The sequence below is a fragment of the Syngnathus floridae genome, chromosome 8, assembly GCF_059516105.1.
Source record: "Syngnathus floridae isolate MCC-2025c chromosome 8, RoL_Sflo_1.0, whole genome shotgun sequence".
NCBI lineage: Eukaryota > Metazoa > Chordata > Actinopteri > Syngnathiformes > Syngnathidae > Syngnathus > Syngnathus floridae.
In genome coordinates, this window is record NC_142420.1 from 13,007,757 (window position 1) to 13,075,000 (window position 67,244).

The 67,244-nt window shown below is 45.0% G+C and overlaps 1 long non-coding RNA gene across 1 annotated transcript; it reads right to left on the reverse strand.

Annotated features, from left to right (window-relative positions):
• Positions 1 to 32,063: 32,063 nt before the first annotated feature.
• Positions 32,064 to 42,587, reverse strand: LOC148394651 (uncharacterized). Its single transcript, XR_015859986.1, has 3 exons — positions 42,495 to 42,587; positions 36,442 to 36,513; positions 32,064 to 36,195 (listed from the first exon to the last, which is right to left on the reverse strand). It is a non-coding gene; the product is annotated as an uncharacterized LOC148394651 (long non-coding RNA).
• Between the last annotated feature and the right edge of the window lie 24,657 nt (positions 42,588 to 67,244).

The window sequence follows — 67,244 nt, forward strand, 5'->3', positions numbered from 1 at the left end:
TATTCCAGGAGACAGGCAGTTACTCTAGGAGAGCTGGACAGGGCCGTAGACCGTCCTCATTCCATCAGCAGAACCGATACCTGCTGCTTTGTGCAAGGAGGAACGGGCTGAGCACTGCCCAAGCCCTACAGAATGACGTCCAGCAGGCTACTGGTGTAAATGTCTCTGCCCAAACAGCCAGAAAGAGACTTCACGAGGGTGGCCTCAGGGCACGACGTCCTTTAGTGTTTCCTGTGCTCATTGCTCAGCACTGTGGAGCTCGATTGGCATTTGCTAGGTTGCTCCACAGACTTTACAGGAGCTCACTGATGCCCTTAGACAGATCTGGGACGACATCTCACAAGACACCATCCGTTGTCTCATTAGGAGCATGCCACAATGTTGTCAAGCATGCATACAAGCTCGTGAGGGCCACACAAGATATTGAAAATAGTTTTGAGTTGCTGAAATTAAATTTAGGCAAAAAGGACGAGCCTGCTATATCATTTTTTCAGTTTGATTTTTGAGGCGTCTGTATACTGAGCCCTCTGTAGGCTGAAAACTTTTATTTCCATCAAAAGATGAGGCATCCTTTTGTTCCTGAGACATTAAACTGTCCATATCAGTATAGATATCCCCCCCAAAAAATTTCACCATTGAAATATGATGTGTTTTCAAAGTGTTCCTTTAATTTTGTTGAGCAGTTTAGTACAGTTAAAAATGAAAAGCTACAGCTTGATCGTCATCACTCACTGGTGACAGAGCCCAACGGTGGCTACTCGGAGCCGCCACCCTCGAGGTGCGACCACTTCCTTCGGACTGGGTGACCTCAGAGGGAATCTTGACTGTTTAAGGAACCCCAGTCATTGGTGCATAGGCTTGCAATATATACTATACATATATATATATATATATATATATATATACCGTGTTGGCCCGAAAATAAGACGACCCCGAGTATAAGACAACCCTGTCATGCGGTCGCGTTTATTTTTCCGGTTTTCTGTCTCGTCGGTGTCGTAACTTTACTTCCTGTTTTATTTTGTCATCCCTTCCGTTTCGGTTCGTGTTTCCTTCCTCGGTGTTTGGTTGTCTTGTCTTCCCCGATCCCGATTGTGGCACCGGCGTGATTGGCGCTAATTGTCAGCACCTGCCTCCCAGCCCTTTTGTGTGTATTTAGTCCGCGTCTTCCCCTTGTCTTGTGCCAGTGTGTCTTGCCTCGTCCCGACCACCAGCGATTCTTTGACGTCCGAGCTCTCAGTAAGATTCCTCCTTTTTGTCTCGCCACAGAGCGACGCCTTTTGTTAGTGCCTTGATCCCCATAGCCTTTTGTCTCGCCACAGAGCGACGCTTTTTGTTAGTGCCTTGATCCCCATAGCCTTTTTGTCTCGCCCCAGTGCGACGCTTTTGTTTGAACTTTTGCCACGTGTTTCCCTCGCAAGAGGCGTTTTGAGTTGTACTTTTGATCAGTGTGTGTGCTGGAATAAATCAGAGAAAGAAACGACTCTGCATCCGAGTCCTCCGCCTTGTTCCCTGCCTGACAGTACACACTGGCCAGACATGGACTCGGCAGAGTCGGAGCACCTGTGCGCCGCAGTGCGCTCCCACGCCTCACAGCTCGCCCAGCACCAGAGGGAAGTGGGCAATTTGGGCGAGGAAATCCGAGGGCTCGCTAAGAGTCAAGAAGATTTCAGAGGGGCGGTCGCCACCCAAGTAGCAAAGCTGGGTCAACAAATGCAGGACGTGCTCTCGCTCTTAAACACGGGACCAGCAGCGACCTCCAGTACACCCGCTGCTTCCCCAGTGACTCCCCTTGCCGTAGCTCCCATGACCGGCGGTGCCAGACTGGCTCCTCCAGAACGCTACTCCGGCGAACCCGGCCTTAGCCGGGCCTTTATTACTGAGTGCGAGATGCATTTTGAGAGGTCCCCCGCGGATTTCCCCACCGAGCGCTCCAAGGTGGCCTACATGGTATCGTACCTAACGGGAAGGGCCCGCACGTGGGCCACCGCGGAATGGGCCAGGGATTCCATCTCCTGTCTATCTCTCCCCGCTTTTATCGGGGCTCTGCGAACGGTGTTCGACCAAATCTCCGCTGACCGAGAGAAGGCTCGCCAACTCTGTCAGATAGCCCAGGGACAAGAGACCGTCGGAGATTACGCCATCCGTTTCCGCACGCTGGCCGCGGAGTGCGGCTGGAACGCGACGGCGCTGTATGACATCTTCCTCCGAGGCCTTTCGGGATCCATACAGGATCAGCTAATTCCCCTAGATCTTCCCACTGATCTTGACGCCCTCATCGCTCTGGCTATCCGCACCGACAACCGGCTGCAAGAGTGGAGGAAGCACCGAAGCAGGAACGCCCCCGCCTTCGTGTCAGTAGCCGTTCCTTCCGTCCTAGACGCGAACCACCCCAGGCCGGACGGGGATCGGCAGCACCAGGAGCCAGAACCGATGCAGTTGGGCAGAGCAAAGTTGACAGAGGAGGAGAAGTTACGACGACGCCGGGAAGGAAGATGCTACTACTGCGGTGAGCTCGGACACCTCCTCCTCTCTTGCCCGGTGAGGAGGACCCTGAAGGTAAGCGCCTTCTCTGCGGCTCTGTCCCCGGAGCGAGTGCTCCCCAAGGGCAGGATTACACAGCTGGGAAAAGAAATAGAACTTGAAGTGCTAATAGACTCAGGAGCGGATGAAAGCTTGATAGACTGGGCATTTGCTCGCCGATGGGGAGTAAAGACTGACCTGCTGAACACTCCCGTGAACGCCAAGGCACTCAATGGACAGGCACTTTTTGAGGTAACCCACATAACAGAACCTGTCTCGCTGTCTATTGGGCCCCACCATGAGAATATACGACTACATGTCGTGACCTCCCCAATGAACCCCCTCATTCTCGGGTATCCATGGCTTCAACGCCACAACCCCGCTATAGACTGGGGATCAGGGGAAATAACGGGATGGGGGCCCAACTGTCATGATTCCTGTATCAAGTCTAACCCGCGCGCTGTGCCCCCTGCTCTAGACGCGCAAACTCCAGACTTAACCGGGGTTCCTGCGTGTTACCACCAATGGGCCGAGGTATTCAGCAAGGCCAAGGCTACCTCCCTACCCCCCCACCGTCCGTATGATTGCGCCATTGAACTCCTGCCGGGCTCAACCATACCCAAGGGGAGGCTTTATTCTCTTTCGGGACCTGAAAAGCAGGCCCTGAACGATTATATAGACTCCTCCCTGCAAGCAGGATTGATTCGACCATCATCGTCGCCTGCGGGTGCGGGGTTCTTTTTCGTGGGCAAAAAGGACGGCATCCTACGTCCCTGTATTGACTATAGCCCCCTCAATCAGATCACAATCAAAAACCGGTATCCGCTCCCACTGATGTCGACCGTGTTCGACCAATTACAGCAAGCCCGGGTGTTCACAAAGTCAGATCTGCGCAACGCATACCATCTGGTGCGCATCCGGGAAGGGGACGAATGGAAGACGGGGTTTAACACACATCGAGGACACTTTGAATACTTAGTAATGCCATTTGGCCTCACCAATGCTCCCGCGGTGTTTCAGGCCATGATAAATGATGTTCTGAGAGACTGTTTGGACCGATTTGTGTATGTATATTTGGATGATATTTTGATTTATTCCCCGGATCTGAAGACCCATAGGTTTCACGTCGAGACGGTGCTGCGACGCCTCCTTGCACACCAACTGTACGCTAAGGCCGAGAAAAGTGAATTCCACACGAACACCGTATCTTTTCTCGGTTTCATCGTAGCCCCGGGCAAAGTAGAGATGGACCCGGCAAAAGTTAGCGCGGTAACGGAATGGCCTACCCCTGACTCCCGCAGAAAGGTGCAGCAATTCCTGGGCTTTGCCAATTTTTATAGGCGGTTCATCAAGGGCTTCAATGCCACGGCGGCTCCCTTGCATGCGCTAACGTCCCCTAAGGTTCCCTTCCGCTGGTCGGCGGAGGCGGAGGCGGCCTTCCAGGAGCTGAAGAACCGCTTCAGCACCGCTCCCATCCTCACGCTTCCCGACCCGTCACGACAGTTTGTGGTGGAGGTGGACGCCTCCAATCGAGGAGTAGGGGCCATTCTATCACAGAGAGCCAAGAGCGACAACAAGCTCCATCCGTGCGCGTTCCTGTCTCGACGGCTGACGCCAGCCAAACAGAATTACGACGTGGGAGATCGCGAACTGTTGGCAGTGAAACTGGCATTGGAAGAATGGAGACATTGGTTGGAGGGAGCACAGCAGCCCTTTTTGGTCTGGACAGACCATAAGAATTTAGAATACATTAAGTCAGCTAAGAGATTGAATTCTCGCCAAGCCCGCTGGTCACTTTTTTTCAATCGATTTAACTTTACTCTGTCTTACAGACCGGGAACCAAAAACACCAAGCCTGACGCCCTCTCCCGTGTCTACAACCCAGATCCAGAAGTTAAGAAGTCTGAATCCATTCTGCCTCCTCATTGCCTGGTAAGAGCAGTGACCTGGCCTATCGAAGGCCTGGTAGAGCGGGCCAATGGTAACGAGCCACCCCCTAGTGGTTGCCCTGAGAACAGACTATTTGTCCCCGATCAATTACGACCCCAAGTCGTCCATTGGGCTCACACCTCCAGACTCTCCTGTCATCCGGGCATGCGCAGAACCCTGTTTGTCGTCCAGCAGCGATTCTGGTGGCCCTCCATGAGGGCAGACGTCAGAGAATACGTCGCAGCCTGTCCCGTCTGCGCCCGGAATAAGAACTCCCACGGCGCCCGTATGGGGTTGCTGCATCCCCTACCCATTCCTTCGCGTCCGTGGGCAGAGATATCCATGGACTTCGTCACCGGGCTTCCGGCCTCAAATGGGCGAACAACCATACTCACGGTGGTAGACAGATTCTCAAAGATGGCTCACTTTATCGCCTTGCCCAAGCTCCCGTCCGCTAAACGAACGGCCACAGTGATGATGGACCACATATTCCGAATTCATGGGTTCCCAAAGGACATTGTTTCTGATAGGGGGCCCCAATTCATATCCAGGTTTTGGAGGGAGTTTTGCAGGCTCATAGGGGCAACCGTGAGTCTCACGTCGGGCTATCATCCGGAGGCAAACGGGCAGACGGAACGCATCAACCAGCAGTTGGAGACAGGTCTCCGCTGCCTGGTCTCCCAGAACCCCTCCTCGTGGAGCAAGAACCTCACCTGGGTGGAGTATGCCCACAACTCCCTGCCCACCACGGCTACAGGTATGTCCCCATTCAAGTGCGTGTATGGCTACCAGCCCCCAGTCTTCCCTGACAGTGAGCCGGAGGTGACGGTGACCTCGGCCCACGCCTTGGTGCGCCGCTGTCGTCGCGTCTGGTCGGCGGCGCAGGCCACGCTGGTCCGCCAGGGGGACCGGGTCAAGCGGATGGCTGACCGGAGGAGACGTCCGGCGCCCGTGTACCAGCGGGGTCAACGTGTTTGGCTGTCCGCCAAGGATCTCCCCCATCGGGGGGACTCCAGGAAGCTAGCGCCTCGCTTCGTGGGTCCATTCCCCATCGCCAAGGTCGTGCACCCGGCCGCGGTGCGTCTCCGCTTGCCCAGGTCCCTTGCAGTCCACCCCACCTTTCACGTCGGGAGGGTCAAGCCGGTTGTGGACAGTCTGTTGGTGCCAGATCCTGCGCCGCCCCCGCCTCCGCGGACTGTGGGAGGTGGAACGGCCTACACGGTGAAAGAACTGTTGGACGTGCGCAGAAGGGGCCGGGGCTGGCAGTACCTGGTGGACTGGGAGGGTTATGGGCCGGAGGAGCGGCAATGGGTGCCGCCTAGTTATATCTTGGACCCGGGACTGTTTGAGGACTTTTATGCGGCTCACCCTGAGACTCCTGGGCCGTCTGGGATCCGGCCCTAGGGGGGGGGTTATGTCATGCGGTCGCGTTTATTTTTCCGGTTTTCTGTCTCGTCGGTGTCGTAACTTTACTTCCTGTTTTATTTTGTCATCCCTTCCGTTTCGGTTCGTGTTTCCTTCCTCGGTGTTTGGTTGTCTTGTCTTCCCCGATCCCGATTGTGGCACCGGCGTGATTGGCGCTAATTGTCAGCACCTGCCTCCCAGCCCTTTTGTGTGTATTTAGTCCGCGTCTTCCCCTTGTCTTGTGCCAGTGTGTCTTGCCTCGTCCCGTCCACCAGCGATTCTTTGACGTCCGAGCTCTCAGTAAGATTCCTCCTTTTTGTCTCGCCACAGAGCGACGCCTTTTATTAGTGCCTTGATCCCCATAGCCTTTTTGTCTCGCCACAGAGCGACGCTTTTTGTTAGTGCCTTGATCCCCATAGCCTTTTTGTCTCGCCCCAGTGCGACGCTTTTGTTTGAACTTTTGCCACGTGTTTCCCTCGCAAGAGGCGTTTTGAGTTGTACTTTTGATCAGTGTGTGTGCTGGAATAAATCAGAGAAAGAAACGACTCTGCATCCGAGTCCTCCGCCTTCTTCCCTGCCTGACAAACCCCCTCTTTTTCAAGACTCAAGTTTGAAATTCAGACTTTTTGAACACCAAATTTAATTCTATACAGTACATCTGAAACGAAAAGATTATAACAATATATTCGAGAGAATAAGCATGATATTTTGCTTCATTCAAATCATGCAAAAACTGTCTGTCACATCTCAATATCTGAACATTTAAATATGTAAACTGAAGTGCAATCACATTTGTAAATGAATGGCTTCTGGTTTTTGAAATGTAAATAGACCAATCTACTGTGATAAAACAACAAAATTGCAATAACTGCATTAACCATCAAAGTGAAGTCTAACTGTAACTGTAGTCTTGAAACAAATCTGAATAAAGAAAAACATTGCAATAAAATAATGCAAACTGCTACCGCTATTGTTGGGGAGCCTGAGGACTGTATAGGGCAGGGGTGTCCAAACTTTTTGCAAGGAGGGCCAGATTTGATAAAGTGAAGGGGCCCGGGGGCCAATACTTTTTTCAGACATTTTTTAACTACAGAAATTTCATGCAAATACATACTGTTATGAAACAAATTTCATTGTCCCAATTGTCTTTATTTTTTAAATGACAAAATAACCAAATATAAGCCAGTCAGGCAGATGTGAACAACTTTAAAAACACAAATTCTGCCTTTCATTCATATCTGAAGAGTCAGATAACATTGTACAAACTGGATGAAATAATTTAATTTATAAGTTTAAAATTATTTTTGCCTCATGAACATTTTAAACAGGAGTTATAAGTAATGCAAAGTTGTCTTAAAACAAGTGAATTTTGCTCTTGTCATTTACAATATTTTACAGAAAGTAATAGTTTGTGTCACGTCTACAGGTTCATAGCTTCAACAGTATTAACATGGCCATTTTGTAATATTTAATATTAAGTAATTTTTACTTTTGATTTACTTTTGACTCACAGCCCCACGTGATGAATCGCTGTTGTGATGCCAGTTAAGCTTGGAGCTGCTTCACTTTATCAGCGCGGTCACTCCCTGTTAGCTTGTCGTATGTGTTAGCATGTTTAGTCTGATGGTGTCTCTTTAGGTTGAAATCCTTAAACAAGGCAACAGTCTCTTCACGAATTAGACAAACACAATTGCCTTTATTTTCAGTGAAGAAGTATTGTAATTCCCATTTCTCTTGAAAGCGACGGCCCGCAATGTCATCTTTCCTCGTTTTCTTTGCAGTCGCCATTGCATATATGAGCGGCGAGGGCTGGTGCTGCCACCTTTTGGTAATAGCAGGAATTACAGTTTCAAGTTTCATGATTTATTCAGTTTGACAGTGCAGGCGGGCCATGAATAATACATTACAAGACCGACGCTGTGGGCCGTATGAAATATGACCGGGGGCCGGATTTGGCCTGCGGGCCGGACTTTGGACATGCCTGGTATAGGGGGGGTGGCTCGGATGGTTATGCTCTTTTCGCCCCGGGTGTCAGTCAGAACACAGGAGGGAAGACGTGGTTCAGTTTTGATTGCTTTACTGAATTTTTGGCAAAAACGTAACAGGCACTGTGGCTCATAGGCAAATTGGCAAAAGGGCATTGTGTGAAGAGTGTGTGTGGTTTGAGTGCGTGTGCGTGTGCGTGTGCGTGTGCTTCTGCCAGACAGAAATACAATACGTAAGTCCACGCTCAACCTCTGATGTCACAACTCGTAGACGGCACATATTACATAACTAACTGCGCGTAACGGTTCCGCTATACTAAATAACCATGAATGAAATACTCTCGGCAACACACCAAACATAGGTCATCGAGACAACAAAATACATTTGCTGGCAATCGTTGGTCGCCGTGCCGCTGCGTAACGGCTACTCATACGATTCGAGGCAAACTTAAAGGAGCGTGCCGGAAATGAATCCGTTCCAAGACAAAAAAAAAAACCCGCCTTTTTTAAGCATTTTTTCATTTGTGCATTTTTGTCCGATTGCACAACTGCAGCGCACCGCCGAACGCGCACCGCACTGGTCGCATTATTGTGACGGAGCCGTCGTTGAAATTTAGAAAATATTTATAAGTCCTGATGTATGTACTTTCCAAAATTTAAGTGGACCTCAGTGCGCAGGGATCTTAATTTGGTCCTGTTAGGGTTTTTCAGATTATCCTTATCGTATGATTATGTTGGAATGCAACCGGTAATAAATAAGATAGCTGTCCCATCCTACACAAGGTCGTAAAACACCCCCTGTTATGTTTTGAGTAGAGCACAAGGGCTTCCTATTCAGCCTACTCTTCCCCCCTACTCTGTTTCTCTTAATAAATATGTCCTTGCAGTTGGGAGAGTTTAGACTTCCATTCGAACATCGCTGTACGCACAGCGACGAATGGACTCTCCACCTGCAGGTGTCTAAAAGGACTTATTTGTCTCTCGTGTGGTTCTTGCAAAATAAGTTGGAGTGAGCAAATCTCTAACAGGTCCGATAGCGCAACCGCAGCGCGCCGGGCACTCAGTGTTGCATTGCTTTAAGAGCGTCTTTGTGTCATGCATGCATGCAGGCATGTAGGCATGTATGCATGTATGCATGTATGTATATATACACCCATTTTCTTTACCACTTGTCCCCATGGGGGTAATGGGCATATCCATCCACCCATTTTCTATTCCGCTTGCCCCCATGGGGATCGTGGGCGTGCTGGAGCCAGTTGTCATCGGGACACCCTGAACCGATTGCAACCATCCGCATTCACACCTACGGGCAATTTGGAGTGCTCAATAAGCCTACCATGCATGTTTTGGGGATGTGGGAGGTAACCCGAGTGCCTGGGGAAAACCCACGCAAGCACAGGGAGAACATGCAAACGCCACACAGGGAGGGCAGGAGGTGGAATTGAACCCACACCCTCTGAGCTGTGAGACGGTCGTGCTAACCAGTGCGCTAACCAGATTTTAGACATGAAGAGGCTTTGGCCGGTTGCCCATACAACCTGTACATACCTGTACCTATAAATTTGAGTTCCTGTGCTCCCAAAGTATGTGTACCATAGAGCCCTGTGCTTTGTATTTTTTCATCAAAACTTAGCAATCATTAATTACCTGAATGATGAGCCTAACTGACTCAACTTGGGATAATGGGAATTTACTCAACGTTATGACAATACAGATTCTATTCAGTCTTATCCACTGAAGGGATGAAAAGTGTAGTATATCAAAGAGCTTGTTTTGAAGTCTTGTTCAATATCTTTAACTTGGGGATGTATACGTGAGACAGATAAAGTATTTTTTTGAATTTTGGAAAATACAGTGATACAACTTTGCTCCGAGATACTCATAAATATGTGTATATCCAATTTGTATGCATGTTCATCAAATCGTCCTATGCAAACTGTAGGTACAAGTACTTAGCCTGTATTGCCTGCCTCTCTGAGGCCAAATCTTCTCATAGCAAATTGTACCCTGTGTGGGTAAAAGATCTGTTATTACTTTAGAGTTACAGTTACAGTGTTTCGATTCCGCAATATGTTTGGACAATGGCTTTATTCATCACATTTAACTAGGTCTCTTTTTATTAGGGTTTTTTTTACTTCAGAAACTCCGACCATGTTTGCTACTTCAAACTTGGTTGATTGGTTCAAGATAGTGTCCAGGCATTTGTATCATACAACAATATCATAGCTACGAGAGAGAGAGAAAAAAAAAAACTCAAAAAGAACTTTTAAAAAAAAAACCTCCTTTTCCAACCTTACGCCTAAGAAAAAAAGAAAACTGCAGCACACATGCGAAAGTAATTATCCAGGCCCTGAAAGAACTCTGAGGATGGATGTCAGGGGAAATTTTAGATGTTCAGTCTGCAATCTGTGTCATGATATACTATAGACTGAAATGACATGATTCACATATGACACAAGATAGCTGTGACAAAACAGCTATGGGAAAAAAATGCACATTGCTATGTATTGTGGTTCTCTATCATTTACATTATATGGGACGGTTCACTAACAGTTTTTGGAATCGCTTTTTGATGTTATCATACCAGTCTATTTGTTGGGTTTGCTCAGAATACAGCACAATATTTACATGGCTAAGATTTGCAAATGAGATCAAGAGCATACCGCATAACAAGTCACCAAGTATAAAAAACTTACCCAGAATGTACCACTCTATGAAGCTTGATACTACATGCCTGTATTTGTCACTGCCAACAGTAAAACAGAAAGGTCCTTTTTATGACACTAGATAAATAAAGATACATTAGAAGTAGGGTGTTACGGTGGTCGACTACTTAGCCTGTTTGCCTCCAAGTGCAAAACTCCTGGGTTCAAATCTGGGTTCCAGCCTACCTGTGTGGAGTTTGCATTTTCTCCCCTTGTGTGTGGGTTTTCTTTGGGTACTCTGGTTTCCTCCCACATCCCAAAAACATGCATGGTAGATGAATTGAGCACTCTAATTTCTTATGTGTGAGTGTGAAGGGCAGTGTTGGGCAAATTACTTCCAAAATGTAATTAGTTACAGTTACTAGCTCTTTCAACACCAAGCATTTTCGGAAAAGACAACCCCTAAAATCCCAGCAGATTTCTTGCATTTTCAGTCATTTTTCAAGGTCTACAGAATATTGAATACTACGGCTATGTGAACATAAGTGACACCAAATGTAAGATTAGACACTGTTGAATTTGTCTGTCCCCTGCGATTGTCACGCGCAGGCGCCACCGGCCACCCGACCACACCCCCTTGTCGTCAAAATCACCGTCACCTGGCACGTGCTCATTGAAAGCGCTATATCAGCACAGCCAGTGCAATCACTCCCTGTCAACTTATCTTGTGATGTCCATGTGTGCACTGGTCCAAGTAAGCTTGACTCCGATTTGATTATTGGCCTGTTTGTCTTGTCCAGCCTGCCCCACAGTCAGCCGCTATCCTCCCCAGAGCATTCCTGTCTGCGATCCGCTCCCGCCAGTGAGAAGCCCCGCCAATCACTCTAGTTCCTGGTCCGCCCTCCACCGATCCCCTTCCCCTTGACAATAAATGCTGTGTCGTCACCGCACTTGGCTGTGCTGTCCATCCGTTACAGTACAAGCTGAACAGCACCATGCAGCCAGCCAGCGACCCGAACGCATTGTCCAGACTGGAGCGGGGGGAGACCGCTGTTAGCAGCCTGTCAGCCGATCTACGGACTCTTATCGAGATGGGCCAACAACAGCAACAACAGCTGCAGCAACAGCAGCGACAGATCGAGCTGCAACAGCGGGAGATGACCCAGGTACTGGGTACCCTCCAATAGCTGGCAACCCAGCAGGCAGCCCATCATCCGGCCCTGCCCACGCCTGGTTCCACGCACACGGCCCGGCCGGCCCCAGAAGGCAGGAGACTTGTGGACATCCCGGAGCCCCGCCTGGGCAACATTGAAAAGTTCAGCGGCGATCCCAAGTACGTCCGGGCTTTTCTTACCAACTGCAGTATCATGTTTGGCCTCCAGCCAGTCAGCTTTGCATCCGAACCGGCCAAGGTGGGGTTCGTGTTGAGCCACCACACGGGCTAGGCGCGATTGTGGGGATTGGCCGAGTACGAGAGGGGGGCCCCGGCATGTGACGACTTCGCGGATGAATTACTTCGCCTGTTTGACCTGGGCTCTGCCGCCGAGGACGCAGCCGAGGAGTTGGCAACGCTGCGCCAGGGAAGCCGCTCGATAGCCGGATACGCCCTCAGATTACAGACGTTGGCCGGCAGTAGCCGTTGGAACGCCCCGGCCCTGGTAAGCACCTTCCTCCACGGCCTCGCCAAGTATATGAAAGACGGGATGGTGGCGTACAATCGTCCCAAGACCCTGGAGGAAGCGATGGACCTCGCAGCTAGAGTTGATCGCTGTATCCGAACGCGACGGCACAAACATGAGTGTACCATGTCGCCACTTCCCCTCCTCAGGGCAGGAGCCACCGACCGCACCTCCATCCGAGCCGATGGAGCTGCGAAGGGCTCGTCTTCCCGCGGGGGAACGCCTTAGACGCTTCACGCAGGGTTTGTGCCTGTTTTGCGGGAAGGAGGGTCATTGTGCTGCCAGATGTCCGTTAAAAGGCCAGAGCTCACGCGGCGTCAGGGGATCCGCGTGAGCTCGACCGGCACCCATTCTCCCAGTACCAACACATTCATGTTGCGGGCTCGCATTCAGTTTGCTGCGGGTGGCCGTGACAGCCTTGGTGGACTCCGGAGCAGAGGGCAATATGATGGACCTTGGGCTGAGCCCTCCCATTCCTGCCATTGAAATTGATGGTCGGCTGATCGGCGAGGTAACATCCATTACGTAACCGATCAGGTTACTCGTTTCCAATAACCATCATGAAACGATTCAGTTTTTTCTTCTGCCACTCCCAGGGTAGCGGCTCGTTCTGGGGCAATCCTGGCTGCGCCAGCACAACCCTGTGCTGGACTGGATGGTCATCTCCATCCATATGCCTTCTTCTCTCGCCGCTTGTCATCCGCAGAACGCAACTACGACGTCGGCAATCGGGAACTCCTCGCCGTCAAGCTGGCTTTGGAGGAGTGGAGACACTGGCTAGAGGGCACCACCTTGCCGTTCATTGTCTGGACAAATGGATCACCGTAACCTGGAGTATTTGAGATCAGCCAAGACACTAAATGCCAGACAGGTTCGGTGGGCCCTGTTCTTTGGCCGTTTTAAATTATCGCACTCTTACAGACCGGCGTCCCGCAATGGAAAGGCGGACACCCTGTCCCGTGTGTTTCCTGGAGGAGAGGAGGAGCGCGGCCTGGCTCCCACTATCTTCCCGACCTCGGTATGGGTCACGGCTCTCTCATGGGAGATCAAGCGCCAGGTGGAGGCGGCCTCACGTGGCCAACCTGGTCCCAGCAACTGTCCGGAGGATGGGCTGCTCGTCCCGGAGAGTCTGCGGTCATCAGTCCTGCAGTGGGCGCACGTTTCCCACCTTGCCTGTCATCCTGGAGCTGCCCGCACAAGGTACGTGGTGGCCCAGCGCTTCTGGTGGCCCACCTGGAGGGTGGACGTTCGCGATTCTGTCCGGGCCTGTCCCGTTTGTAACCGCAGTAAGACTTCTAATCATCCCCCAACCGGGCTGCTCCAACCCTTTGCCTGGTTCCCGGCGGCCCTGGTCCCACCTGTCCATTGACTTTGTCACGGGGCTTCCGCCCTCGGACGGGAACACGGCGGTACTTACAGTAGTGGACCGCTTCAGTAAGATGGCTCATTTTATCCCCTTGCCCAAGCTTCCGTCGGCAAAACAGACCGCGTCAGTCTTGTTATGCGCGATTGTCTGTTATCATGGCATCCCCGGGGACATCGTCTCGGACCACGGTCCACAATTCGCGGCTGTCTCCTGGGCGGAGTTCTGTCGGCTCCTGGGGTGCACGGCGAGCCTTTCTTCGGGATTTTGCTCACAGACCAATGGGCAAACGGAACGGCTCAACCAGGAGTTGGCTCTCCGCTGCATGACCACCAGTGATCAGCGCGGGTGGGCCATGCAGCTGCCCTGGGTGGAGTACGCTCACAACACTCTCCCCAGCTCGGCCACAGGTCTTTCTCCGTTCCACTGCGTCTTCGGATACCAGCCGCCCCTGTTCACTCACCAGGAGCGGAGTGCTGCGTGTCTGTTGGCTCTGGCCTGTGTCCGCCGCTGCTATCGGGCTATGCGCAACAGGCGAACAAGCGCCGATCGCCGGCCCTGGTGTACAGGGCAGGAGAACGAGTGTGGCTCTCGGCACGGAATTTGCCACTACGAGCGGAGTCCCGCAAGTTGGCGCCTCGCTTCATTGGCCCTTTCCCGACACGCAAGGTAATCAGCCCGTCTGCCGTCCGTTTGCGCCTTCCGACTTCGATGAAGATCCGGCCTACTTTTCATGTCTCACGTGTGAAGCCCGTCTTTGAGAGTCCCTTGGCTTCGGCGTCCCGCCCGCCGCCACCCCGGCTCCTCGAGGGAGAACGGGCCTACACCATCCGTTCCCTACTCCAGTCACGTCGGCGTGGCCACGGTTACCAGTACCTCGGGTTACTACAACGCGCACCACTCTTGGGTGCCGGGCCGCTGGCTCATCGCGGAGTTTCACCGCCGGCATCCCAACTAGCCCGGTCCTCGCTGTGGGCGTCCGAGACGATCGGAGGGAAGTGACGGCCCGGGACGGGCTCGCTCCTCGGCCTTGGCACTTTCGCCCTCCGCGCCTGTGGCTTCGGCGCCCGCCGTGGAGTCTGACACATCGACGGAGTTTTAATACCACTCAATAAACGTTTTGGAAGAGAGGAGACTAATTCTCTTAGCTTCTCATGTGGAATTCTTTCCCATTATGGCGTGATGAACCGCTTCAGTTGTTCAACAGTCCAGGGTCTTCCCTGTCGTATTTTACGCTTCATAATGCGCCACATATTTTCAATGGGAGACAGGTCTGGACTGCAAGCGGGCCAGGGGAGAACCTGGACCCTTTTACTTTGAAGCCACGAAGTAACACGTGCAGAATGTGGCTTGGCATTATCTTGCTGAAATAAGCAGCGGCGTCCATGAAAAAGACATCGCTTGGATGGCAGGATATGCTGCTCTGAAATTTGTATGTACTTTTCAGCATTTATGTTGCCTTCACAGAAATGTAAGTCACCCATGCCATGGGAACTAATGCACCCCCATACCATCACAGATGCTGGCTTTTGAACTTTGCGTTGATAACAGTCCGGATGGTCTGCTTCCTCTTTGGTCCGGAGAACACGACGTTCAGTGTTTCCAAAAACAATTTGAAAAGTGGACTCATCAGACCACAAAATGCTTCAAGCATCAGTCCATTTTACATGAGCTCAGGCCCAGAGAACACGGTGGTGTTTCTGGATGTTGTTCATAAACGGCTTTTGCTTTGCATGGTAGAGTTTTAACCCGCACTTACTGATGTAGTGACGAACTGTATTTACTGACAGTGGTTTTCTGAAGTTTTCCTGAGCCCATTTGGTGATATCCTTTACACACTCATATCGTTTTTTAAGGCACTGCCGTCTGAGGGATCAAAGGTCACGGTTATTCAGTCTTGGTTTCCGGCCGTGGCGCTTACGTGCAGTGATTTCACCAGATTCTCTGAACCTTTTGATGATATTATAGACCGTAGACGTTGAAATCCCTAAATTCGTTGCAATTTTGCTTTGAGAAATGTTGTTCTTAAACTGTTCAACTATTTTCTCATGCAGTTGTGGAAAAAGTGGTGAACCTCGCCACATCCTTGCTTGTGAATGACTGAGCATGTTTGGGGAGGCTCCTTTTATACCCAATCATTGTACCCACCTGTTCCCAATTAGCCTGATCACATGTGGGATGTTCCAAATAGGTGTTTGATGAGCTTTTCTCAGCTTTCTCAGTATTTTTTTTCCACCTTTCCCAACTTCTACTGGACGTGTTGCAGCCATGAAATTCTAAGTTAATTATTATTTGGCAAAAAACAATTACCGTAATTTTTGGACTAAAAGTCGCTCCGGAATATAGGTCGCATAAGCCATTAAATGTTAAATGAAAGAACACATATAAGTCGCTCCGGAGTATAAGTCGCATTTTGGAGGTCATTTATTCAGCAAAATCCAACACCAGGAACAGACATGAACAAGCAACAGCAGGCTAAACGATAGGTAAGCTAACGTGACATAAACACAAACGAAGAGCTGAGAACGGGCCTGACGTAACATTCTGAATTATTCAAATAACTATTACATGAATAACACGTTTGTAAAACCATCTGTGTCACTCCAATTCATTAAATCCATCGATCGTCCTTTATATCAACAACGGGTGCGCAGCGCTTGCACTTCAAAATATTCCACAGGCCCATATAACGCTATATAAATTATATATCAAATAACTATTATATCAGCAATAATATTATCAAACCATCTGTGTCACTCCAAATCATTAAATCCATCGATCAAATACCTCGTCCTTTGTCAACAATGCTGCGCGTGCACCCTGACGTCAGCCTCGTCGTTATTCCACAGATCTAGTATATAACTATATTGTAGCATTAACAAAGTACAAGGAAAGACGTGGGTTTGGTAAGCTACTCTTTATTTAACAAAACAAGAGTTCAACGAGCCAACAACTACTGAACTGTAACAATAAAACTATATACAAGTTGCTAAACGAAATAAAATATATCAACTAACTATAACAAATAGTTCACCGCAACACGGCCCCAAGCACCGGCGTTGACTTCCAGGCGTGTGGCAGCATGGACTTCCATCCCCGGAGGTGGCACTTCCAGCCACGGCGGTGGAAGAGAGCTCCATAGAATAGGACCGGGCGTGCGTAACAGCCAAGTCCCAGCCCCAGCCACCGTCCCCAGACAGCTACCCGGCCGAGCGCCGGCCCCCGACTTCCATCCACGGAGGTGAACGAGAGCTCCGTAGAGTAGGAGCGGGCCATAAAAGCCATAATAGTTTGTCAAACCTTCTGTGTCACTCCAAATCATTAAATCCTTCAAACTCTTCGTCCTCCGTGTCACATACAAACAAAGCCGCTAATGATGACGGTAGTACATGGGGCCCTTCGTCATCCAGCCATGTAAACAACTGCCCCGCCACGCTGCTGACGTCACTTGAAATTCAAACTACAGTAATCCCTTGCTACATCGCGGTTTGTTTATCGTGGTTTCACTTTTTTGGGGGGGGAAAATTTCTGAAAAAATTCACATATAAGTCGCTCAGTATCAGTCGCCCCCCCCACCCAAACTATGAAAAAAAATAATGCGACTTATAGTCCGAAAATTACGGTAAGTTTATCAGTTTGAACATTAAATATGTTGTCTTTGTAGTGTATTCATTTGAGTATGGGTTGAGAAGGATTTTCAAATTGTTGTATTTTGTTTTTATTTACATTTTACACAATTTCCCAACTTCAACCGAATCCGGTTTGTATAAGGTGCCCTGCATTATAAGGCGCACTGTGGGTGTTTGAGTAAATTTTAAGTTTTTAAGCGCGCCTAATAGTACGGAAAATACGGTAGGTACCTTCAATAATAATACAGTCTAGGTTAGGACCACTATCTATATTATTAAAATTGATTGCAAAATAAACAATGTGTGTGTTTTCTGCGTCTTCTGCTGTCCATCCCGGATCACTTTTACTAGAGAAGCACTGTTAAACATCGGTCAGTCTTCTTCTGGTATTTTCTCTCCTGTTTTCTCTGATTCAGACTGTTTGTCGGAGATTTTAGCCGGAGCGGCGGTGCTATACAAGCTAGCGCGACGGCGGCGACGCGGAAAACGAGCCGGAGCCCTCGTAAAGCTGAGGCAGAGAGGGTTCCGTTCTGCCCTACCGTCAATTCATCTGGCGAATGTCCGCTCCCTGGCGAACAAGATGGACGAACTGCTGCTCCTCACTTCAAGGAACACGGACTTCAGCAGATCCGCCGCGCTGTGTTTTGTTGAAACGTGGCTTAGCGAACGAACCCCCCACCACGCCATGGAGTTAGCTGGGTTTCGGCTAACGCGTGCAGATCGCAGCGCGGAGCTCTCCGGAAAATCAAAGGGAGGTGGTCTCTGTTTCTACATTAATGAACGTTGGTGTACCGATGTCATGGTGTTGAAAGAGTTTTGCAGCCCTCTCCTAGAAACACTTTTCATAAACTGCCGGCCGTTCTATTCACCACGGGAGTTCTCCTCGATCGTCATGGCGGCTGTTTACATCCCACCACACGCACGTGCGAGTGAAGCCACGCAGATGCTGGCTGACCAGGTGACAGACATGGAGAAACTTCTACCAAATTCACTAATCATTGTTCTGGGTGATCTTAACAGGGCGAACCTCGCACACGAACTCCCCAGATACAGACAGCACATAACGTGTCCCACCAGAGGGGCACAGACACTGGACCACTGCTACACCGTAATTAAGGATGCATACCACTCTGTGGCTCGTGCAGCTTTAGGACTCTCGGACCACTGTCTAGTTCATCTGATCCCTGCCTACAGACAGAAACTAAAAACTTCTAAGCCTGTGGTAAGGACTGTCAGGAAGTGGACAGTGGAGTCAAGGCAGAACCTCCAAGCCTGCTTTGACTGCACCGATTGGAGAGTTTTCGAAGCTGCAGATTCAGACTTGCATGAACTCACTGACACTGTCACATCATACATCAGTTTTTGTGAGGATCTGTGTGTGCAGACTAAGACCTTCTGCACGTACAACAACGACAAACCTTGGTTTACACCGAACCTTAGGAGGCTGTGCAAAGTCAAGGAGGAGGCCTACAGGAGCGGCGACCGGGACCTGTTCAAGCAGACCAGAAACACACTGAACCGAGAGGTCAGGAAAGCCAGGAGGTGTTACGGGGAGAGCCTGGAGAGACACCTCTCTGCCAATCCTGATCCCTCAACAGTGTGGAAAGGCCTGCAGAGCATCACGGGCTTCAAGAAACGAACCCCCCGTCCTGTGGAGAGCCCAAGGCTCGCTAACCAGCTAAACAGGTTCTACTGCAGGTTTGATCAGTCCTCCCACACAACGGGACTTCCTGCAGCACAATCCACATACTCACCTCCCCCCACAACTGCTCTGTCCACACCTCCATCACCGTGGTCACCGACTCTCTCTCTTGCAGAGGCCGCGCCCGCACTCCAGATTCGCGAGGAGGAAGTGCGCCAGATGTTCCGAAGACAAAAGATCAGGAAGGCACCGGGCCCAGACGGCGTGTCACCTTCCTGCTTGAAAGTTTGCGCTGAGCAGCTGGCGCCCACCTTTGCACGGATCTTCAATCGTTCCCTGGAGCTGTGTGTGGTGCCCGCGTGCTTCAAGAGCTCCACCATCGTTCCAGTGGCCAAGAAGCCCGCCATCACAGGTCTGAATGACTATAGACCTGTTGCACTGACATCTGTGGTCATGAAATCTTTCGAGAGGTTAGTGCTGAACCACCTGAAGGATGTCACGGGCCCCCTGCTGGACCCCCTCCAGTTTGCCTACCGGGCAAACAGGTCGGTGGATGATGCGGTCAACATGGGTCTGCACTACATCCTGCAACACCTGGACACCCCAGGAAAGTACGCCAGGATCCTGTTTGTGGACTTCAGCTCGGCGTTCAACACCATCGCTCCTGACATCCTCCAACGGAAGCTCATCCAGCTTGCGGTGCCTGCCTCCACCTGTCAGTGGATCACCAGCTTCCTGACCAACAGGAGACAGCGTGTGAGGCTGGGGAGCATCACATCTGACACTCTGACTACCAACACTGGAGCCCCTCAGGGGTGCGTCCTCTCCCCACTGCTCTTCTCCCTCTACACCAACGATTTCTCCGCAAGTGACTCTTCTGTGAAGCTCCTGAAGTATGCAGACGACACCACTCTCATCGGACTGATCCAGAACGGTGATGAGACTGCATACAGACAGGAGGTGGAGCGGCTGGTCCACTGGTGCAGCCAAAACCACCTGGACCTGAACCCGCTCAAGACCGTGGAGATGACAGTGGACATCAGGCGAGGCCCTTCACCACTTTCACCCCTCACTATCCGCAGTAATACTATTCTCTCATCAGACACCTTCAAGTTCCTGGGAACCACAATCTCTCGGGACCTGAAATGGACCGGCCACATAGACTCTGTCCGGAAGAAGGCCCAGCAGAGGCTGTACTTCCTGAGACAGCTCAAGAAGTTCAACCTGCCACGGGAGCTGCTGAAGACCTTCTACACTGCCATCATCCAGTCTGTCCTCTGCACCTCCATCACTGTCTGGTTTGGATCGGCCTCCAAACAAGACAAGCACAGACTGCAACGGACAATAAGGACTGCAGAAAAGATAATTGGAATCAACCTCCCATCTATTCAAGACTTGTACCTGACCAGGACCAGGAAACGTGCAAGTAACATCTCAACAGACCCTTCGCACCCAGGTTGCAGCCTGTTTGAACTACTCCCCTCCGGACGCCGTTATAGAGCTCTGTACACTAAAACCAGCAGACACAGAGACAGCTTCTTCCCCCAGGCTGTCGCTCTGATGAACTCACACCACTCTTAGAGTCTCAGAGTCATTACTGTGCAATAACATCCTGCTTTCCACACCTTTTTTGTTTACACTGTTTGTACTATGTGTCCTCTCTGCATCCATTGCAGCCTGGTCATCCTAGAAGAGGGACCCTCCCATCTGTGGACTTTTCTCAAGGTTTCTCATTTCCCATAGCTGGAGTTTTGAGTTTTTCCTTGCCCTCTTGGGAGTTTAAGATCTGGGGATGTTTGAGAATATCTTTCGTTCTTCACATGTGCTGAGTGTTGTTGTCACCTAAATGTTGAACAGAGGCTGTGATTTACCGAAGTCAAATTCCTTGTTTGGCACGCTCAAACATGGCGAATAAAAAACTCTTGAATCTTGAATCTTGAAAACCCAATTAAGACAAAGTTAAACATCTCAGTATATAAGTTTATTGGATTCCAAACAAATATGTGTTGCAATTCAGTTGGATGTTGTAGCAGGTAAACTTATTTTAGGAGGTCAGAAAGGAAAAATATGGATTTCCCCAAAGATGCATGTTATAATGATATTATAATAATATAATATATTATAATGTTAAAATCCAAATAAAATGTCGTCAGATTTGATTGACTGAACTTTATTCATCCCACAGCGGGGAAATTCACTTGTCACAGCATAATAATACGAGTACAAGAATAAAACAAGTGCCAACATTTCAAAAAAGGGGTAAATAACAGACAAGTTGAGTTGGGATAATTACAGATAACACAATTTACCAAGAGCATAATTTGATTAGCGGTAATTGTCCACATGATCTCAACTCATGAATTTTTTGCTAATGGCAGCTAACCCTGCTCCAACTCAGCAAAAACAAAGCTTCGTCACTTCTAATAGCGTAGAACTCATGAATGTAATGCCTGAAGGCATGCTCAATTTTGTGTTAAACCTTTCCTTACTTTATTGAGTCCCTTGAGCATGCCCATTACAGCCAACAATGATCTCACAAACACCTGCTACTAACCTTGGGGCAAAGTAAAGGAAACATTATAACACATTTAAAATCAAACCACATTTCAAGGATGTCTGTGTGTTTTCATGCTTTCTGTCTTTGTAAGTCACCAACTTCCACATTTTAGGTCATTTTTTTTCTCTTGAGTGTAAAAGTACACAAAATGACAAAATATAGCAAAAGAAATCACGTGCAAGAAAACACACACATAACGCATGTACACACACAAACCATAAAAATCAGCTGTAATTTGTCTTGACTGCTGGGGCTATTAGCACATTTCAATCATATCCTCAATCAATTGAATATCCAACACGGTGATAAAACATAACAAGCTACTCTGGCAATATTCCATCTTTCTGAAGTAGGATTTCAAATCTTTAGATGAGAATTATATATCGCCCATTGACAATAGGTGGGGGAGGCATGACACTGTAAAAGAGTGAGAGTTCAATGCAAACATATGAAACCCTCACTTGCAGCATTCCTTCACATAAAAGGACCACATGATGTCATATTCTCTAGAGACGGTTCATAAAAAACACCAATGCACACCAGATGGATTTATGGTTATACGCCATGAAGAGAATGTATCTTAAGGTGGGATTTAGATTTAAGAGTGAAAAATTCTGAAGGACCCTTTTTTCTGGTTCTTTTACCTTTAATGCATCCTATGCTATTAGTAAGTACCCAAAGACTGCATATTCTTAGTTGAACTATTTAATGGACGCCAGAAAGATTGCAATATAGCTGTTGAGCCTTTACTGCAAGATGCAAAAGAAGGTCTAACCCCCACCTCTAGGATCCCTACTCTTATATTCTTGGGTGGGGAGACTCTGCCTGGCCCATGTGAGTCTATGGTCTTAAAGAAAATAAACTGTAATGTGTGCCAGGGTGTCATAATCTGGGTTTCCATGACGGTTTCTTCCAAAATATAAGCAATATTTCTACATTTTCGATAGTCTTGAAGGTGGTTCCATTGAAGAGATTTGGACTTCTGAGGCTTAACTCCTGAAACATCCATCTTAAAGGAAATAAACTATAATGTGTGCCAGGGTGTCATAATCTGGGTTTCCATGTCAGTTTCTTGCAAAATATAAGCAATATTTCTACAATTTTGATAGTCTTGAAGGTGGTTCCATTGAAGAGTTTTTGACTTCTGAGGCTTAACTCCTGAAACATCCATCCATCCATCCATCCATCCATCCATCCATCCATCCATCCATCCATCCATCCATCCATCCATCCATCCATCCATCCATCCATCCATTTTCTATTCCGCTCTTCCTCAAGGGTCACGGGCGTGCTGGAGCCTATCCCAGTAGTCATCGGGCAGTAGGCAAGGGACAGCCTCAATTGGCTGGGCACACAGAGATGAACAGCTATTCACACTCACACCTAGGGACAATTTGGAGTGTTCAATCGGCCTACCAAGCATGTTTTGGGGATTTGGGAGGAAACCAGATTGCCCGGAGAAAACCCACGCGGGCACGGGGAGAACATGCAAACTCCACACAGGGAGGGCTGGAGGTGGAGCCTTGATACAGCGTCTTGTAATTTTCGTAAAATAAACAGAAAACACTTTTTTAAAAGAGTGATACCAATTTAGTTGGCTTAGCTCACTCCACTCTCTTACTGGTTGGTTGAGGGTAGGAATGGGTAACAAAGTGAGTACTTTTAATGGTGCGAACCGATTTGGGTGGCACATGAAATCAAACAGTACCATATTTTGGTTCTGAAACACAGTTGTGAGCAGGTGTGGAAGAGTTATCAATTTTCCATGGCACACTTGAACATAGCAGTAATGCGTAATGACGGTCACGACTCACAGGCTCACACACTCAAACTCCATTCCTGCGTTGGAATCCCAGCAAGACTTAACTGAATATGCAGCCATCAAGCCGCACAAATACAGTAGACTAGTATACAGTATTAAATATATATTGCAACTATGGTAAGGCCACATACGTTCCAGCATACTTTGACTGAGCGTGGAGAAATGGACGTCTTGAGCAGTTGCTGGCAATGTTCTCAGGTTCCTCACATGAATGGCTAAAAAAAGAGAACAGCACCGGCTAGAGAGAGCTCCTCCTCAGCCATCGGTATGGGGAATTCAGTCACATTGGCCACCCCTGCCCAGCGCCAACACAGAGAAGTCCATCGTAATGTTTTGTGTTTTAGAACCTAACCATATCTATAATTTCACACGGGTGAAATAGCAAAAGCTTGTGGCCAAAATTTAGCAAGCATTACACACTAAGTTGGGTCTATTCTTCTTCTTCCGGTTTTCCCCTCAGGGGTTGCCACAGCGCATGAGAAATGTTGGCAAATTTTTACGCCAGATGCCCTTCCTGACGCAACCTTCTACAGTTACCCGGGCATGGGAACAGGAAAGGGTCTGGCAAAAGGATCTGACACAGTCATAGGTTTAATAAAATGTAAATAAATTAAAGAATCCAAAACGTTTTTTTATTATTGAAAAGTAAAAATTATGTGTTGGATCTGATCCACAATTTGGGAAGCGCGTTATTCACCCCTCACGGCAAAAGCCATAACCTGTTATCCAATTTACTCCCTGCGTGCTCGTTTTATTTCTTCAGTTTTAAGAAAAGGCTAAGACACCGAAACAAAATTTAGACTTACACAGATTGGTTGAGTTCAATTACAATTCTTGTTAAGAAAGCTCTGTTTTCAGGAAAAATACAAAACAGCGCTGGGCAACAGCCGTGTGACCATGCTCAAGAGCAGAAAGTCTCCATTCAGAAAAGGCAACGTTCAAGGTTCTTTGGTCAGCTTACATTCAGTTGCACAAGCCAGTGTCGGCCGAGCTTGATGGGTAATGAGTCAGAGGGTGTGGCAAGTTCGCAGGAGAGTTTAATTCCATGGGAGTGGGTGCTAAACATGGGCGATTTGGTGTGTGTGAGGGCTGTCGTTTTCCGTCCCGTCTTTCGGCCTTGGCAATCACCTTTGGCCAGGTTCTTGGTTGTTTTCCTCCTGCTGCTCTTCCTCTGGCACCTCTACCGGTTTTATCTCCAAGTGTCCTTCCTGTAAACCATTCTTGCGCATACATCCACTTCGCCCACTGTCGCACACCGCCCATTCATCATCCTTTCAATTTTGTCATTTAGTACGGAATTATGTGAACTTTTGGGTGTGACATCATCAATTTGTTAATGTTCCCTGACCATCCAAAGTTCTTACTCACCACTTACCATGCATTTGTTTGTTTGTTCTTTTGACACTATCTTTTGACACATATCTTTTCATTGTTAGGCAAAACATTTCCCTCTGTCCAGAACGTTCATTAGTAATCCAAAGCTGGCGTCTAGCATTAGGCAACATATGACGTCACATCTAGCATTAATCAAAACATAAGATATAATCAAGTACTGAACATTTTTAGACGACTTTGGCAGTGTCCGTGATTTAGAAAAATATCAGGCATGCATTAAACAGTTCCTTAATGAAGCTATTCAGGCAATATATCAACAAAACATTTGTTATTTCAAAGTGCACAAAAATACATATCAGATCATAAAGTTATAAAATCCTTTGTCATTACCAGCTATCAAACATGTCTAGTTATGTCTTCTTTATTGATTTGGTGTGTAGGTATAATTATATGCGTAAAATGTTTCTTGTATTGATTTAATATGTGAATATACTTGTCTGTTTATGTCAGTGTTTGGGAACCTATGGCTCGCGAGCCAGATATGGCTCTTTTGGTGACTGCGTCTGGCTCGCGGACAAATCTGACATTTGTTTACACAATTGAAGTCATAAATAATTTTGTTATATTATCAAAGTAAAAAATATCCATCCATCCATCCATCTTCTTCCGCTTATCCGGGGTCGGGTCGCGGGGGCAGCAGCTTTAGGAGGGACTCCCAGACTTCCCTCTCCCCAGCCACTTCATCCAGCTCATCCCGGGGGATCCCAAGGCGTTCCCAGGCCAGCTGAGAGACATAGTCTCTCCAGCGCGTCCTGGGTCGTCCCCGGGGTCTCCTACCGGTGGGACATGCCCGGAACACCTCCCCAGGGAGGCGTCCAGGAGGCATCCTGATAAGATGCCCGAGCCACCTCATCTGGCTCCTCTCAACGTGGAGGAGTAGCGACTCTACTCCGAGTCTCTCCCGGATGACCGCGCTTCTCACACTATCTCTAAGGGAGAGCCCGGACATCCTGCGGAGAAAACTCATTTCGGCCGCTTGTATCCGAGATCTCGTTCTTTCGGTCACGACCCATAGCTCGTGACCATAGGTGAGGGTAGGAGCGTAAATCGACCGGTAAATTGAGAGCTTTGCCTTTTGGCTCAGCTCTGTCTTCACCACAACGGACCGGTACAGGGTCCGCATTACTGCCGACGCTGCACCGATTCGCCTGTCGATCTCACGCTCCATCTTCCCCTCACTCGTGAACAAGACTCCAAGATACTTGAACTCCTCCACTTGGGGCAGGATCTCATCCCCGATCCGGAGAGGGCATTCCACCCTTTTCCGATCGAGGACCATGGACTCGGATTTGGAGGTGCTGACCCTCATCCCGACCGCTTCACACTCGGCTGCGAACCGTTCCAGCGAGAGCTGGAGATCACGGCCTGAAGAAGCCAACAGCACCACGTCATCTGCAAAAAGCAGAGACGCGATGCTGAGGTCCCCAAACCGGACCCCCTCAACGCCTCGGCTGCGCCTAGAAATTTGTCCATAAAAATTATGAACAGAATCGGTGACAAAGGGCAGCCTTGGCGGAGTCCAACCCTCACTGGGAACGAATCCGACTTACTGTCGGAAATGCGGACCAGACTCTGGCATCGGTGATACAGGGACCGAACCGCCCTTATCAGTTGGCTCGGCACCCCGTACTCCCGAAGCACCCTCCACAGAACCTCCCGAGGGACACGGTCGAACGCCTTCTCCAAGTCCACAAAACACATGTGGACTGGTTGGGCGAACTCCCATGCACCCTCGAGGATCCTGCCGAGGGTGTAAAGCTGGTCCACTGTTCCACGGCCAGGACGAAAGCCACACTGCTCCTCCTGAATCCGAGGTTCGACCTCCCGACGGACCCTCCTCTCCAGCACCCCTGAATAGACCTTACCAGGGAGGCTGAGGAGTGTGATTCCCCTGTAATTGGAACACACCCTCCGGTCCCCCTTCTTAAAGAGGGGAACCACCACCCCAGTCTGCCAATCCAGAGGCACTGTCCCCGCTGTCCACGCAACGTTGTAGAGGCGTGTCAGCCATGATAGCTCCACACCATCCAGAGCCTTTAAGAACTCCGGGCGGATCTCATCCACCCCCCGGGCCTTGCCACCAAGGAGTTTTTTAACTACCTCAGTGACTTCGACCCCAGAGATTGGAGAATCCGCCTCAGAGTCTCCAGGCCCTGCTTCCTCAATGGAAGGCGTGTAGGTGGAATTGAGGAGGTCGTCGAAGTATTCTCCCCACCGACTCACGACGTCCCGAGTCGAGGTCAGCAGCACGCCAACCCCACTGTAAACAGTGTTGACGTTGCACTGCTTCCCCCTCCTGAGACGCCGGATGGTGGACCAGAATTTCCTCGAAGCCGTCCGGAAGTCATTCTCCATGGCCTCACTAAACTCCTCCTAAGCCCAGGTTTTTGCCTCAGCAACCGCCGAAGCCGCGTTCCGCTTGGCCATCCGGTACCTGTCAGCTGCCTCTGGAGTCCTGCAAGCCAAAACGGCCCGATAGGACTCCTTCAGCTTGACGGCATCCCTTATCGCCGGTGTCCACCAGCGGGTTCGGGGATTGCCGCCACAACAGGCACCAACGACCTTACGGCCACAGCTTCAGTCGGCCACCTCAACAATGGAGGCGCGGATCATGGTCCACTCGGACTCAACGTCCCCCGCCTCCCCCGGGACGTGGGAAAAGCTCTGCCGGAGGTGGGAGTTGAAGCTCTCCCTGACAGATTCTGCCAGACGTTCCCAGCAGACCCTCACAGAGCGTTTGGGTCTGCCAGGTCGGACCGGCATCTTCCCCCACCATCGGAGCCAACCCACCACCAGGTGGTGATCAGTTGACAGCTCCGCCCCTCTCTTCACCCGAGTGTCCAAAACATGCGGCCGCAAATCCGATGACACGACTACAAAGTTGATCATCGAACTGCGGCCTAGGGTGTCCTGGTGCCAAGTGCACACATGGACCACCTTATGTTTGAACATGGTGTTCATTATTGAAAATCCGTGTCGAGCACAGAAGTCCAATAATAGAACACCTCTCGGGTTCAGATCGGGGGTGCCGTTCCTCCCAATCACGCCCCTCCAGGTCTCACTGTCATTGCCCACGTGAGCATTGAAGTCACCCAGTAGAACGATGGAGTCCCTAGAAGGAGCCCTCTCCCGCATTTCCTCCAGGGACTCCAAGAAGGGTGGGTACTCTGAGCTGCCGTTTGGTGCATAGACACAAACAACAGTCAGGACCCGTCCACCCACCCGAAGGCGGAGGGAGGCTACCCTCTCGTTCACCGGGGTGAACCCCAATATGCAGGCGCCCAGCCGGGGGGCAATAAGTATGCCCACACCTGCTCGACGCCTCTCACCATGGGCAACTCCAGAGTGGAAGAGAGTCCAGCCCCTCTCGAGAGGGAATCCAAACTGTGCCTGGAGGCTAGTCAGACTATATCTAGTCGGAATTTTTCTGCCTCGCACACCAGCTCGGGCTCCTTTCCAGCCAGAGAGGTGACATTTCATGTCCCAAGAGCCAGCTTCTGCAGCCGGGGATCAGACCGCCAAGGTCCCTGCCTTTGGCCGCCGCCCAGCTCACACTTTGCCCGACCCCTTTGGCCCCTCCCACAGGTGGTGAGCCCATGGGTAGGGGGACCCACGTTTCCTTTTCGGGCTGTGCCCGGCCGGGCCCCATGGGCGAAGGCCCAGCCACCAGACGCTCGCCTTCGAGCCCTGCCTCCAGGCCTGGCTCCAGAGGGGGGCCCCGGTGACCCGCGTCCGGGAGAGGGAAATCGAAGTCCATTTATTTTACTCATCATAAGGGGCTTCTGTGAGCCGTGCTTTGTCTGGCCCCTCACCTAGGACCCGTTTGCCATGGGTGACCCTACCAGGGGCATGAAGCCCCCGACAACATGGCTCGTAAGATCATAGGGGCACGCAAACCCCTCCACCACGATAAGGTGACGACCCACGGAGGGGTGCTTCTTCTCCCTCTTTTGTATTTTTTAATGGAACACTCACATAATTCTGTCTGTTTTGAATGTCAGTCCCACAACATCATCCAGTCTGCTTTCCACTGGAATTGGCTCAATATTGACTAATGTTCTCAATAGTCTGGTCACCCTAGGACAGATCTACCTGGAGGGTGTATGCTCGGTCTGCATCTGAAGTCATACTTTTTCTTACTACCACTTTCTGTTCTGCCTCATGTCTTAGCCCTGGGCATATAATTTTCTTTTTCTTACTTGAACCTTGCCTATTGCTTCACTTCACTTCTTGTCTTCTACATGCGACTTTCCAAGCCTCAACTATCACAGAATCGAGTCACGTTCCATTGTGGAAATCTAAATATTTGCGGAACCAAAAAATATGCATTTTCATTTATTAAAAACAAATATGAAAAGTATCATTTTAAAAAATTTATTAAAATATATATGGTAAAAGGGCTTTCACTTGTTCCACCTGTTGAGACCCTCAAAGCGTTTCACACTAAAATTAAATATAAATGAATTATTATATTGTTATATATAGATATTAAATTGTATTTATATCTTTATTTTATTAATGAATTCCACATTTATTTTGGTATTTATTATTAATTTCTAAAATTATTTTTTTAATCATTGTATTTAATTTTACTTTAATTTTGATTTGATTTTACTGCATTTAATTTATTACTTGACTATTGTTATAATTTTGCCTTGTTTATTTTTGTAATTTGAGAGGAAATGTTATTCAGATGAGAAGGTACCTGTGAACTTAATGAAATAGTGTTACCTCAATTATCCTAGACTTAAAAAAATGCCTGCAAAAAATGAAATCTGTGAAGTCGAGGTTGACATGACATGACAAGCCCCCTCCAATCCCCAAACAGTTCCCTTCTTTCTAACTTCTTGTTATTTATAAATTTAGCATTTAAAATAGGAAATGAAGAATAGCCAGTTGCAGGCTATGAGAGGAGCATGCTCTGCCTCCCTGGCAGCGGACGAGTACGATGTAATGTCAAAGATTATTTTTATCCTAAATCGGCTTACCTAAACTAGAACACACCCTCCAGCCCCCCTTCTTGAAAAGAGGGACCACTATCCTGGTCTGCCAAACCAGAGGCACTTTCCCCGATGTCCACACGATGTTGTAGAGGAGTAGAGCCAGTACAGCCCCCACAATATCCAGAGCCTCTAGGATTTAGGCACTCCAGATGGCGCTCATTCACCTGGGGCTTTGCCACCGAGAAGCTTTTTAACCTCCTTAAAAAAGAAAAGCTCCATCTCACCCGAACTCTATGAAGAACCAGTCTTGAAGCGCCATGTATCTCAAAATGTGTGGCATGTGCATTTTGACTTCACCTATGGAGAAGTGTAAAAACTGATGAATAAATTATAATGTTCTCGCTCGTTGCTTTTTTGCACTCTAGTGTATGCGGTGCATTGAGTTCACACCTTGAACTTAATAAAATGCTGCCATTATTTTCTCAGGTGTGTGATGCAAAAAGAAAAGAGAAGCAGGATGATGTTTGTGAACTTTTCTCCGCAGAGGATGTGAAGATAAATGTCATCTCTATTCAACACCTACACCGAAAATCCTTTCCTCTTTGTTAAAGTGCTCTATTAAAAGAATTTTAGTAATGGTCTTTTCCATTTTCTGTCCAGAGCCCACCCGTCTCTGGCACCCATCAAACATCATACCATCCATCCATCACCGCAAAAAGCTTTAATACTACAGGAAACCAGAGAATATGGAACATACTGGATAGTGTCGATAAAAATCAAATAAAAAGACCAAAGGGACCCGAAATGCCACTTTTTTCCCTTAAAATCTTTGTATAACAAATACTTAATGTGTTATTAAATTTGAGGTTCATATGCATCCCTTTTGCACAATTAAGAGTCATCAAAGATGCATGTTTTGGATTGTGGCTGGAAGCCGAAGCATTTGCAGAAAACCCACGCAGCCATACTTAGAATTGGCAAAATACACTGGAAGGCCTGAGTCAAGATTCCTGCAGAGTGACACCTGCAGAGTTTCTGTGTTGACTACAGTGGTATGATGTGATATGGATGACCAGTGGAAGGAGCGCAGAGAGCTAGGAGACCTTTACAATGGTGGACTGGTGCAGCAACAATGGTCTAGTCTTAAACAAAAACTAAGGCGCTCGTTTTGAACTATTTGAGTACCAGTCCCACGATACCATCATGGGGGAGGACACTGATGTGGTGAAACAGAACAAGTAGCTACTTGAAAGTACACTAAAACAATGGACTGGACAAAACACGGACTGGAAGTGTAGGAACATGCATGCAGGTTCATCATACATTATATTTACCCCCAAGACTTTCATTAAAAACCCATTTTTCAAGAATGTAACTGTTTCGAGTTAAGGGAAAACAATTTAAATTATTTCAGTTTACAGTTACTCAAATAATGCTATTCAAATACCGTATTTTCCGGACTATAAGTCGCTCTGGAGTATAAGTCGCACCAGCCATAAAATGCCCCAAAAAGTGAAAAAAAACCATATATAAGTCGCTCCGGAGTATAAGTCGCATTTTGGGGGCAATTTATTCGACAAAATCCCACACCAAAAACAGTCATGAACGAGCAACAACAGGCTAAACAATAGCAACAACAGGCTAAACGATAGGTATGCTAACGTGACAAACACAAAGAGCTGAGAACGGGCCTGACGTAACATATAGAGTGATTAAGGACAACTATTACATGAATAACATGTTTATAAAACCATCAGTGTCACTTCAATTCATTAAATAGCAACAACAGGCTAAACGATAGGTATGCTAACGTGACAAACTCAAACAAAGAGCTGAGAACGGGCCTGACGTAACATATAGAGTGATTAAGGACAACTATTACATGAATAACATGTTTATAAAACCATCGGTGTCACTCCAATTCATTAAATAGCAACAACAGGCTAAACGATAGGTATGCTAACGTGACAAACTCAAACAAAGAGCTGAGAACGGGCCTGACGTAACATATAGAGTGATTAAGGACAACTATTACATGAATAACATGTTTATAAAACCATCGGTGTCACTCCAATTCATTAAATAGCAACAACAGGCTAAACGATAGGTATGCTAACGTGACAAACACAAACAAAGAGCTGAGAACGGGCCTGACGTAACATATAGAGTGATTAAGGACAACTATTACATGAATAACATGTTTATAAAACCATCGGTGTCACTCCAATTCATTAAATCAATCGATCGTTCTTTGTCAACAATAGGTGCGCACGGCTGAGGGCGCTTGCACTTCAAAATATTCCACAGGCTCATATAACGATAGATAAACTACATTTCAAATAACGATAATACAAGCTAATAATATTATCAAACCATCCGTGCACTTTAATTCCATTAAATCCATCGATCAAATTCCTCGTCCTTTGGCAACATCGCCGCGCGTGCGCCCTGACGTCAGCCTCGTCTTTATTCCACAGATCTACTATATAACTATATTGTAGCGTTAACAAAGTACAAGGATAGACGTGGGTTTGGTAAACGGCTCTTTATTAAACAAAACAAACTTCCAAGCGTGTGGCGGCGTGGACTTCCAGACAGACCGGGCGTGCGTAATGGCCATGTCCGAGCCCCGCGCACCGTTCGCGGACAGCCACTCGGCCGAGCGCCGGCACCCGACTCAGTAGAGTAGGACCGGGCGTGCGTAAAAGCCATAATAGTTTTTCAAACCTTCTATGTCACTCCAAATCCTTAATTCCTTCAAACTCTTTGTCCTCCGTGTCACTTAGAAATGATCACCGCTAATGATGCCGGTAGTCCTTATGTGGGCACGTTTGTATGTAAACAACCGCCGCGCCGCGCTACTGACGTCACTTGAAATAGTAATCCATTGGTACATCACGGTTCTCCAAACTTTCTTTCTGCTGCTCGATTACTGTTTTCAGCTGCATATTTTACAACTTGAAGTTTGTAACCTGCAAAATATGAGTTTCTTTTTGGTGCCATTTTTCTTAAGCCCACCCAGTTGATGAGTCACGGCCAACGGTGAAATTTAGAGCGCCCTCATCCAGTTTCGTCTGAAAATATATATTTTTTTGGTTGTTTTATCAAAGTCAAAGTCTGCTTTATCGTTGATTTTTTTTTTTATATACTAAGACACACAAAGAGATTGAAATTACGTTTCCACTATCCCTCGGTGAGATAGTACACATATGCATACAAGCAACACAAAAAAAAAAAAAGGCACAAACAATGAATAAATAAGAGTGTTGAATAAATGATAGATAAACAAATAATAATAAATAATAATAATACATATAAGAGGAGCAAAAATGGAGCAAGTGTACATACAGCAGACAGTGGACTTGGATATGGTGCTTTAAAGTGTTAATTGCTTTATTTGATGTTTTCTCTATTTTTTATGTTTTGAATATGTTCAAGATAAAGATATAAAAGCATGTGAAGTGATCAACTATACTAAAAATAACATGGGAAGTGGTCAGCTATACTTGTAAGTGATGTCTTAATGATCAAGTAAAAATTTGTGAAAAAAAACGTATATAAGTCGCTCCTGAGTATAAGTCGCCCCCCCACCCAAACTATGAAATAAACCGCGACTTATAGTCCGGAAATTACGGTACATAAATGCTGTTTGGTATTTTTGCTTACTCTGGCCAGAGAAGCAAGCAAGCTTCTTTTTTTCCTTTTTTTAAGCATTCTCATTGTTTCAATACTCAGCTTACAAGTGTACTTTTCGACCATATAAACACAATGCATGTTAACAATATGCTTAATACACCATGTGACATGCCTCAAAGCATTGTGGCAAACATGAAATTATTTTTGCTATTGTGATTTTACATGTACACACCCATTGTTATGTATGGCAAGGAGTGTAAACTGTTATTTTCACTCACTTATCGCAGTCAGTGGTGCAAAGGACAGTGTGACTGATTTACCTTGTCATTATTTCCGTTACAGTTAACTAGAGTTGTGCCGGGGAAGCAAAAAGGATTGGAATTCAGAAGTTATAAAAATAAAAGCAGATGACTTGACTCGAAAAGAATAAATGAATTGAAGAGGAAATCTACATTTTTCAACATTGATTACACAATTTGTCTACTTGAACACACAATGACCACAATGTATTTTACATTATGTTTATAATTTAGGTCTTGGGATAAATAAAAAAAATCATCCGAATACTGATATTCCATATGTTGCCAAACATCCTTGGTCGCAATAGTTTTTTAGGAGGCTGATTTCATAAACACTGACCATAAGTTCTCACTCACTGTATTGTACATCACAGTCAATGACCACCACTGTCAAGGCCAAAGGAAAGGTCATATCAGTCATTTTTCCCTATGTCCACAAATAGTGTACATGCATAAAGATATTGAGTGAGCATCACAGTGTGTGGAAAGAAATTTGGCTTTTCCCCCAATCACATTTTTTGATAATGTACAGGCATAAAAATATTAAGTAAGCATCACAGTGTGTGGAGAAAAAAAAAATTCCATCCATCTTCCGCTTATCCGGGGTTGGGTCGCGAGGTCAGCAGCTTTAGGAGGGACCCAGACTTTCCTCTCCCCAGCTACTTCATCCAGCTCATCCCGGGGGACCAAGACGTTCTCGGCCAGATGAGAGACATAGCATGTCCTCCCCCCATCAAATGTTTTAATCTATACAATCATTCTGCTCACAAAGGAAATCAATAATAGATAAAAATTTAGGTTACCGTGACACATGAATGTTGGCTTGACATATAAATTGACAATAATGAGACAATAATGAGACAACAATTGGACGGTGACTTGACTTCAATTTCCTCTTTCCCAGGAGAAGACTTTGGTCTACCCTGGAACACAACTAATTTTGCATTCTCTCGTAAATTCCATAGAAAGGTACAACTAGCACTGAGTCATGGAAAGACTTATACACCTAATTCACCCACAATAAGGACAAAGAAAATGAAAACCACAAATTATCTGATTGAGTTCTTGTGTTATCTCCACAAATTGTCTAATTCACTTTGGATGCTTGCACAAAAGGTAATAACTGACCTGGGAGACCACCATTCATCTTCCAGCAGACGATAAACAACTTAAGGTCTATTCGAATGTTCAGACAGCTTTTTAGCAACATCACAGACCTTTATAGCTGGTAAAAATGTCATGAGAACATCCTGGAAAGCCAGGCCAAAATAGATTACGCTGGCAGGCATGACTGTATGCCTGTAGTAAATTGGGATTTGTTGAAAAGTGTCTTCCCTACAGAAAGCAAAAACTTGATTGGAGATGAGGTGCAAATTACAGTCAAAGGTAATAACAGGGTGCTATGATGGTATATATCACAAAAGAAGAAAAGTGCCTCGGCAGGCATAATAAAAGAGCAATGTGTGCGTGCGTGTATGTGCTTGTGTGCACGAGTGTGTGCGCGTGTGTGTGCATGGAAGGGTAGTGGTAGGGTTGCCTGGATGTAGTATTTTGTTGTTAACTCAATGGTGTCAATTGTGATATCCTACTCTCATCTTTTGTCTCATCTGTCGCTCCTTGTTGTCCATACAGCTCTGACACACAAGCACACACATACACGCACACATACACACAATATATGCACTGAATGTCCCGGAATCAGACATTGTTGTTCTAGGCCAAAGAATAACTTGTGCCTTCCTGTGCCCCTTTGGAATGCTGTTTTATACCCTTGTTTTCTCTTTCCTCCAAAATATTTTCACACCAGCCAGGAACCAGTTACTGCAGATTTAGAATTGTTGTGTGAGAAGTGTTAAAAATTTCAGCTCTCACACAGCACAAGAGAAAATACACGATATGCCCAAGCACTATCCAGAGGAAAAATATATCCTTCTATTCAGAAATTAGAAGTTGAGCTCTTCACACATGGAATAGCAAGTCACTGTACAGATGTGGGTGATTTTACGTAACTGAAAAGCTGGCAGATTTAGTGGTTTAGGAGCAGATATACAGAATGGGTCAGAAGTTGAGGGAGACAGTAACCACCACGTCCACCTGTTGTGATTTTGCAGTGACCACATAGGGGACAGCTGATTTAACACAATTTATCAAGCATTTTGTGTTTCTCCCTGACACATTATTTTGGTATTTCTCCATTGGCTTTGTGTCACCTGAACACTCTGGCTTTCGAGGACAACAAAAGATAATTTTGTGCCCAACTGTTTTTAAGGCAAGGCACGTTTATTTGTATGCCTAAATTTGTACATAAAGCAATTCAAAGTGGTGAATGGAAAATAAACATTAAAATCATTAAGAATTAAGAAAAAACCTTAAAATCAACTTTAAAGCATGTAACAAACCAGAGATCGGACGCAGCGTGGTCGGAGGGCCAGGTGACGACCTGGTCGGGGATGGGCGATCGGTCAGGGCCGGTGTATCAGCAGACAGATAGACAGGACGACCAAATGCAGCATACTGCTTATTCATGGCTGAGGGGGATCGGACTCGGCGTGATCAAAGAGCCAGGTGAAGACGTGGTCAGTGGTCGGGCGTTTGGTCGGTCAGGGCTGGCGGTGTTCAGGCTGATCGGTGAATGGGTGATTGGTCAGGGCAGGTGACGTTTGGGCTTGATTGGTGGACGGACGATTGGTCAGAGCAGGCGGCGGTCGGGCGTAGTCTGTCAGTGTATGGAACAAGGTCGGCAACTAGGAATCAGAACAACAAGCAAGGTACGAGGCGCAGGCATGAACGGGTGACATTCGGGGACAAACTGACAAAGAAATGACTGGTGTGTGGGTGTTTAAATAGGAGCTGGCTGACGAGCAGAAACAGGTGCAGGTGATTGAGTAGATGAGTGGGCATGGCTGTGACTAATAGAGTGTGGTGGAATGTTACCGGTTGGGTGACATGGAGCACAGCACGTGACATGACATGACAGCGTTAAGACATACAGTAGTCTGGGACGGGCGGTTGGTCGGGCTGGCGGCGTTCAGGCATCAGTTGAGACGGAATGAGATCAGCAACTGGTCAGGAGGGGCAAGGTGTAAAGATTCTTCACCGTAATATCATTCAAACCTTGATAGTCTATGCAAGCATGGAGCGTGCCGCCCTTCCCCACAAAGAAGAATTCGGTTCCGGCCGGTGAGGAGGAGGGACGGATTATCCCGGGTCCTTGAAATAGTCCTCCATCGCTTGCCTCTCGGGGACCGACAGGGAGTACAGGCGACCCTTAGGTGGAGTGGCACCTGGCAGAATATCTATTGCGCAGTCATAGTTTTGCGACAGGTTAAATGAACGAACGAATGAACGAACAAACGAAAGAATGAATGAATGAATGAATGAATAAATAAATAAAGCTTTGTGGAAAAGGCTGAAATCATTGAAAGCTTTTCATGTCTTCATTTTCGGTGCGTTAGAAGGAACGGCCTTACTAACGCTGTTATAGATTTCCAGTAACAGATAATCTGCTCAATTACTTCGTCAATTGCTATAACGCTATAACGTCAATTGCTATAACGCCGTTACTAACAGTGAAATTTGACATGTTACTTAAGCTGCTTGGGACACGTCGACGCGCAACGCAAAACGCTCATTCTGCCTCTGCAACTTTTGACTCGCTACGCCTTACGTAAGCCAATCAGCTTCAAGGAATCTGTCACGTGACAATGACGATACAAAAACAAAATAATGATCATCGTCGTCGTCTATGGTCGTCTCTAGCTGTACAATACTTCTTTGTAATTATCCCGGGATAAAACAAAACAAGGAAAGGCTTCAGGTATGTTTTTACTTTGTACTTATACCGGGATAAAACAAAACAAGGAAAGGCTTCAGGTATGTTTTTACTTTTTCCTTCGTTCATTTTTCAACTGTTTGACTGTCTGAAGACGCAACATTGTTTACATTACCATGTAGGGAATTGTCGACCTCTCCATGATGTAACTTTTTTCTCCCATCAGAGGAGTTTTGCCGTAAAAAAATGGAAAAGTCTGCAGTGTGCGCGTCCCGTTGATTGTCTCTAAGTTGCGTGACTATTTATTATTTATTTAATGTTTATTTTAAATTGTTCAATAAATATTTTGTTAAATTCAAGATTCAAGAGTTTTTACAACACTCAGGACATGTGAAAAATAACAAATATTCTCAAACATCCCCTGATCTTAAACTCCCAGGAGGGCAAGGAAAAACTCAAAACTCCAGCTAGGGGAAATGAGAAACCTTGAGAAGAGACCACAGATGGGAGGGTCCCTCTTCCAGGATGACCAGCCTGCCATGGATGCAGAGAGGACACAGTACAAACAGTGTAGACAATTCAAAAAAGGTGTGGAGAGCAGGATGTTATTGCACAGCAATGACTCTGAGACTCTAAGAGTGGTGTGAGTTCATCAGAGCAACAGGCTGGGCTCTGTGTCTGCTGGTTTTGGCGTACAGAGCTCTATAACGCCGTCCGGAGGGGATAATTCAAACAGACTCCAACCTGGGTGAGAAGTGTCTATAGAGATGTTACTTGCACGTTTCCTGGTCTGCAACCTGAAGTATTGGTCTATGCTGTTCTAGTCTATGTAGCTGTCTTCACACTGAAAAATCTAAATTCTTTAACATCATTGAACTGTATTCACAGTGATAATCTGAATTCTTTTACATCATTGAACGTTTTTGAAAACCCTGGTTACTAATTGTATTTATGAATTACTTTTTTGGAAAGGTACTGTAAGTACCGTATTTTTCGGACTATAAGTCACGATTTTTTCTTAGTTTGGGTGGGGGGGCGACTTATACTGAGGAACGACATATTGGTGAATTTTTTCCTAAATTTTCAAAATAAAAAAGAAAAAGTGAAACCGCGATAAACGAACCGTGATGTAGCAAGGGATTACTGTAATTTGAATTTCAAGTGACGTCAGCAGCGCGGCGCGGCAGTTGTTTACATAAGGGACAAAAATTTGATCACGGGATGACGAAGATGACGAAGGGCCCCACGTACTACCGGCATCATTAGCGGCTTTGTTTGTAAGTGACACGGAGGACGAAGAGTTTGAAGGATTTAATAATTTGGAGTGACACAGAAGGTTTGAAAAACTATTGTGGCTTCTACGCACGCCCTGTCCTACTCTACGGAGCTTTCTTTCACCTCCGTGGAAGGAAGTTGGGGGCTGGTGCTCGGCCGGGTGGCTGTCCGGAGACGGTGGATGGGGCTCGGACATGGCCATTCCGCACGCTTGGTCCTATTCTATGGAGCTCTTTTCCACCTCCATGGCTGGAAGTGCCACCTCCGCGGATGGAAGTTCACGCCACCACACGCCTGGAAGTCCACGCCGGTGCTTGGGACCGTGTGGCGGTGAACTATTTGTATTATACCGTATTTTCCGGACTATAAGTCGCTCCGGAGTATAAGTCGCACCAGCCATAAAATGCCCCAAAAGTGAAAAAAAACATATATAAGTCGCTCCGGAGTATAAGTCGCATTTTGGGGGGCAATTTATTCGACAAAATCCCACACCAAAAACAGTCATGAATGAGCAACAACAGGCTAAACGATAGCAACAACAGGCTAAACGATAGGTATGCTAACGTGACAAACACAAACAAAGAGCTGAGAACGGGCCTGATGTAACATATAGAGTGATTAAGGACAACTATTACATGAATAACAGGTTTATAAAACCATTGGTGTCACTCCAATTCATTAAATCCATCGATCATTCGATACGATAGCAACAGGCTAAACGATAGGTATGCTAACGTGACAAACACAAATGAGGAGCTGAGAACGGGCCTGACGTAACATATAGAGTGATTTAGGATAACCATTACATAAATAACATGTTTATAAAACCATCGGTGTCACCCCAATTCATTAAATCCATCGATCGTTCTTTGTCAACAATGGCTGCGCGTGGCTGAGGGCGCTTGCACAATATTCCACAGGCTCATATAACGATAGATAAAATATATTTCAAATAACTATAATATAAGCAATAATATTATCAAACCATCCGTGCACTTTAAATCCATTAAATCCATCGATCAAATTCCTCGTCCTTTGTCAACATCGCCGCGCGTGCGCCCTGACGTCAGCCTCGTCTTTATTCCACAGATCTAGTATATAACTATATTGTAGCGTTAACAAAGTACAAGGATAGACGTAGGTTTGGTAAACGGCTCTTTATTCCACAAAACAAACTTCCAAGCGTGTGGCGGCGTGGACTTCCAGAGACGATAGCTCCATGGCAGAGGACCGGGGGTGCGTAATGGTCATGTCCGAGCCCCATGCACCGTTCGCGGACAGCCACTCGACCGAGCGCCGGCCCCCGACTCAGTAGAGTAGGACCGGGCGTGCGTAAAAGCCATAATAGTTTTTCAAACCTTCTATGTCACTCCAAATCCTTAATTCCTTTAAACTCTTTGTCCTCCGTGTCACTTAGAAATGATCACCGCTAATGATGCCGGAAGTCCTTACGTGGGTCGCGCCGCGCGGTGCCACTGACGTCACTTGAAATAGTAATCCATTGGTACATCACGGTTCTCCAAACTTTTTTTCTGCTGCTCGATTACTGTTTTCAGCTGCATATTTTACAACTTGAAGTTTGTAACTTGCAAAATATGACTTTCTTTTTGGTGCCATTTTTCTTAAGCCCACCCAGTTGATGAGTCACGGCCAACGGTGAAATTTAAAGCGCCCTCATCCAGTTTCGTCTGAAAATATATATTTTTTTAAATGGAGTTTTTTGTTTTGTTTATTTGGTTGTTTTATCAAAGACAAAGTCTGCTTTATTGTCGATTTTTTTTTTATATACCAAGACACACAAAGAGATTGAAATTACGTTCCCACTATCCCTCGGTGAGATAGTACACATATCCATACAAGCAACACAAAAAAACCCAAGAAGGCATAAACAATGAATAAATAAGAGCGTTGAATAAATGATAAATAAACAAATAATAATAAATAATAATAATAAATATAAGAGGAGCAAACAGACAGTGGACTTGGGTATGGTGCTTTAAAGTGTTAATTGCTTTGATGTTTTCTCTATTTTTTATGTTTTGAATATGTTCAAGATAAAGATATAAAAGCATGTTAAGTGATCAACTATCCTGAAAATAACATGGGAAGTGGTCAACTATACTTTTAAGTGATGTCTTAATGATCAAGTAAAAATTTGTGAAAAAAAAACCATATATAAGTCGCTCCTGAGTATAAGTCGCCCCCCCACCCAAACTATGAAAAAAACCGCGACTTATAGTCCGGAAATTATGGTAGTTATTTGATATATTTTATTTTGTGTAGCGACTTGTATATGTTTTTATCGTTACAGTTCAGTAGTTGTTGGCTCGTTGAACTCTTGTTTTGTTAAATAAAGAGCCGTTTACCAAACCCATGTCTTTCCTTGTACTTTGTTAATGCTACAATATAGTTATATACTAGATCTGGGGAATAACGACGAGGCTGACGTCAGGGCGCACGTGCGGCGTTGTTGACAAAGGACGAGGAATTTGATCGATGGATTTAATGATTTGGAATGACACAGATGGTTTGATAATATTATTGCTTATATAATAGTTACTTGATATATAATTTATATATCGTTATATGGGCCTGTGGAATATTTTGAAGTGCAAGCGCCGTCAGTGGCGCGCGCCCATTGTTGACATAAAGGACGATCGATGGATTTAATGAATTGGAGTGACAAAGAAGGTTTTATAAACGTGTTATATATGTAATAGTTATTTGAATAACTCTGAATGTTACGTCAGGCCCGTTCTCAGCTCTTCGTTCGTGTTTGTCACGTTAGCATACCTATCGTTTAGCCTGTTGTTGCTCGTCTGTTCTTGGTGTTGGGTTTTGTCGAATAAATTTCCCCCAAAATGTGACTTATACTCCGGAGCGACTTATATATGTTTTTTTTCACGTTATTGTGTATTTTATGGCTAATGCGACCTATATTCCGGAGCGACTTTTAATCCGAAAAATACGGTAATTACATTTTGGAAGGAATTTGCCCAACAGGCGGCATGGTGTCGTACTGGTTAGCACGTCCGCCTCACAGTTCAGAGGGTGCGGGTTCGATTCCACCGTCAGCCCTCCCTGTGTGGAGTTTGCATGTTCTCCCTGTGCCTGCATGGGTTTTTACCGAGCACTTCGGTTTCCTCCCACGTCCCAAAACATGCTACGTAGGCCGATTGAGCACTCCAAATTGCCCTTGGTTGGCTGATTGAGCACTCCAAATTGCCTGTAGGTGCGAGTGCGAATGGTTTTTCGTCTCTGTGTACCCTGTGATTGGGTGTTAAGCAGTTCAGGGTGTCCCCCGCGGACTGCCCGATGACTGCTGGAATAGGCTCCAGCACGTCCGCGACACCAGTGGGGACAAGCGGTACAGAAAATGGATGGATGGATTTGCTGAACACTGGTTACTTTCGCCATGTTATGCCACGTGTTTCTGAACAACAAAGTCTAAAGACGGCAGGCAGCGCAACAGAAGCATTTTTTACCTATAACTTGTATTACTATTATAATTTTACTAAAAGTACGGTTTCAGGACCAATACCAATGTCCACCACCACCATCACTGGCGTGGGAGAGTAGAGTGCTGACCATTGAGCTAAGAAACTAGCCTGACAGCTAAGCATTCAGTATTCTATGTATATGAACTTACGGGGAGTTATTTGTTACTCCTGAACTACAACATGACTTGTAAGTCAAGGGAACATTGTATTCAAAAGCAAAGACCAGTAAATGTCATTAATAGAACTCATAATGACAAAACCTAAATATATATTTCCCATTTAGTTCAATGTGAATGAGTTACATAAAAATCAAACGAGCAAAAAACATCAGAGAATGAAATTTAAACGTCAAACTTGTTAAATGGGCTAAGTTCAAATGGTTACTTTTAATAAGTTTCAGTTGTTTGTGTATCTTTCGTCTAAACATTGAAACATTATATTACATTTAAAATGATGAACCTAAGTATATTTCAAGTGTGCTTAAGAAAAGGAGTACCTCTTTGCTTGAAGTGAAGGCACAGCAACAGTACTCCTTAAAAGCTCCCTGAGGTGAAGGAGTGGGAGTAGATAGCTGTGAGCATGTCCTCATTCTGGCATCATAAGAACAATAAGAAAAAATGCAAAACAATGTTAAAATGAGGTAGGGAAATGTGGAAAACTCAAAAGACAGAATGGGCACGTGTCTGTGGGCCTTGAGAGTAGTGGATGTTCATTATTAATGTGTCAACAACCATATAAAATTTAATCACACAACAATTACCGACTCTGTTCGGATGGTGAGAAGTGCCGGGACACAGTTTAAATCAGGGAAGGCATAAAACAGCATCACTGGTCTTATCTGCATTTGCTACTTCGCTGATGCTACAAAATCTGATGCTTTGAGTGCATCTCGCAACATTGCTTTATGTCTCTTTTTTTTCTTTTAAATACATGTTATATATGTTCATATAAATATATATACTATGTATATAATATGTATATTTATATAAACATATATAACATATATTTGAAAGAAAAAAGTGTATATATATATATATATATATATATATATATATATAAGTGTATATATATATATATACATATATACATATATATACAGTGTATATATACACTGCTCAAAAAAATTAAAGAAACAGTTTTTATCAGGGTATGGCATGAATCCAATTAGACTTTTCTGATAAGGTTTTGGTCAGGTACGTGGCAGAGGGGGTTGTTAATCAGTTTCAGCTGCATTGGCGAGATGGTCCCAAAAACAGGACTGATTTTGCAGGTGGAGGCTATTTCAAATTCCTCCCTCTTGATCTTTTTTAACTGTCTTTCCACAAGTGTTGGCTTTAGCTAGAGTCATTATCACGACTGGGAGTATGAGGCGATTTCTTAACCCTCCTCAAGTTGCTTAGATTGTCCAACTCCTCCAGGATGGCACATCCATATGCGTGCTGTTGCAAGAAGATTTGATGTGTCTCCCAGTACAATCTCCAGAGCATGGAGGATATTCCAGGAGACAGGCAGTTACTCGAGGAGAGCTGGACAGGGCCGTAGACCGTCCTCATTCCATCAGCAGAAACCGATATCTGCTGCTTTGTGCAAGGAGGAACAGGCTGAGCACTGACCAAGCCCTACAGAATGACCTCCAGCAGGCTACTGGTGTAAATGTCTCTGCCCAAACAGTCAGAAAGAGACTTCACGAGGGTGGCCTCAGGGCACGAGGTCCTTTAGTGTTTCCTGTGCTCATGCTCAGCACTGTGGAGCTCGATTGGCATTTGCCATAGAATACCAGAATTGGCAAGTCCGCCACTGGCGCCCTGTGCTTTTCACAGATGAGAGCAGGTTTACCCTGAGCACTTGTGATAGACGTGAAAGGGTCTGGAGAAGCCAAGGAGAGCGCTATGCTGCCTGCAACATCATTCAGCATGACCGGTTTGGTGGTGGGTCAGTGATGGTCTGGGGAGGCATTTCCATGGAGGGACGAAAAGACCTCTCGAGGCTAGAGAACGGCAGTCTGACTGCCATTGGGTATCGGGATGAAATCCTTGCACCCATGGTCAGACCCTACGCTGGTACAGTAGGTCCTGGGTTCCTCCTGATCCAAAAAAATGCCTGGCCTGTTGTGGCAAGAGTATGCAGACAGTATCTGGAGGATGAAGGAATTGACACAATTGAATGGCCCTCACGATCACCTGATCTAAACCCGATAGAACACCTCTGGGACATAATGTTTCGGTCCATCATACGCCGCCAGGTTGCTCCTCAGACTTTACAGGAGCTCACTGATGCCCTTAGACAGATCTGGGACGACATTTCACAAGACACCATCCGCGACGTTGTGAAGCATGCATACAAGCTCGTGGGGGCCACACAAGAAATTGAAAATAATTTTGAGTTGCAGAAATTGAATTTAGGCAAAATGGACGAGCCTGCCATATCATTTTTTTCACTTAGATTTTTGGGGTGTCTGTATACTGAGGCCTCTGTAGGCTGAAAACCTTTATTTCCATCAAAAGATGTGGCATCCTTTTGTTCCTGAGACATTAAACTTTCCATATCAGTATAGATGTCCCCCTAAAAAAAATGTCACCATTGAAATCTGATGTGTTTTCAAAGTGTTCCTTTAATTTTTTTGAGCAGTGTATATATATATATATGGGCAGCATGGTGACACACTGGTTAGTATGTCCGCCTCACAATTAGGAGGGTGTGGCTTCGATTCCTTCTCTGGCCCTCACTGTGTGCAGTTTGCATGTTCTCCCCGTTCCCTCGTGGGTTTTCTCCGGGTACTCCGGTTTCCTCCCACATCCCCAAAACATGCTTGGTAGGCGGCTTGAGCACTCCAAATTGCCCATAGGTGTGAGTGCGAGCGCGGTTGGTTGTTCGTTTCTGTGTGCCCTGCGATTGGCTGGCAACTAGTTCAGGGTGTCCCCGACCGACTGCCCGATGACTGCTGGAATAGGCTCCAGCACGCCCGCGACCCCCGTGGGGACAAGTGGTACAGAAAATGGATGGATGGATGGATGGATGGATGGATGGATGGATGGATGGATGGATGGATGGATGGACAGATGGACGGATGGATGGATGGATGGATGGATGGATGGATGGATGGATGGATGGATGGATGGATGGATGGATGGATGGATGGACGGTTGGCTGGCTGGCTGGCTGGCTGGATGGATGGATGGATGGATGGATGGATGGATGGATGGATGGATGGATGGATGGATGGATGGATGGATGGATGGATGGATATACGGTTGTCCCTTTTCCAGACCCAGGTCACCACCTTCGGCTATCGCAATTACTTTTATGACGGCAAAAGACGGACAGCACAGTGCGAGATATGCAACAAAAACATTTCGGACAGCCAGACGACAACTTCAAACTTTGTCCGTCATTTGAAGAGCCATTCTGCCAAGTAAGTGCTTTTCATTTATCTAAATAGGTGTGTATATATAGCTTTAATGCAATGAATATGATGATGAAACTGAATTAAGTAAATATCATTTAATATGGAGCAAGTTAATAAATAAAAACTACAGTTAACTTGACTTGGACTTGACCTATTTAAGGACTTGACTTGACTTGACTTGCCCAAGAAAAAAATGACTTGGGACTTACTTGAGACTTGCAAGTTAAGACTTGAGACCTACTTGAGACTTGCACATGTGTGACTTGGTCCCATCTCTGCTGCTACCTCAGTAGAAACATTTAAGACACGTTGAAAGACACATTTCTATGACATGGCCTTTAAGTAACCTGTAGTGGCCGATTCGGCTGGAGTTTGTTTTTGCTCCCTCTCCCCATCCCCACTCCCTCCACCGGCTGGGGAGGTGGTTAGGTGACACCCAAGCTGACAGGGGCTATCTGGATTCTCGTGGACCAATTCAAGATGAGGGAACCGCAGCTTACCCTCCTCAAAGACACTGCCAGGACAATCAAGGGCACCTACGGCAGCTCTTCGCTTTGACTTGGACATCCATTTAATTGATTTTCATATTACGTATTTTATGTGCCCTCTCCGCATCCATTGCAGCTTGGTGATCCTGAAAGGGGGATCCTTCCATCTGTGGTCCCTTCTCAAGGTTTCTAATTTTTTCCTTGGTAGAGTTTGTTTGAGTTTTACTTGCCCTTTTGGGAGCTTAAGATAAGGGGATGCTTTGAGAATAATTGTCAATTGTTTGTCTATATGAAGTCATTTGAGACTGCTTGTGATTTAGGGCTATACAAATGAACTTGACTTGATGGACAGAATTTTTCTGTGCAGCCGAGGCATTGAGGGTGTCCGGTTAGGTGACCTCAGCATCACATCTCTGCTTTTTGCAGATGATGTAGCTCTTAATAGCATGTATTCTTTGAATGTGTTGAAATGGTAATTGTGTGAATCAGTGAATAAATAAAGAAATAGAGGTGAATAATGTAGAACAGTGGTCCCCAACCTTTTATGTGCCACGGACCAGTTACGTGTAAGAAATATATTCGCGGACCGGATTCGGTTGAAGTTGGGAAATTGTGTAAAATGTAAATAAAAACAAAATACAGTGGAGCCTCGGTTTTGGACCACAATCCATTCCAGAAGGCTGTTCGAGAAGTGAATGATTCGAATTCCGAATCATGTTTGCCCGTTACAAATAATGGACAAAAAAATAATCCGTTCAAAACAAAAAAAAAAACGCTTTTTCAAAGCATTTTTTCATTTTACACCATAAACTGCATAAATAAGTGAGTAGGTAATGTATAAATAAATTATATAAATAATAAACTGAATTAATAGAGTAGGCTAGGCTGGGGAATGTATTGCCCTATCTGTAGCAACTCGCTTGTGTGTTTCATTCTAATAGTAAAAGATATCTTTTTAAATTGTGAGGGGAAAAAAAGCACATTAAAACATTTTTTTTTATTTTTACCAATTGAAGGAATGGGGTCAAAATACAAAAAGTCCTGCCTAGCTACAAAAACAGATATGCTCAAACCTCATTGAATAAAGTACATAAGCAGACAAGTATATTCACATATTAAATCAATAAAAGAAACATTTTAAGCATATAATTATACCTACACACCAAATCAATAAAGAAGACATAACTAGACATTTTTGGTAATGAGAAAGGTTTTTAAAACTTTATGATCTGATATATATTTCTGAGCACTTTGAAATAACTAATGTTTTTTGATATATTGCCTGAATAGCTTAATGACCCTTAAGGAACTGTTTAATGCATGCCTGATGATTTTCTAAATCACGGACACTGCCAAAGTCGTCTAAAAATGTTCAGTACTTGATTGTATCTTATGTTTTGACTAATGCTAGACGCCAGTTTTCGATTACCGTATTTTCCGGACTATAAGTCGCTCCGGAGTATAAGTCACACCAGCCATAAAATGCCCCAAAAAGTGAAAAACATATATAAATCGCTCCGGAGTATAAATCGCATTTTGGGGGCAATTTATTCGACAAAATCCCACACCAAAAACAGTCAAGAACGAGCAACAACAGGCTAAACGATAGCAACAACAGGCTAAACGATAGGTATGCTAACGTGACAAACACAAACAAAGAGCTGAGAACGGGCCTGACGTAACATATAGAGTGATTAAGGACAACTATTACATGAATAACATGTTTATAAAACCATCAGTGTCACTCCAATTCATTAAATAGCAACAACAGGCTAAACAATAGGTATGCTAACGTGACAAACTCCAACAAAGAGCTGAGAACGGGCCTGACGTAACATATAGAGTGATTAAGGACAACTATTACATGAATAACATGTTTATAAGTCATCGGTGTCACTCCAATTCATTAAATAGCAACAACAGGCTAATCGATAGGTATGCTAACGTGACAAACTCAAACAAAGAGCTGAGAACGGGCCTGACGTAACATATAGAGTGATTAAGGACAACTATTACATGAATAACATGTTTATAAAACCATCGGTGTCACTCCAATTCATTAAATAGCAACAACAAGCTAAACGATAGGTATGCTAACGTGACAAACACAAACAAAGAGCTGAGAACGGGCCTGACGTAACATATAGAGTGATTAAGGACAACTATTACATGAATAACATGTTTATAAAACCATCAGTGTCACTCCAATTCATTAAATCCATCGATCGTTCTTTGTCAACAATGGGTGCGCACGGCTGAGGGCGCTTGCACTTCAAAATATTCCACAGGCTCATATAACGATAGATAAACTATATTTCAAATAACTATAATACAAGCCAATAATATTATCAAACCATCCGTGCACTTTAATTCCATTAAATCCATCGATCAAATTCCTCGTCCTTTGTCAACATCGCCGCGCGTGCGCCCTGACGTCAGCCTCGTCTTTATTCCACAGATCTACGTGGGTTTGGTAAACGGCTCTTTATTAAACAAAACAAACTTCCAAGCGTGTGGCGGCGTGGACTTCCAGACAGACCGGGCGTGCATAATGGCCATGTCCGAGCCCCGCGCACCGTTCGCGGACAGCCACTCGGCCGAGCGCCGGCACCCGACTCAGTAGAGTAGGACCGGGCGTGCGTAAAAGCCATAATAGTTTTTCAATCCTTCTATGTCACTCCAAATCCTTAATTCCTTCAAACTCTTTGTCCTCCGTGTCACTTAGAAATGATCACCGCTAATGATGCCGGTAGTCCTTATGTGGGCACGTTTGTATGTAAACAACCGCCGCGCCGCGCTACTGACGTCACTTGAAATAGTAATCCATTGGTACATCACGGTTCTCCAAACTTTCTTTCTGCTGCTCGATTACTGTTTTCAGCTGCATATTTTACAACTTGAAGTTTGTAACCTGCAAAATATGAGTTTCTTTTTGGTGCCATTTTTCTTAAGTTCAAGTTCAAGTTCAAGTTTACTTTATTGTCAAAAATCCTATGTAACAGGGTTACCACAGAAGTTTGAAATTGCGTTTGACCAGTCTCCAATGTGCAGTTTAACTAAAAACATTTAAATAAGACATTGACATAAATCTCTTTCTTACTCACACACACATACACACAACACACACACACACACACACAGCTAACTTACCCATACTGAATTTACAATTCTTTCTCTGACATATTCATTCACAACATAAACACAGACAATGCACACTTACACATTGCAGTCATTCAAACACTAACATGCTGATAAAACATGTGCAATACTAAACAATAAAATACTCTCTCTCACATTCACACACACGCACACACACGGTGTGTAATAAGAGTATTGACATAATACAGACATAACACACAACCCCCCCCCCCCCACACACACACATACATACACAGCAGCAGAAGTACAATCAGTGGTCATAGAAGTAAAGTGAAAAAGTGTAAATCTGTATATAAGGTGCAAGAGTAAAGTGCCAAGTGGCATGGTGACTTGGAATGTTCAAATGGTTTTCCTCAGTGTGTTCATGAGTCTGATGGCTTGAGGAAAGAAGCTGTTGCTCAGTCTGCTTGTGCGGGACCGCAGGTTGCGGTACCGCTTCCCTGATGGTAGAAGGGAGAACAGTCTGTGTGCAGGATGAGTAGTGTCTTTGATGATGTTCATTGCCCTCTTGGAACAGTGTGAAGTGTACAGTTCCTGAATGGCTGGAAGGGGTGACCTGATGATCTTTTCTGCTGTCCTCACCACCCTTTGCAGCGCCTTTTTGTCTGCAGCTAGGCAGCTGCCATGCCAAACAGAGACGCTGCTGGTCAGGATGCTCTCAATAGCACCTCTGTAGAAGGTGGTGAGTGCAGAGGTGGGGAGGTCGGCTCTTCTCATCCTTCTGAGGAAGTGGAGTCGTGTCTGCGCCTTCTTGACCAGCGCAGTGATGTTGGTAGTCCATGAGAGGTCATCAGTGATGTGCACTCCCAGGAACTTTGTGCTCTTCACAGACTCTACTGCACTGCCGTTGATGATGAGTGGGATGTGTGTTGGTTGTTTCTTTCTGAAGTCCACAGTGATTTCTTTTAAGCCCACCCAGTTGATGAGTCACGGCCAACGGTGAGATTTAGAGCGCCCTCATCCAGTTTCGTCTGAAAATATAATTTTTTGGGGTTGTTTTATCAAAGTCAAAGTCTGCTTTATCGTCGATTTTTTTTTTTTTTTTATATACTAAGACACACAAAGAGATTGAAATTACGTTTCCACTATCCCTCGGTGAGATAGTACACATATGCATACAAGCAACACAAAAAAACCCCAAGAAGGCACAAACAATGAATACATAAGAGTGTTGAATAAATGATAAATAAACAAATAATAATAAATAATAATAATAAATTTAAGAGGAGCAAAAATGGAGCAAGTGTACATACAGCAGACAGTGGACTTGGATATGGTGCTTTAAAGTGTTAATTGCTTTATTTGATGTTTTCTCTATTTTTTATGTTTTGAATATGTTCAAGATAAAGACATAAAAGCATGTGAAGTGATCAACTATACTAAAAATAACCTGGGAAGTGGTCAACTATACTTGTAAGTAAGTGATGTCTTCATGATCAAGTAAAAATTTGTGAAAAAAACATATATAAGTCGCTCCTGGGTATAAGTCGCCGCCCCCACCCAAACTATGAAAAAAAACGCGACTTATAGTCCGGAAATTACGGTACTACTGAACATTCTGGACAGAGGAAAATATTTTGCCTAACAAAGAAAAGATATGGTTGAAAGCATGATTAATCTAAGAATATGATGACGTAAGCAAGTACATAGAGTATCAAAAGAACAAACAAAGAAAAACATGGTAAGTGGTGAGTACAAACTTTGCATAGTCAGGGAACATCAATAAATTGATGATGTCACAGCCAAAAGCTCACATAATTCCGTACAAAATGACAAAATTGAAAGAATGATGAATGGATAAGGTGCGACAGTGTATGTGCAAGATTGAAGAAGAATGTTTACAGGAAGGTCATTTGGAGATAAAACCAGCAGAGGTGCCAGAGGGAGAACGCCAGGAGGAAAACAGCCAAGGTGATCTCCAAGGCCGAAAGATGGGATGGAAAAAAACAGCCTCCACACACATCGAATCACCCATAATCAGCACCCAACCCCACGGAACCAGCTCTCACCAAACCAGCACCCACTCCCATGGAATCAAACTCTGCTGCGAACTTGCCCCACCCCAAAGACTCATCACCCATCAAACTCGGCCCACAATGTGCAACTGAATATAAGCTGACCAAAGAACCTTGAACGTTGCCTTTCTGAATGGAGACTTTCTGCTCTTGAGCATGGTCGCACGAAGGGCCCAGCGCTGTATTGTACTTTCCTGAAAACAGAGCTTTCTTAACAAGAATTGTGATTGAACTCAACCAACCTGTGTAAGTCTAATTTCTGCTTCAGTGTCTTAGCATTTTCCTAGAAAGAAATCAAACGAGTACGCAGTGAGTAATTTGGATAACAGGTGATTGGCAATAGCTTTTGCCGTGAGGCGCAGATAGCGCACTCCCTAAATTGTGGACAAAATCCAACACAATGAAAGACAACATTTCAAAGATCATGTGAAAGAAAACAGCAAAAACGTTTTCTTAATTTAAAAAACGTAAGCACAGTCACCCCTCTCGCAACATCACTTCCTTTAAGAGCGTCTTTGGTTTTCAGGATCATGCAAAACTCCCGCGCCAACTCTGACACACGCACACCGGACATATTTTGCAATTAATTATTTTTTAAATTCAACCGTTTTGCGCACTACTTTCCTCTTTTCGCCACGATCAGCTTTACTGCTCCCACTTGCTTCCTTTGGAGGCATGATTAGAGTTGATGCAATCCTCAGAGTAATGAGAATGTAATAACGAACGGAGTCAGTTGGCATGCCGGTCCTCTCGGCTCATCTCGCGAGGTTTGACAACCGAAATTTCGTTCGACATCCGAAGCAAAAAAATTTCAAATTTTTTGTTCGAATATCGATTTGTTCGAGAACTGGGACGTTCGAAAACCGAGGCTCCACTGTACAATGATTTGAAAATCCTTCTCAACCCATATTCAATTGAATACACTACAAAGACAACATATTTAATGTTCAAACTGATAAACTTAATTGTTTTTACCAAATAATAATTAACGTAGAATTTCATGGCTGCAACACGTCCAGTAGAAGTTGGGAAAGGTGGCAAAAAATACTGAGAAAGCTGAAAAAAGCTCATCAAACACCTATTTGGAACATCCCACATGTGATCAGGCTGATTGGGACAGGTGAGTACCATGATTGGGTATAAAAGGAGCCTCCCCAAACATGCTCAGTCATTCACAAGCAAGGATGAGGCGAGGTTCACCACTTTCTCCACAACTGGGTGAGAAAATAGTTGAACAGTTTAAGAACAACATTTCTCAAAGCAAAATTGCAAGGAATTTAGGGATTTCAACATCTACGGTCCATAATATCATCAAAAGGTTCAGAGAATCTCGTGAAATCACTGCACGTAAACGCCAAGGCCGGAAACCAAGACTGAATAACCGTGACCTTTGATCCCTCAGACGGCAGTGCCTTAAAAAACGATATGAGTGTGTAAAGGATATCACCAAATGGGCTCAGGAAAACTTCAGAAAACCACTGTCAGTAAATACAGTTCGTCACTACGTCAGTAAGTGCGGGTTAAAACTCTACCATGCAAAGCAAAAGCCGTTTATGAACAACATCCAGAAACGCGGCCGGGTTCTCTGGGCCTGAGCTCATGTAAAATGGACTGATGCACAATGGAATAGTGTTTTGTGGCCTGATGAGTCCACTTTTCAAATTTTTTTTGGAAACACTGGACGTCATGTCCTCCAGACCAAAGAGGAAGCGGACCATTGGGAATGTCATCAACGCAAAGTTCAAAAGCCAGCATCTGTGATGGTATGGGGGTGCATTTGTTCTCATGGCATGGGTGACTTACATTTCTGTGTAGGCAACATAAATGCTGAAAAGTACATACAGATTTTGGAGCAACATATGCTGCCATCCAAGCGACGTCTTTTTCATGGACGCCGCTGCTTATTTCAGCAAGATAATGCCAGGCCACATTCTGCACGTGTTACAACAGCGTGGCATTGAAGTAAAAGAGTCTAGGTTCTCTCCTGGCCTGCTTGTAGTCCAGACCTGTCTCCCATTGAAAATGTGTAGCGCATTATGAAGTGTAAAATACGACAGGGAAGACACCGGACTGTTGAACAACTGAAGCAGTTCATCAAGCAAGAATGGGAAATAATTCCACATGAGAAGCTAAGAGAATTAGTCTCCTCTCTTCCAAAACGTTTATTGAGTGCTATTAGAAGGAAAGGTGATGTGACAAAGTGGTAAACATGCCCTTCCCCAACTTCTACTGCATGTGTTGCAGCCATGAAATTCTAAGTTAATTGTTATTTGAAAAATAAAATAAAGTTTATTAGTTTGAGCATTAAATATGTTGTCTTTGTAGTGTATTCAATTTAAAATAGGTTGAAAAGGATTTTCAAATCATTGTATTTTGTTTTTATTTACATTTTACACAATGTACCAACTTCAAATCGAATCCGGTTTGTAGATAAATAATACATTTATATAAATAAATAGTACATTTATAATAAATATATAAATACGATAAAATAAAATGATACGACTGGCATAAAAACAAGTATAAACGACATAAAAATAAAACTCAACATTACGTTGAATTAGTGGGAGCACTGAGCTTGTTTCTCAGAAACGGGCCGGCCCCATCTAGGCGTAATCGGAGACAATGACACCCGAAGTGGTTAAGGTTTGTCCTTAAATGCAGGATGCTTGGTCTTAAGTTGCCGAAGCAGTTTTGAAGGCTTCATTGCCTCGTTAGCTAGCCTGTCGCCCCATATTATGCAGGGTGGGCTTGGCGCGTCAGAGTCACCTGTGCCGATAAATCCATATTTTAAGTAGGACTCCAGAAATTTTCTTTTAAATGCAGCTTTCCTTTTCTTAGAAGTCGTCATCTCTTCTTCTTCCGTCTCCTCATTGGGCTTTTTTCCCCTTTCCGAAGAAGCTTTCCAAACATCTCTTTTCCTTGCTCATTTTTGCTTGCTTTGCAGGCTCAACTGAGGTGACATGTCACGTTACCAAGACGAGCGTCTTGACCTGAACCGACGGATGTAATTGGGAGAGAATCGCCAATTTCTTTATATATTTCAAAATAAATTATTACTCATTTTTGCTAGCTTTGCGGGCTCGACTGGGGAAATATGTCATGTGACTGTGACGAGCATCTTGACCTGAATTAATTGATCGTCGATAAATTATTTTTTCTTTTTCCTGTGCGGCTTGGCAGGCCGGTACCAAGTGACCCACGGACCGGTACCGGTCCGCGGCCCGGTGGTTGGGGACCACTTGAAAAAAAAAACTGTCTATTCACCCAATTTTAGCTGATTCGGCTTATATTCAGGTGCGGCTTATAGTCCTGAAATGACGGTAATTATTAAAGAAACCAAATAAACAACAATTAAACAATACCACTCGAGCGGGGCTAATGTACTGAGAGCTACTTCATCGATAATGATGTGAAGAACTACTACCAGTATAGGGAAATTTGATATACACTTCTAGGTCTGCTTCAGGGTCATCTTCATATAAATTACAATTTTGTTATATTACAGCTGCAAATGGTGATTGTTTCCCTAATAGCTTGAACTATGGATCCATCCATTTTCAGTGCCATTATCTTGTTCAGGGTCACGGTGGATGCTGAAGCCTATCCCAGCTAACATCTGGGAAAAGGCAAACTACACCTTCAACTGGTCACATATCGAGAGGAACAACCAATCACACCCACATGCACACCATCACTGAGCGGAAATTGATCGCACGCTGCCCGCACACATTTCAGGCGAGTGTACCCCTACACCAGGGGTTTCCAAACTTTTTGCAAGGAGGGCCAGATTTAATAAAGTGAAGGGGCCCGGGGGCCGATAGTTTTTTCAGACATTTTTTAACGACAAACATTTCATGCAAATACACACTTTATAAAACAAATTTCATTGTCACAATTGTCTTTATTTTTCAAATGACAAAATAACCAAATATAAGCCATTCAGGCAGATGTGAACAACTCTAAAAACACAAACTCTGCCTTTCATTCATATCTGAAGAGTCAGATAACATTGAACTGTTTGAAATACCTTACATTTACATGAGTTTAAAATTATTTTTGCCTCATGAACACTTTAAACAGGAGTTATAAGTAATGCAGGAAATGGGGTCAAAATACTAAAAGTCCTGCCTAGCTACAAAAACAGATATGCTCAAACCTCATTGAATAAAGTACATAAGCAGACAAGTATATTCACATCTTAAATAAATAAAAGAAACATTTTAAGCATATAATTATACCTACACACCAAATCAATAAAGAAGACATAACTAGACATTTTTGATAAGTGGTGATGAGAAAGGTTTTTATAACTTTATGATCTGATATATTTCAGAGCACTTTGAAATAACAAATGACTTTTGATATATTGCCTAAATAGCTTAATGACCCTTAAGGAACTGTGTAATGCATGCCTGATGTTTTTTTCTCTGAATCATGGACACGACCAGAGTCGTCTTGACCGTTCAGTACTTGATTGTATCTTATGTTTTGACTAATGCTAGACGCCAGTTTTTGATTACTACTGAACACACTGCACAGAGGGAAATAGTTTGCCTAACAAAGAAAAGATACGGTTGGAAGCATGATTAAACTAAGAATAAACAAAGACATGATGTACCAAAAGAACAGCAATAGATTAATGATGTCACAGCCAAAAGCTAACATAATTTCGTACAAAATGACAAAATTAAAAAAATCCAGCAGACAGTGTATGTCTAAGATTGGAGAAGAATGTTCACAGGAAGGTCACGTGGAGATAAAACCAGCAGGTGCCAGAAGGAGCCACCCAAAGACTCGGCCAAAGATGATCGCCAAGGCCGAAAGACGGGATGGAAGACAACAGCCCCCCTCCACACACACACACCAACAGCCCCCCACCTCCACACCGAATCGCCCATAATCAGCACCACTCCCATGCAAGCAGACTCTGCTTCGAACTTGCCCCACCCCGAAGACTCATCGCCCATCAATCCCGGCCCACAATGTGCTACTGAATATAAAACTGATCTAAAAACCTTGGACTTTGCCTTTTCTCAATGGAGACTTTCCGCTCTTGAAGGGCCCAGCGCTGTATTGCACTTTCCTGAAAACAGAGCTTTTTGAACAAGAATTGTGATTGAACTCAACCAATCTGTCTAAGTCTAATTTCTGCTTCAGTGTCTTTGCATTTTCCTAAATCTGAAGAAATCAAACGAGCACGCAGTGAGTAAATTGGATAACAGGTGATTGGCAAAGGCTTTTGCCGTGAGGCGCAGATAACGCGCTCCCTAAATTGTGGACAGAATCCAGCAGTAATGCAAATTTGTCTGTTATTATTAAAACTTACCAGTGAGTTTTGCTCTTGTCATTTACAATATCTTTCAGAAAGTAATAGTTTGTGTCATGTCTACAGGTTTATAACATCAACAGTATTAACATGGCCACTTTGTAATATTTAATATTAAGTAATATTTAATTTTTATTTAATTTTGACTCAGTCCCGCGTGAAGAATCGCTGTTGTGATGCCGTTTCAGCTTGGAGCTGCTTCACTTTATCAGCGCAGTTACTCCCTGTCAGCTTGTCGTATGTGTCAGCATGTTTAGTCTACTAGTGTCTCTTTAGGTTGGAATCCTTAAACAAGGCAACCGTCTCTTTAGAAATTAGACAAACACAATTGCCTTGATTTTCAGCGAAGAAGTATTGTAATTCCCATTTCTCTTGAAAGCGACGGCCCTCAATGTCAACTGTCCTCGTTTTCTTTGCAGTCGCCATGGCAGAAATGAGCGGCGAGGGGTAGTGCTGCTACCCTTTGGTAATAGGAGGAATTCAAGGTTCAAGTTTCATTTTTTTTTTTTTTATATATTCAGCTTGACAGTGCAAGCGGTCCATAAATAATACATTATAAGACCGAAGCTGCGGGCCATATGAAATCTGATCAGGGGCGGGATTTGGCCCCCGGGCCGGACTTTGGACATGGCTGCCCTACATCATGGGTAGGTAACTCGGCTCCGCGAGGTCCGGTGTCCTGCATGTTTTCTATGTCTCCCTGTTGCAACACAACTGATTTAAATGATCAGGATTGTTATCCAGCTTCTGCAGACCTTGGAATTATCTGATCATTTGAATCCGGTCAGGTTTCACCAGCCATGTCCAAAGTCCGGCCTGCGGGCCAAATGCGGCCCACGTCTAAATTTAGACTGGCCCGAAGCATTGTGTCATTAAATCAATAATAAGTGGCCCGCTGGCACTGTCGCGGGGACCTGCGCATCCCAGAGCAAGTCACAGGAATGAAACTCATCCTAATGGGAACACGCACGAGCCAGCGCTCATCAGCCAGCGCTCATGATCAGTTGCGAGCGTGTCTCCTCCGTCCCTTCCCAGTTTACGCGCACACAAGTGTCCATGTGCAAGATAATCACTGACGCTTTCTCATTCAAATGTGCACACACCAAGGACTAAATCGACGCCAAAATCAGAGACGCTGCAAGTGACGCTACACAGGGAAAGGCAAAAAATAAAAAAAACACGGACTACTGGTGAGAGCTGTCTTCTTCGTACTAACTCTCCACACTACTACGCAGTGATCGCAAACAACAAAAAGACTATGGATTATTATTTTGTGATTGTGAAGTAATTTGTTGCGTATGAAGTTGAAATAAAAAAGATAAAATGGAGAATGATTTAATTTGCATTAAAAATCTGACATGATGCAACCTGGTCTGATTACTGCAGTCACAAACACCAATATCACAAAAAGAACAATAATAAAACAAACTAACAATTCATTCAACTTTCATAAAATAGTTTATTAGTATTTAATTTATTATTATTTTAATCTAACTTTTCTGGTAGTGCAATTGACAACAGATTCTCATTTGCAATATCAATTTATCTGCAGACAGCAAAGCATATAGTTACATATTTACAAGTTCATTTACAATGGTAATGGGTCGAGGAATGTCAGTGCGAATGGTCGACCCTTATACATTTTCATCTCACCAAATCTGTCCCACTTTGCAAAAAGTTTGGACACCCCTGCCCTACACATCAGCAACCCAATCAAACTTGCATTTCTTCTATTACAGTTGTACTTTGTAGTTTCTAAGTTAAACTGGCGCTAAACGAATAATGGAATATACAATACAATACATCTTTATTTATATAGCGCTTTCACAACAGCTCTTGCCATAACAAAATAATTTGCTGTATTTTCCGCACTACAAGGTGCACCGGATTATAAGGCGCGCCTTCAATGAATGGCCCATTTTAAAACTTTGTCCATATATAAGGTGCACCGAATTATAAGGCACAACTTCAATGAATGGCCCATTTTAAAACTTTGTCCATGTATAAGATATATACATTTGGCCCGCGGGCCGGACTTTGGACACGCCTGTTGTGGCTCAATATTGGTCCATATATAAGGCACACCTGATTATAAGGCGCACTGTCAGCTATTGAGAAAATGGGAGGTTTTATGGTGCGCCTTATGGTACGGTACAAAACCATATATAAAAGAAAATAAACTAACAATACAACAGAACACATCACAAAAAACATTGGCAATAACACAAACAAAACTATCAATATAGTTGTCAACAACTTGGTGATCAATTTGTCAGGGTCCGAGAGGTTTTTCTCTTTTCCACAGAGGGCAGCCGTGAGCAGAGTGGTGGAGGACCCACATCTGTGACTGATCCCCACAGGTGTGGCTGATCAGGCTCGTTAGGGGAAGGCTTTTAAGGCGCATGCTCCCAGCGACTCGTCGCCTGAATGTTTGCCTATGTGAGCTCCTCTACGGCTGTGCCTCTAGCAATTATCCAAGTCAAACCTACTCGTCTACGCTGCGTCTCCTGAGTCTCCGGTCTGCCTGTTCGATCTTCGCCTTGTTTTCCACGAACTGTGACACTTTGTTGTTCCCTTCCAGCGCTTGGATCCCTCTCCACCGACCTCCAACCGGCTCCACTCTGCTCAGACCGAACCGCTCACCACCATCACAGCTTCAATTCCGTACCCTTGGCTCGGACCCCCAGCGCTATTGCTTCCTCACTCCCTGTAATAAAGACTCCACATCCATCTGGGACTCCTGATTGGTTTCTGAATGTGGGTCAAACAAATCGCTAAAACCATGACACAATTAGTTGTGAAATAATCAATTCTTTTTGACACCTTTATATTATGTTTTTTGTATTGTTCATTAAAGAAGTTATATTTTCCTCCCCATTTTAACCCGACAACCAACATTTGTCATCACATCTGTGAAGAATTTTAACAGGCTTCAAGCTGTGCCAAAAGCAAAATACCGAGAGGGAGGATCAGCGTGGACATTCCTAAACATCGGAAAACCACTGTGGGGGCTTGAGACAAAAAGAAAAACCCTACTGTCTCTCCCTATGTCACATACACACGTCCAACCTGTTTACCTGCACGCAAATTAAATGATTCCCTAAAGACATTGATTTAGGCACAGAGGGAGGCTTTTTACATGAATGACTCACTGCAGTTACTGAAGTCAACCCTGCCCAGTAAATTGTTGATACTTGTCATGGTAACATACTTTTTATGGATATTTTCAACCACAGTGCTGAAGAATTCCGACTGACGTGGGTATCACTGCTACCGTATAGGGGTGTGGAGGAACAAATAGGTCTCTTGGCATAGACCCACTTTAATTACTAACCACAGGAATTGGAAACTTAACATTTGCAAAACCACAATGGCACACGTACAGCAACACCCTGCAAAAGTGTGTTTACATCTTTGAAAAGACTAATAGGCTTCTGAAAGCTTGGGAACACAGCTGAGAATCAAAGTGGGTTCCCTGTTGACAGTGTTGCAAAAAGCTTGTAAAAGTGTATAGGAGTATTAAAGAACTAAACTCTTAAATGTTAAAAGCAAGAATAGATTGTGTGAACTAGAAGCTGTCAAAACACTGTAGTCTGATTAACATTGTCTTTGTGGACTAAGAAATACACAAAATAATTCATCAACCAATGGTGTCAACCATATTTGCCAAAATCGTCATCAGTTGCAGACTAGAAGTGATGTCACAGACTGCAGTTGTGCCTTGCCTGCTGCTATTAAATTGTGTCCGCTGACACATTTTGAGAGCAACGGATTCAGTTTCATCGGAAATCCATGGTCATGGTCAAAGTACTGAGAAAAACAAACTTAGGCTGGCTATTCAGATAAAAACAAAACACGTCAGGGCTGACAATCTTAAATATAATTATCATATCATGACAATATTATATCATGACAATCCCCCCCCCCCCTCCCCAAAAAAAAAAGAGGAAAGAAAAATAATAAAATGTGTGGAAAGACAACCACTCTCACGCAATTTGACTTTGTGGACTGTGGTGTGAATGGAATATAGCCAAAGAGCAACGATTTATGTATTATTTTTGCATTTTTCCAAAACAAAAATGAATTCCAAAGACTACAGGGAGTATTTTCCAAAGCAAGTCTTTTCTTTTCTTGCTATATTAGGCTACTGCCTTCAGCCCTCTTCGAAAACACTCATCACCGATCGACCAATATTTAGAAGTGTCTGCTCGACTTTGTGTTTGTGAGATCACGTGATCAAACAAGAGCTCTCTCTGTTGGAGGATTGCATTCTTCACCAGTGGTGGAGCAGAATTTCTGTGATAGCTGTTGTGTTCTGTTTTAAGATTCTCGCAGCAGACCATACAGAATAAAACCAAACTTGTTAAATGCCTGATTTTCTATTCTTTTGTATTTTTCTTTTGGTGTGTGGTGTCTGTCACAGATTTGAAAACTCCTAATGAGTGTTTCAGGTATGCGGAAACTCAGGCGAGCAAGTGCTCCACCAGCCATCATGACCACATTCTACCGTGGCACCATTGAGAGTGTCCTCTCCAGTTGTATCGCTGTGTGGGGTGGAAGCTGCACTGAATACAACATGAAGGCCCTGCAGCGCATAGTGAACACAGCTGGTAAGATTATTGGTGCTTCACTCCCCTCCCTGAAGGACATTTACACCGCCCATCTCACCCGCAAGGCGACCACGATTGTGAGGGATGTGAGTCACCCCGCTCACACATCTACTGCCCTCTGGGAAGAGGTACAGAAGCCTGCGCTCCCGCACCACCAGACTCACCAATACATATATATATATATATATGTATATATATATATATATATATATAAAACTTTCTCCTCATCCCCCGTGGGTGGTCTCTTTTTCCCTTCAAGCTCGGGTCCTCTACCAGAGGCCTGGGAGCTTGAGGGTTCTACGCAGTATCTTTGCTGTTCCTAGTACTGCACTTTTCTGGACTGAGATGTCAGATGTTTTTCCTGGGATCTGTTTCAGCCACTCCTCAAGTTTGGGGGTTACTGCCCCTAGTGCTCCAATGACCACAGGTACCACTGAAGTCTTCACTCTCCAGGCCTTCTCCAGCTCTTCTCTGAGCCCTTGATATTTCTCAAGTTTCTCATGTTCCTTTTTCCTAATGTTACCATCATTTGGGATGGCTATGTCAACCACAACGGCTTTCCTCTGCTCTTTGTCCACCACCACAATGTCCGGTTGGTTCGCCATTACCATTCTGTCTCTCTGGATCTGGAAGTCCCAGAGGATCTTGGCTTGGTCATTCTCTACCACCTTTGGAGGTGTTTCCCACTTGGATCTTGGGACTTCCAGTCCATACTCTGCACAGATGTTCCTGTACACTATTCCAGCTACTTGGTTATGGCGCTCCATGTATGCTTTACCTGCCAGCATCTTACACCCTGCAGTTATGTGCTGGATTGTCTCAGGACCTTCTTTGCACAATCTGCACCTGGGGTCTTGTCTGGTGTGGTAGATTTGGGCCTCTATTGCTCTGATGCTCAAGGCCTGTTCTTGTGCAGCCAGGATCAGTGCCTCTGTGCTGTCCTTCAGACCAGCTCTTTCTAGCCATTGGTAGGATGTCTGGATATCAGCCACTTCAGCTATGTTTCGGTGGTACATCCCATGTAGGGGCTTGTCCTCCCATGATGGTCCCTCCAGCACCTCATCTTCCTTTGATGCCCATTGTCTGAGACATTAACTGAGCACGTGATCCGTTGGGGCCTTATCCCTGATGTACTTATGGATCTTGGATGTTTCATCTTGGATAGTGGCTCCCACGCTCGCTAGTCCTCGGCCTCCTTCTGTACGGCTAGTGTAGAATCTCAGGGTGCTGGACTTGGGATGGAACCCTCCATGCATGGTTAGGAGCTTCCGTGTCTTGATATCTGTGGTCTGTATATCCTCCTTTGGCCACCGTATGATTCCTGCAGGGTATCTGATTACTGGTCGGGCGTAGCTGTTAATGGCTAGGGACTTATTCTTGCCGTTGAGCTGACTTCTTAGGACTTGCCTTACTCGATGGAGGTATTTGGCTGTGGCTGCTTTCCTTGTTTCCTCGTCAAGGTTGCCATTTGCCTGTGGAATTCCAAGGTATTTGTAGCTGTCCTCAATGTCTGCTATTGTTCCTTCTGGGAGTGAGACCCCCTCTGTGTGGATTACCTTTCCTCTTTCAGTCACCATGCGGCCACATTTCTCAAGTCCGAATGACATTCCGATGTCAGAGCTGTAGATCCTGGTAGTGTGGATCAGGGAGTCAATGTCCCGCTCGTTCTTAGCGTACAGCTTTATGTCATCCATGTAGAGGAGGTGGCTGATGATGGCCCCATTCCTGAGTTGGTATCCATAGCCCCTATTGTTGATTATTTGGCTGAGGGGGTTCAGTCCTATACAGAACAGCATTGGGGACAGAGCGTCTCCTTGGTATATACCACATTTGATGGTCACGTGTGCAAGTGGCTTGCCATTGGCTTCAAGTGTGGTTTTCCACTGTTTCATCGAGTTGGCGATGAAGGTTCTCAGAGTCCCATTGATGTTGTACAGCCTCAAGCATTCAGTGATCCAAGTATGTGGCATTGAGTCATATGCTATCTTGTAATCAAATCCAGGCAGTGCTCAGGTTGGTACGTCTGGTTCTGCAGTCTTGGGTGACTGTTCTATCCACCAGGAGTTGATGTTTTGCTCCTCTGGTATTTTTACCAATCCCTTTCTGAGCAGTGCTCATGTATTGATCCATGTGCCCGCTGATCTTATCTGATATTATGTTAGGGTTTTCCAGGTTATCTTTATCATAGGATTATGTTGGAATGCAACAGGTAATAAATACCTTACCTTGTCCTCCTTATCACAAGGTCATAAAACATCCCCTGACATGTTTAGACTAGAGGACAAGGGCTTTAGCCAGTTTACCCAAACCCCCACTCTGTTTCTCTTAATAAATATCCCCTCGCAGGAACGAGGGTTCAGACTTCATTCTGGAGTGAGTGAACTCTCCACCTGCAGGTGTCAAAAAGGACTTACTTGTCTCCGTGTGGTTCTTGCAAGATATTGTTTGAGTGAACAAATCTCTAACATTTTGGTGCCGAAACCCGGGATCCCTCATACCCGCTATCTGGCTGACGAAGGAGGACGTGCTGCATTGTCGACAAGCCAGTGTCCATTAGGAGGACCTGGAGAAGAAAGTCCTGGGAAGAGAATTCTTTGCTGGGCCAGCATCTTAGGTCTGCCTTCGTCTGACAGAGGTGGATTGACGGGACCCGGCAGTGCAACGAACCAAGGGGACAAGTAAGTTAAAGGCCTGAAGTTGTGTGATTGTGTTGTTGTTTGTGAAACGCGTAAAAAGGTAGAAGTGCACAGGAAAAAGGAAATTTTGTGGAAGGAGGGGGTGTTGTAGAGTCCCCCTCTGGATGAGGTGTCTCTTTTGGAGCAGTGGTTCTCAAACTGTTTTAAAATCTCAGTATCATTACTTGACGACCACTGTTCTAAAGAGTACAACCTCGCGTTGGCAGGGCTGGGGACAAGGACTTTTGTCTTTAGTTTCCAGGGAAGGTGGGGGGTGTTGTAGAGTCCCCTCACTGGATGAAGCAGCTCCCTTTTTTATGCAGAAAGGGAGGACTTCGCGTAGGCAGGGATAACTTGTGTGATTGAGTGTGTGACTGGTAGGATAAATTGACTAAATAGCAGTTCTAGCATTGATCCACGGCAATAATACAGGCTAGTAATTTGTTGAAAGGTCAATTTAAACCTGCATTGAGGATCCTCAAAGACATAAAAGAAATAAATAAGTAATAATAATAATAATATTTTTGAGAAAAATAAATTATATACCCTAAAAGTACTAGAATTAAGATGGGAAATAAAAACGTTAAATCTCTACCTCTTGATGGAGATGAGAAGTACATGGCGAGTAGATTTCTTAATTGTATGCAATATATGCCAAAGTGGAAGAAAAAGTATGGAGTTGAAGGGAAGTTGAGAGTTGAAGTGTGGAAGATAGTAGTTGATGTTTTGGAAGAGAGTGTGGATAGAAAGAAAAATGGACTGAAAAAGAAAAGAAAAGAGAGAGAATTGGATTGTGCTAAAATGTGGTTGAAAGCTTCACAAGAAAGAAGAGAACAAATCCAAAAGACAAAAGATGGAAAGTTGAAAAGTGATGAGGCCGCCATTCAATTGAGATTTGAAAAAGAATTCTGGGTACATAGTGGCATCCCATTCAATGATGCAGATGAGAGTGCTTATCAGCAACATCTTAAAATTCCGCTCCTCACTGGTTTCCCCCTTGACTTGGGCAGTTGGGTGAGAAAACACTTGGTGGAAGCGGACACTGCTTGGTTTACAAAAAACGTGCAGTGGCCCAGAGACGCTGACAAAGGGATTGAGAAAGGCAGAAGTTTTGATGTATTTCATCTAGATGATGATAATGATCTAAATGAAGATACAACGATCTTCTACCAAAGTTCCCAAAGGGGCAGAGGAAGAGTTAGATACCAACAACGTCGCAAGCCACCATTCAAATCAAAACCCCCATCAGATTCAGACAACTGTTGGAACTGTGGGAGACGAGGACACTTTGCACGAGAGTGTCGTTTTGCAAAACAGTACCAATCAAAGGGTGGAGGAAGGGGCAGAGGAAAAGCCAAATTATTAGCATGACAAGCTTCCTCCTCTTTGACCGCTTATGCTCATACAGAGAAAGAAAGAATAGATGCCCATATGACAGCAAAACATGTCATTGTCAGATTATTAGAATTTTTTTTTAGATTATTAGAAGTCTTGTCCATCCAAGAAGTATGACAATGCTGTTTGTATGCCCAAATTACAAATGACTAGAGCTCAATTTGTGTTACACTAAAGTTAAAATATGCAAATCAAGTGGTAAAGAAATGCAACTTGCTTCTAGAAGATAAATAAATAAAATTAGAATGTGCTGTCCTCGTGTGCATGGGAGGGACCAGCTCATGATCGACCACAGGAAATGGCCAGCCTGTGACGAATCATTGTTGATGAGACCTACCTTCTGCACGCGAGAGCTGTGCATGTGTGTGCGTATGTGTTAAAGTTAAAGTTAAAGTCCCAAATTGATGAAGATTGGCTAAACTTTTAATATAAAGAAATTTGCTAGACTGTTGTCTATTCAATTTACACCGCAGAACAGAAACAATTTTGACAAATAAAAATGAGAGGAAAAGAGAGAAATCTGTTTGCGAGCAGAAACTAATCCACACTAGTGCATGTTAAGTGTCGAGCTCACATGAGAAATTCGATGAAGGAAAAAAAAAAAAAAAAAACGACAGAACATGCTTTCAGGAGTTGGATATCAGCACCGTGCCGTCGCAGTCAAGGATGCCGACCCTTACCGCCCTGGGCTTGCTGACGGTGCCTGTGATCAGCTATTCTGGACAAATCTCAATGTGACTGTTAAAGGACGAACAATACCACAAGTGGCCTACACAGAGAGACCAGCTGGAGTGAATTACACATGTTACATCCAAGGTAACAAGACCCACGTCTGCATTAGCGACGACTGCTCTCCAGGAGGAAACTGGATGGGAGCTCTGGACATCATCGATGAGTGTCAAGATAAGAGAGCCATTTCAGGTGGTGAGGGCTCTCCCACCAACATGGCTACACCATCGAATGGAACATACTTCATACAGAATGGGTGGTGGCTTTGTGGTCACAAGGTTTATCCGATGCTGCCCGCCAACTGGACAGGAGTGTGTGCACCAGTGTGGGTGACAGACCACACCTACAGGATACGACACCATTTGTTGACAGGAGCACATAACTCCACTGGACGTCGACGCAGGGCAGTTGCAACCTTTGACCCTCATGACCCTGTCTGGGGAGCGAACGTTCCAGATGACCATAAAGTATGGTCCGTCGGAGACAAAGTTGTCCTTGCGCTCTTTCCTCAGATTGGGGTTGGGAAACTATCACTCTTCATCGAGACACTGAACTATCGTTTTCAATCCTTTGTGAATCTCTCACTGCAAGTCAACGATGGACAAAATAGAGAGATTCAGGCTATTAGACTGATGGTCTTGCAAAACAGGATGGTTCTGGACTTGTTGACGGCAGCACAAGGTGGTGTGTGCCACATCATTGGGACTTCCTGTTGCACATACATACCAGGAGAAAATGACACCCACATAAACGACGCCATGAATTCGCTGAAGAACTTACAGCAGGCCATGTCTAAAGACAAGGTCCCACATCAGTTTGATTTCTTTTCATGGCTATTCTCTGGCAATTGGTGGCAACTGCTGTTGAAATTGCTGTCTCCTGTACTTGTTGTGCTGGTGGTGTTGTGCTTGTTTACGACCTGCGTTATCCCATGTTTGAAGTCTGCTGTGTCGAAGTTTGTGTCTTCTACTGTAGCCCAGGTTCATATACAACTTCTTAGAGATGACGGATGTGATGACGATAATGAAACGTGGATTGCGTAGATGCTGTTCTGTTGAGCATGTTTTACAGAAACTTGATGATTTGACCATCGAAAATGCTTCGCAAGTGATGGATACAATGATGTACTGTTTCTGTGTTTTTCTTTTTATTTTTTTTATTATTGATAGCATTCTGGTCGCCTGTGGCAACGGGGCCGTGTAAGAATTTTCCTGCTAATAACATCTGGCCAGCAGGTTTTTCGCTTACACAATAAGTTTGATTTGGGGTATTGAGGTAATGCCTCATCTTCACTAGAAAGTGTTGCTATCATTGTTTGTTGTTTTTATTTTTACCATTCTACTTTCTTCATTATACGTATATATGTTTTTTTACTTGTCTTTGTTGTTTGGGGTAACATACTCATATGATAAATCAGGAGGGAGATGTTAGGGTTTTCCA